Genomic DNA, 72,089 nt, shown 5'->3' on the forward strand with positions numbered 1-72,089 from the left:
GTGTTCATATGAACATTGAAACAGGTTTTGCCCACTGTAGTCATTCCTTCTTTTAATACTGACCACTATAAGATCCCTAGAAATGAATTCACTGTCTTCTTTTTATTTAAAATTGAAGCTTCAGCTGCTCAAATGAGCCAAATCAGGTGGATATCATCCACTGTTACTGTCTTTTTAGTTCCAAAGTCCCTCTTTATGTTACTGTCCCTCCACTGCAGCTGAGCAGGAAAACACTGTCCAGGGAAAAGAGGGAATTTAGTATGAATTTGGAAGGTATCTATTTGATTCGTCTAACTCAGACTACTGAAGCCTCATATTAACTTCAGATAAACTTTTGAATATATTTTTGCATGAATTAAGGATTGTGGATTTTGTCCTCCATCACTTGCATAGAGAATGCATTAGGAAGGGATCTTATAATGGTCAGTATGATGCCCTGCTGCATCATATAATTTAGTCATTATTTAGTCAGAATAACCTTTTAGGTTTTCTGACTGTCTCTCCATCTTGAGTTTTAGGTACAGTAGATCTACAGCATGCTGGTTTGAGAGAGATTATTTATAGTTCTGTAGGTGTTAAGAACACAGAGAGCTTCATAGCAAGACACAATGTCTGAGTTAGGAAAGAGAGTGTTACTGTAGATGAATTTAATTACATTACATAATCATATAATCTCCAAATACAAGCTACACGGCTGGTGCAGACATAAATACTAATAGTTGTTTACAGTTCATATTAAGTTAAACCTCTTAAAGTCTGTATAAAGCAATAATGAATATGTGTTCTGAGTTTGTCACACCACAGAAAAATGTGTAATTAACCTCCCAGCCAAATTTGTAAGATAAAAAAAAATTGCCAAGTATATAAAATTAGGTTTCAAAATTGTAGAAAAATAAGCAGAATTCTCTGCTCTGATGCGCTCAAAGCACTGAAAGCACAGCCCAACTGAACAGCCTCGGGGCTAACAACGTTAGTATAAAAATATAAAATACACAGATTAAATTGGCCTTGTTTGTAGGTGTAAGGCAAGCTGCATAGATGATATTTTAGAAATAAAGTAATGATAGGAGCCACTGTTTAATTCAGAACATATTTTGTAGGTAAATGTGAACTTGTTTCATTAACAATGTAACTTAATAACTAGTTAACAAGCGATCCATCACCAATCATCGTTTTGTAAAAATGGTCATTTTTTTCAATGGAGTTCAGTGCACTTAATGTTACTCAAACGTCCTTGGTGGCTTCATTGTGGCCGTCACCCTTGAAGCAAAAGCCTCTCACGCCGTGCATTTTGGTGAAGTGCTGCCCGACAAATGCTCTCCCTCTGGCCAGGGACCTCCCAGCTGGTGCTGAAACTGAAGCCGTGGGCGGCGGCTGGCACCCGGAGCCCCAGTTGTCTCCGATGAAAGTTTGTAAAACTTCCCGGTGTAAAAACAGTAACTATGAGTATGTGTACTCTAATGTTTATATAGTGGGGGAAGGGTCATGCTAGTAACCCCTTTACATCATCAAGCCATCATTTCAGGCCTGCCAAAAAGAAATGGTGAAAAACAGTTTAAGACTCTAAGTCCAAAATTCATCACTACATAGTTCACAGTCTTTTCACATGTTTTCAGCAATTATTTTCTAACATGTATAATGTGTTTAAAAAGAAATCTCTGATTTTCCTTTACACAGACTTTAAAATTATATGCTCTACACTTGCTATGATATGCATATACACAGCTTGTATGTTTCTCATTCTCTTCCTATTTTTTTCTACATATACAGCCACAAAATGTGTAGATTCTTTTAAATTTAAGATTTCATTCAAAACCTTTCATATAACATAATTTAAAACCAAAACATATCCATGTTCTGGGCAGGAGCCACGAAGGGCGAAAGTGCATCTGATATCGGCGCCCCCCATTAGATGGTGCCCTAGGCAGTTGCCTAGATTGCCTATAGCTAGGACAGGGCCTGACTGTAATCATAGTTTTATTTTATTTGCCGTAGTTACTCTGCAGAATTTCTTCAACAAGCTGGTTTCTCACTTCCTCAACACAGCCCTTTATATCTGAAACAGAAGCAAACTGTTCAACTTCTCGGTTAATCTGCTTTTATTAAGACAGAGTGGTGCTCTCCTGTTCTACAGCGATTGACATGTGGGTGAACGATGACTTACAGTGGAGATTTTCACAGATAGGCCAGCTGAAGGAAATATCAAGAAGTAATCAATATCGATAGCAAACAGCCCAAATTAGAAGAGCAGACAGTAGGGTGGGGGGGTTCCTGTTTAGCAGTCTACAGGCGAGAGCTGGGAGACTTAGTGGGTAGCACTGGGAGTTTTAATAACACAGAATCAATGAGCACTGCTTGCAAACCTTTCACGTTGAAGTTATTAATTGGAGAATGAACAATGCAAAACTGTCATTGCAGAGTTGTGGGCTTCCAGCAATTTAAACAGGGTCCATTTACCAAGGCAGGAAAGAGCCCTGCCTGCTTTGTATTAATGTTTTGCAGTACTTAGCTGAGATACTGCCGATCTCTCTGTTCCATCCCTAACACCCATGGATTTGGAAACAGTGGAAAAATTCAATCCATGGTCTCTGGTGTAAAATGTTGTTGTGAGAAACACCCAGCAGCTTCTTGTTAGTGCGTTACATGATATAGAGGTTACAGTATGGGAGATTTGTCCTCCGTTATCCTGTCAGCCCAGCATTACTCACCAAACAAAGCTCTGTGATTTATCTCAAAATCTATTATCAAAATGAGTAGGCAGAAACCGGGGCTCATAATTCAGTTGACACTTTATGGTGTTTGTTATTGGGAGCAGAGGGGTGGGAACACATACGGATACTGAAATATGGCTGCTGACAGACTCACTAATAGAGCTACTGGCCTACAAACTTAAAACACACACAGAGTGCCCTTGCTTTGAAAGTAGCCAGCTGAGCGTGGACGAAAATGACAAAGTAAATGAGCTGCTTGGTGTGTGTTTAACAAAGCTCAGAAAGCAGCTGGCACATATTCATCTTGATGGACAGGTACTTGTACATATAAATGGGGGCAGATGATATTTAGAGCAGAACCTTCATTCTGTGCATGTCAGTGCTGAATAAAAATTATTAGACCATGGCATCTTATCATCGTGTTCTTTATTGTCGAGTGATCTGAAATCCTTTTAACAGTTGACCATCTTTGAACCATTGTGATGTTCCTTATTTCATTTGTCACATTGGATTTAAAGGGTTTTCTGCAGGATTCTGCAGTGCAGAGCATGTTCACTGTAAAACATCCCAAGTGGGAATGAGTTTGTATGCTGCTAAAGCCAAGGTTAGACTCGGTTTAAATCCTGCTTGCTGCGGACAGTTCAGAATAAATGACTTTGTGCTTGGGATGCTGTTCACACCACACAACAAGCCCAAGATGAGCGTCACACTCACAAGAAGTAGCAGAGGTACAGTATAATGCAATGCTAACTTTTCGATTTGTTTTCCATTTCATCCAGAAAAGTTCATTGTAAAAACAGTTATAAAAACCATATGTTGAACATATCTTGATTGCATGTATTTTAAATGATTGGTAAACAATATGTCAAATCTGTCATGTTCATACTTGCCATTAACAGATCCCTTTATAATGCACTTTCAATGTGATGTGATGGGGGACAAAATCCACAGCTCTCCTTGTGTGCAAAAATGTATTCACTCATATAAATGTGTGAGTTGTTTTTTTTTACGCTAATATGACATTTTAGCCATGCAAATTAGTCAGATCAAGACAATATCTTTCAAAATTACAGTCATTCTACTGCCAGATTCCCTCTTTTTGTTACTATAATTCTACTGTAGCTGAACAGGAAACACTGTCCAAGTAAACACAAAGGATTTTTTTAACTAAAAAGACTGTAACTATGGAAGCTATCCACTTTTTTTTGACTAACTCAGATGTCTGAAGCCTCATATTATCTTCAAATAAACTTTTAAATACATTTTTGCACTGAAGGAGGGCTGTGGACTTTGTCCCCCATCAATGACATTAAAAATGCATTATGAAGGGATCCCTTAATGGCCGATATGAACAGGAGGAATAATTACAGTGAGAAAAATGTGTCAATGATCATTTGGACATCTGACTATTGTTTTATGACAGACTTGTAAAATTGTGAACCTATCCATTAAAGGGGACCTATTATGCTTTTCCTTATATCCAGTCATATATATATATAGTGTTACAATGTCAGTTAATGTTCATATAAATGTGGCCAAAGTGTCAAATAATGAGGTAAATGTATGTAGAAGTGATCCCTGTGAGCAAAAAGCACCAGCTTCAGACTGCTCTGAACGCATCTGCTCCTCACACAGCGTGCGAGTTCACTGCTCCACTCCGCTAACATTATGGCATTTTTCCGTTGTTTTCGGGGTAGTCACACCGAGCCACGACTCGAGTCAAGCTGGCACACTGTGAGTGTTTTTCCATTACACAGCATGGCAAAGTAAAATAAGTTGATTACCTGTCGGAGGCGTGCTGGTCATCTGCAGCTCTTCATCAAACATCATCATCACTGTGGCTGTTTCTGCTTGTAGTATTTCTGCATTATTTCTAACTGATCCGCCGAACAAAGAGCTCCAAATATTTCCATATTTTGTTGTGTCAGTCAGTTTTTAGCACCGCTAACAAAGCTCTGCTAATTCTGTGAGGAACACTTTTCTTTTTTCTGTTAATTCTTCACAATAAAAGTTTCCCATTATTTAGTCACTTAAAAGATTTTAATATGAAGCAGTAAAGCAGGAAATGTTGGGCTCTGATACGGCTGCCCCTCGGCAGGCTTTGGAGGGCTGGCTAGTCAGAACAGAGTGGGCTCATTGGGAGGGGGGCCTTAAAGAGACAGGAGCTAAGACTGCCTTTTAATAGACAGAGGCTGAACTGAGGGGCTGCATTAAGGGCCAGTATAAGAAGGAGTTTTTTGAACTATAAATCATGCACAGCTACTCTAGTGGAGTCCTAGATTAAAATATAGAGCTGGAAATTAGTATTATAGGTCATTTCCAGCCCTTTAATGTTAGCTGTTAAACTGTGATCATATGTGATGTGAAAATGAATAATCTTCAATTAAGTTGTCAGGAGGCTACAGTACAGTTTGTATACATAACGCATAAGTGCAGCATATTATGATATTATTGTTTATTATGCTTTGACTCTACCTGTTGAACTATATTGGTGTCATGACAGTGTGAAAATAGACCTCTGTAAATGGAGTAGACACTCCCATCTCTGTAATTTCAAAGACTGATTAGAGATCTGTTTTCTCATGTGAATTGGTCATTAACATTGCAGATGTCCTGTGTTAGAAATGACTTTACAGACCTTCATCTGCAGATGCAATCTGTTCAAAGAGGGCTGGAGAGATTTTGAAGAGTTGCGTCACAGTTGCATACTGATGTTATTTGCTGCTATTTTGCTGCTTTGTTTCCTGACTGAGGTAGGTGGTGTGCACCATCATGGCTGAACCCATTAATCTTCTTGAGAGTGGTAAATGAATGCAGCCTTACTGGTCTTTACTGTTTGGTGTTCAAATAATTAGAAGAAGTCTACGCCTAAAGTTCATGAGGCTTATTAGAATCGTGATATCGAGTATGTAGGAACCGATGCACTTCAGCTTTCATGAACGTTGACACTTGGCATTTTGTCAGAGCGACAAGTTCCAATCTGTAGAGAATACAGGTGTTGGAGGAGAGCCGCTCCGGTGGCCGCCTCGCCCCGCCTCATCCCATTCAGCTGCTGCAAGAAGCCCAGTGAACTAAATGGGCTTCAGGCTTCAGTCACTCAGTTGATCTGTTGTTGAGAGTGAAAACCAGCAGAGGTGAGATGGGCTACAACGAGTGCAACCGAGTTCAAATCCAGAGCTTAGAATAGAGTTTCAGCATGAATTAATGCCACTGTGCTTGAGGGAATATAATATAAATGGTTTTCGTGAGGGCTGAAAAGGTCATTGCACAAAAAAGTGGGCCAGCTGTGTGATGTTGAAACAACCCAGAGTGGTAATTTCCTGAGAGACATTGTAGTTAAATGCAATGTGAGTGTTCAGATAGTAAACATAATTGTATTGGCAGATTTGAAATGACTCCTGTGTAACTCAGAAGGCTTAAAGGTCCCAGGAAATGAAACATGTCTTTTCTGTTGTGTTACCTTGTGGCCCTGGGTGTATTGTTCTGCTGCCCATCATTGCATGCCAAAATGTGTGAAAAAATGCATGTTTGACTTTTTTTGGGTTTTTTTTACATCTCAATTTTTGCTTTTCCCATGAAGTGCTTTTTCTTATTTTAAAGACTTATTCTGCAGTCAGGGACATGGACAACTGTGAAAACTCCTGCCGTCACAGAAGACGTATAGGTCTACTTTCATCCAAAAGTCACTAGCAAAATCAACAATTTTCAACGGAGGTGTGTTGAATCAGGTTGTAAAATCATTGTTTCCATTTAGATACGATGCACACGAGTAATACTTTTTTCCTCCTACTTTTAAACTCTAATATTCCGGTTGAGTGTCTTTCAACATAAAGTCCCTGTTGTGTGATGAAACAAATCAAACCAGATAGAAGAAATACTATCTCAAAGCCACAGATGGATGTTAAAAAAGGTTATTTTTTACAAAAAGGGAGCAAAATATCACACTGAACGACCAAAATAAACAATTATGCACGTTGACTCGCTAGTGTGATCATTTGTGTCATTGAATTTATTTTTGTGCTTTTTATCAGTTTGTATCAGTTTTACTTTTTAGAAATTCAGTTTTTTACTGTATTGTATAAAGCGTGAGCTGACTGAGCCTGCATGCTCTTTCTCCAGCTCCACTGGAGCAGTTAGGGATGTTAATACAAAGTGCTCAAGGGCACTTTGACAGTAGTCACCGAGGAAGTGGAGAGCCTATCTCACTCTGTTTTTTTTTTACCAGGCAATGTTGGGATTCAAATTTGTTTCCTTCTCTAGCCTGTAGCTTCCTGCCTCCTTATTTATTGTAGAATTTGCATTTGGGACATTCGGGGAATATGACAAACATTTTAAAGGTGTGAATAGAAGGTGAGAAACAAAAATACACTATTAGGACAGTCTAGGCTAAATAATAAAACCATTTATTATTATGCTTCAAGCCATATTGCACAACTTTTAAGACCATCTTATTTAAGGCTGTAGAAAAAACAATATAGAAGCTCTGATTTTCTAATATTTTATTCTTAAATTTGGCAAGAGGTGCATTTTTAAGGGTCCAGATCAGTATTTAAACTTTTGATCGAAGGGTAAAAAGACAAAATTAGGTTGAATATTGAATTTTATTGTCATATTTTACACCTTTTTGTTGGCAGGTCATGATTGTCAATCCTCCCATCCAGTCAGTCAGGTATACAGCACTTGAGTTGACATTAACAGTAAGCTGTGCCACTCAAGCTGTCATCTCAGTGAGCAGAATTAGTTGGTGGAGTCACCAGTCTGTGTCAACAATTGAGATTGCTCTGCTTTTTATTCTCCAATTTAATACACATTTTTTAATGGTGATGTATCAACGTCATGGCTTGCTTTTCACCTTTGCCACTGCATGTATATGGTGTTTAAGCTTCTATAAAATGAACACTACTCATTATAAAAAGCAAGATGTTACTTTCCATGTGCAATCTTGTGAATTTCACTCCCCAGTCAGTTTTTATTCCTTAAGCTCAAGCTGTCAAGCCAGACTTCACAACAAAATGTTAAAACAGATTCACTGAGGCAAGGTCATCATTTTAACACACATGCTTAAGCAGTTTATCTTGCACAGGGAAAAATAAACACTGCTGTACCTTATCACAAATCTGCTCGGGTATTTGTCTTAAAGCAAGTCCTGTTCACAGCCCAGACACCACTGCTCCCATATATCCACCAACTCAATATCCCTGCCTCTTATCATGGTGGGTGTTAGATTATGGTGCAAGAGATCAAGGGATGTAGGAAGTGACCGCAAAGCAAAAAGTGAGGAACAAATCAGAGAGTCTGTAAAAAGACAAGTGGAAACAGTCCTCAGCCTCAACTGGTTCAGACAGTTGAATAATGAGTGTGAATCTTTAAAATCTTCAATCAAAAAATATAATTCCTATGCTTTAAAAAATAGCCTTTATAGTTTTATTTGCTTGGAAACATCTGTCTAAGACACTGACACTTGTAGGGTAATCCCTCACGAGAAAGAACAGTTTTTAGAGAGTGGGTGGACATGCTCCCTGTTGCTAGAAATATGCTTTTTTTTGTTTTTAATGGCCTTACATTGTAATGTCATAAGTACTTTGACCATCTTGTCATGCAACATGCTGACATGATGATACATGAGAAGCTGCATATGAACCCCCTCTAGATCAGAGCCAAATGAAGTGATACATTTTCATTTAATTGCATTCTCATTTGCGATGAAAAGACTTTCATATCTATTGGGATTCACACATGCTTTTGATCGCTTAAGCTTTTCATAAGAAATCCTTCTGCTGTACAACTTTTAGGCTGTAACCATTAAAGAAAAATATATTATCTCTAACATTACTTTTACTACTTAGAAAGATAATTTATCTGAATGTTTTAGATATTTGAGGAAGTACTACAAAGACACATTAATATAGATTATTTCACTAATAGGTTTTCTCAGTTCAATTTGATATTAGATTCTTCATCATATTTTATTCATCATATTGATGATCGCATATATTCTATGTGGATGATGTTACCATGTCTGCTAGAGGAAAGGTTTAAATAAGTTTTATGTGATGTTTTAGATCAAATCTACAAAAGGAATTATTTGGCAGTTAAGTCAGAAAATGGTGAGGATATAGCTTGTTGAGGGAGATATCTAAAAATTTTGGGAGACATTAGGAGAGTTTGCAGCCAAGCAGTCATCTTGCCCTAGTAGAAGCTTTAAAAAATGTCAGCCATTTCCAGTATTACATCATGACTGTAAACAATAGAGGACAAAACAATTACGATGATATCCCTTGGTCTCTGTGTGTTTGTTTTGAAGCAATGAGACTGTGTTTATAGGTGCCCAGCAGGGCTTGAAATTAGCACCTGTCCACCCTCCAAATATAGTTAAAAATTAATCGAGGCAAGTAGTGTCATCAGGTTACAAGCCAATTTGGCAGGTGATGAATTTAATGGTGATACTCCTGCACAGACGCAGACAGAATGACAAGCATAAACTGCACAAAACAGATGTGGTAAAATAAGAATTGCAGAATATGTTGAAGAAGCAGTGTCCTTTCAATTATCATACACAACTGCTACTAGTACATATGAGACCCAGTGTGAATAAGTTTATGGCACAGTACAGGGCTCTAGCAATAAAAGTACATTTTGGGCACATCTTTGCACATCAGACTGGCGAGTCATTACACACAGAGTATAAATTTATACACTGGAAATCACTAGGGTTATAGGAAGCATTCAGGTTACATCCTAAGCCGAAAGATGTCAAGACTCAAGACAAAAACATACTTTATATTTTACAATATTCTGTTATGTAAATGCAGAATGCAGTAATGCAAATGACTCAAAATTACTCTAATTTACTTAAGAGTATCTGCAGTATTGGTATTGTAATGAATACCTCTCAACTTTTAACGTTAAAAAAGTTGCTACAATAGATGTACTGTAATAGAAAAAGGCAGAAGTTATAGTGTATATATATGTAGATAATGCAACCTGAGTAAATTGTGTAATTCCATCTTAGTATAAGACACATAATTATTTTCTTGATTCACACATAGTGGTCCATAGGACTGTGCATCAGCCGGATGGCTCTGCACAGCATGCTTACATCATGGTAGTGCATTAATATGGAAAAGTGATAAGACCACTCCATCAAAGCTATATACCGTTATCTGAAATTAATCAACACCCCTCGAGACATTCAGAATTGAGTATTCATTGTGGCAGCAGTATGAAAGTGTAAAAAAAATGTATTAGGTCTAAAATCGGTGCGACCCCATAAGGATAATACCAGTGTGACTGAGTTTTTTGCTCGTCTCAGAGGATATAAATGGCTTTCCATCCACTGAAGACATTTTTAGTTCTATTCAGTGCTGCGCCAGAGGCGTTAATCTGAGATGTATTTACCTAATATCTCCTGGTTCCTTCACGCTGTATTTGAAACATTTAGGAAAGTTATATTTTTCACAAGTTGGTTACAGTCTGCAAATATGAACATGATGTCAGTTTTGGTATTTTAATGTATGCAGGTGCACTGTGCTCAACTTGAGGATGAAAATGCATTTAATAGTTTCATGTGCAAGAACAAAAAGGATTGAATTAATGACAGTGTAACTCCTGGCATTTGCTTGCTGCAGTCAAATTTCACAAGATACAGAAGCTGGAAACATTGCAAGAGCTCCCGATATTCACCACATTCTGAACTGCAGTCCATCTACACCTTTTTAAAGACAGTTGCCAGGAGGCAAAATATGAAACTATTCTGTTCACTGAGCTGACAAAGGTGACAAATCTGACAGAGTCAAAGCTCCTTAGTGACTGACACAATGACCTGAACAAAGAATTAAAATGAGTTTTCTGTGGTTCTGTTTTGGAGACAGGTGACATTAATGAGAAGGATCTCGTCAATAACTGCACATCATATTAGCAGAAGTCCCAGCTCTCAGTGTCATTGTTGTTAATTAGTGCTGCCAGTATATTGCTTGGTTATTTCAGTCGTTGTTATTGAAGTCATGAATGCACTCTGGTGTATCTTGTTAAAATGCAGCACAGCGAATGATCTGTGACTCTTCTTAATGGTTTTAGATATTAGATATTATTGTAAGTCAGAGTAAGAACTTGTATTGTGACACCACTATTCCCTGTGCTAATTACTCCCAGTAATAACAGTTGAGGTTTAAAGTGTTAGAAATGTGATTTTGAAGTGTGTTGCACACAAGACAGTCCATGAAAGTTCCTGTGAGGTTTATGCATTCTGTTCATGTTTGTCTTGGTTTCCTCTTAGACCTGCAAGTCAGAGTTGGTGACTAATCCATCTTCTTGCTCGCAGATCTGAAGGTGAAGTATTTGTCTTTGTTAGCTCTGTCACAGACTGGCAATGTGTGAAGAGTGTTTCCATCCTTTTTGCCCACTGTGTACATAGTAGGTCGTGGATTCCTGTGATCCTGACTACAACAGTGAAGTTTGGCCTGTAATAGTTTTTAATCTGTTAATTTTTTACTTTATTTCACATTTGTTACAGCTTTTAAAACAATAAGATGTTACTGAATATCAATAGAAACTTTGTCTTTCTTTTCAGTATAACATTAGGCTGCTAAAATTAATTACTGCAAAATAATTAAAGTCTCCCTTTTTCTTCTTGTTCCCTCAGTTGGATGTTTGAGTTTCACTGTGCAGAATGATGTATGTGTAGACTTTGACACTGGAAGGCTGTTTTCACATTCATCTGCTGAAAGTGGAAAGTTTCTCTGTGACATCACAACTAGTTTGGAGCCAATTGTGGACCAGTATGCATCTTACACAAGTGTGATGTGGAAACTTGAAGCCTCCAGTGCACATTTCACACTGAGAATGGACTTTTCAGTAAATTAGGACACCTTGTGTCCAGCAAACTTTAGACATGAAATATATGCCATTTTAAGGATTTTAATGTGGTTGTTATACTTTTTTAGTGGAAAAAATGTATCAGACACAAATTATTGTTAAAAGCACAATTATTTTTATACATTTTAATACATGTCTGGAGGGGATCTCTAAATAAACACATCAAGGATGATATATTTTTACAAAGTCAAAGTTAAAACATTGAGAGATAATAGTACAGATCACTGAAACATTCTCAATAAGTATCGCTTCTGTTTATTTTTCACAACTTAAGTGGTAGAACAAGTATCCCTCATGATGTTACATGTTGTAGCAGGTGTTCTCTATAGAGAAAACACAGTGACTCTAATGACTCCTGACAATTTATCCACTGCTATTCATTTGCTTTACTAATAAGCATATGTCTGTTGTTTTCAAGTCTCATATTGGGTAAGATCTAGCAAGGGTAATGTTCTTTTCTACCCTAACAATGAATATTTATGTTTATAACACGCAGTGAATCAATACACATTAATATAACAATTAAATCTGATGTTACTGCTTTTTATTAATGCATTTTACTGCAACAAACAAACAGCAGGTAGAAACTAATTTTGACCTTGAAGTTAGACCTTCACCTTACCTGGCTAATTATCCATTTAATAGGGACCTTTTTCACTTTTTTTCCATTATTTCTCTTGTGCCTTATTTCAAATAAGCCCTTAGGTAGAGGAGAAGATAACTTAGCTGGAGACACGTAATGATCTGCAGGACCTACTTTCTGCTCTTGATAATACTGTGTTGATTGTAGCATTCAAGGCATGTTCGGAACAAATGGCGTGTTATATAAAATGATTGTGGATTGTGCTAGTTAAGGCAACAGTTTGAAATTTTAATGAATATGGGAAAACGATAGGGTCCTCTGAGCTCCTGTACATAAAGTAAAGTTGCAGATAAACGAACAGAAGTACAGTATAGCTTCTGAATATAACAATATGTACTGGGTTTTTTTATTTTGACATGTTGCACAAGAAGCCAGTGTTTGACTCGGTATTTTGTATTTGGTAGTACATCTGAATTTTTTCAAATAGCCCAGTGCAAAGTAATTACAGTAGATTTAACTGAACAGACAGATTAGTCACTGGAAAATATTTAAGTGCCTCCAGTCAAAGCAAGTCATTGGAACATTTGCAAACTTGCATTGTTATGCTGATGATACCCAGCTGTACATCAAAATTGCCCCAAGCATGTCTACAGACGTGTCACACCTCAGCACCTGTCTTCAGGAGATAAAGGCCTGCATGAGCACAAGCACAAATTTCCTCCAGTTAAACAGCAGCAAAACAGAAGCTTTCCTTATTGGCACTCTACACCTGATTCAGTCATCCTTCATACCTCATCTCACCTTTGACATCTTTGATCCACATCCTTGACCACCTTCCTCCTCAGTCACTAATCTGGTTGTTAGGTTTGACCCTCAGCTGGTGTTTGATTACCATATAAGACATCTATGCAAAACCTCTTTCTACCATCTCAAAAACAACTCTAAACTCCACCCCTCTCTAACCCTGTCAGATGCAGAGAAACTTGTCCATTCCTTTATCTTCTCTAGACTGGACTACTGCAATGTGCTCTTCACAGGGATCCCTGCCAGGAGCATCCAGAAGCTCCAGTACATTCAGAACAGCTCTGTCAGAATCCTGATGAGACTGTGAAAACACAAACATATAATACCAATTCTGTTTTCATTGCACTGGCTCCCTGTCTCTTTCAGGATTGACTACAAAGTCCTGTTACTCACATACAAATCCATCAATGGACATGCGCCTCCCTACCTACAGAAACTGATCATACCACAAACCTCCACGCGCACCCTCAGATCTGCCAGCAACTTGCTCCTCCGGGACCCCAGTACTAAGCTCCGCACCATGGGGGATCGAGCCTTCTGTTCTGCTGCACCACACTTGTGGAAGAGCCAGCACAGACCCTAGTTTCTTTTAAAAAAAAAAAAAAGCCCAAAGAACTTTCTGTTCAGGAAGGCTTTTTCATCTTAACTTGTATTACTCTTTTCTTTATGTTGTGTGTTATATGTTATTAATACTGTAGCAGTTTGAGTTTCACTATGAATGAAAATTGCCGTACAAATTAATAATTAAATTATTATTTTTTTTATTAAACTTGAGACTGATGGTTTGCTGTCCTGAGTGCAAGTGCAGCTACTATGGAGGAGTGTGATAAAGTATTAATATGCACACAGACTACATTTGTGCTCAGAATTGAGCAGAGTGCAGTGGTACTGTAGGAGTAGAGGTGGCAGCTGTTGAGGTGCTCATTTCTCACCTTCTGTGGATGATGCTGCATGAGTGGGTACAGTGAGAGACTTTCAGATTGCTTTTTTATTGATTCTTGCTGTAAAATTATATGACTTTCAACTATCTAATTTTATTATGGTATATACATTAAGGCTGCGATTTGGGAAGTTGTTATATGGTTTACACAAGATCTTCTGTTTGACCACCCAAAACACAATGATCTTAAAAACAAGTCTAAAACACTAAATGTGTAATGATGAAAGTGTGTTTGAACTTCTGCATGTTGCATTATGAGGCAACTTGTGTCTAGTACATTTCTAGAGAAAAGGTCATTGGTTCACTGAAAATGTTAGGAGTTGTCCTCTGGGGACAATGAATATCCTTTGCAAATTTCTTTGAAAACTGGTTGTTTGTTTTCAGGGAAAAAATGAATGAAACACTGCTTTTGGTTTTTCTTTCTCTTAAACTGTCTATCCCACTTCACAATAATGTGATCCTGGCATGCTCTCAGTGAAAATACCCCACTACAACTGAATACCTGACCCACTCGCTCAAGTAGTCTTTCCACACTAGAATGACCTGAAGAACAGGGAGGAAATTAAGAAGGCATAATTCAGGAGGACTGGGGAGAGATTGTCCCCCCATGAAAAACGAGAGCATCAATCATTTCAGGAAATGCCAAAAACAGCATATGATTACGTTACAGCAGCAGTAGAAATTAGGACTCTTGCCCACTGGGAGCAAAGGAGGAAGTAATGTGACGGTGTACTGGAACAAAAAAATCCACAGAATAGGTGGTCAGGGTGGATAGTTGGATCAACAAAAAATGTTAGTTTAACCCTTTCCTGTTTCCTACCAACAGTCAATGTTGAGTTTTTTCGACCTCGTACACGACTTGAACATGTTTCAGCTTGAGCGAAATATTTGCTCATATCCTGGGGTTTTATGAATCTGCTTCATAGATGTATAGATGAGGAAAAAGGACAGAGACTGGAGGGAAATAACAGAAAGAAGTGGAGTCTCTGGTGAGTTCTGAGTTCAGTCAGAGGCTGAGCTGAACACAAACACACGTAGATACTCCCACAGACCCCGTTGACGTTGCTATCTGAGTTGCTATTTTGGCTATTTGAGGCTAATTAACAAAAATACTCCAACAGTCAAACTCGTATAAATGATGCTTCACGTTCTGTCTGAAGACGCCATTAGGCTATACGTGTTGTTCTGGAGAGCACCCACCAGCTAAGTATTTTTTTGTTTAATTTTGAGGACTTTTTTTGAGTCTTCAAAGGGTTCACATTAAAAACTAGTCTGTTGTTCAGTCAGGCAGTGTTTTGCCTTTAGCCCCTGATCACTCAGTGTAGATGAGTTTAGAACATCGGGGACACAGGGGACAACAGAGAACAGGTGGATCTAATTGCCTTAATCACATCCTGCACTATCCAGGCACCAATGACATTGAATAGTTGCAATGTTTTGATTTTTTACTTTCTTTCTTATTTACATGAGATAAATGCTGAAAGGAGTGATGTTTCTTGTTTATACTCTTCTCACAGGTAACCTTTTCTCACATATTTATAGCAGGAAAAGCACAGGTGTAACTAACAATATTAACGATGGCTCTGTTACATCTGAGTTCCCAGTATTCCATGGGAACAAATTAATCAGATATGACATTTCCTGTAGATATATCTGTGTGAAATCTTCACACTGCAGCTGAAGCATTTACCGAGATTTTAGATGCCTCACACCATCCATACCACATCATCCTGCTCAGGGTCGCGGGGTGCCGGAGCCTATCTCAGCATGCACTGGGTGAGAGGCGGGGTACACTGCTGGAGAGGTCGCTAGTCTATCATAGGGCTAATACATACAGACAGATAAACACATTCACACCTACGGGCAATTTAGAGTTTCTTTCACCTGACCTGCATGTCTTTGGACTGTGGGAGGAAACCCATGCAGACAAGCGGAGAACATAAAAACACCCAGGCTCACACCAAGACACATGAAAGACGGCAAATCTCATACTGTGAAACTTAACCTTTGTCCCATTACATATCAATTATAAGGAAACCGTGGAATCTGTTTGATAATTACGGTTTTCCTGCTTTGATTTCACTCCAGTTGTTCCCATTTGTTTTTGAGACCCAGATTCTCTTTTCCTTTACATGAAGCATAAGCAAAAACGTTTGGATCTCTGTTAACGCTTTTACTAGGGTAATGAAATTATGCACAGTCACCTGCAGGGGCTATTTGCAAATAATTCAGATTTTTCTGCATACCAAGGATGTGAAATGAAGAACAAAGCTTAATTTCAGTCACAATGCATACTAAAACAGCTTTCTCTGGTCTGATGCATCTCATTCTCTATTCAGCAAGAGTCTTGTCACTTCTTTTTTTTTAAACCTTATCCTTCAAAATGAGTTTCTGTTGCAGTGACAAAGCACATTCTTTTAGTCCTATAATACAAATGTGCAAAATGCAATGTCTTAAATGTTATATTTACAATGTCATTTGAGCATTTGCAAATTTTATAGGTCAGAATATTTGGCCACAGCAATAATGTCCTCAAATTCGGGTAATTTTTCTGTGGGCAGTTTGCATTGTTGTGCTACATATCACAACCTTGACTTTGTACTACATTGTAAATGTTTTAAAGTAATTTAGCACAAAGACAAGAGGTTGTGATATGTAGCACAACAAGCTAGCAAAGCACTGCAAACGGACCAACGTTCCCGTGCATGCGAAGTATTGTCTGCCTTACACAGAACTACTTGAAGACTGAAAACATGATTGCTGTTATCAGTCTTTGGAGCTGTTTCTAAACCAACTCTTTGTGGTGAAGGAACATGTCACCCAGTGTGTCGCGGTGGCTCACTGATGTGTTTTTAATAGTTTTTGGACAACAAAGGTCTATGGCACAGAGGAATAAGATACTGTATATCAGGCTTTGGATACACACACAATACTTTTAAATAGATCAATTAATTGTTGGTTTGGCTCTGAACATGTGATTTGCTGACCATAAGAATATATAGAAAATCGCCAGCTATATCCTTTAAAACTGCCCACGGGACTTAATGTGAGCAAGAGTCACTTTACCCGTCTTTCTGTGACTATCTGTAGCTCTCTGGTCTGTGACAGACTGGCAACCTGTCCAGGGTATTTCTTGGCATTCAGCCCAATGTATGCTGGGATAGACTCTAACCTCAATTTGACCCATGAGCATTGAAAATTAATGAGTAAATGAACATATGTTGGTAATCTAAAACAGTTGTGTCATATCTGATACACGTATTAAGTCTCCATCATTGTGACTCTGTGCAGATGTCCCATTCATGTTCATCAGCTTCTTCATTTCCTAATGTCTGTGTGCTTGTTACCATTGCAGTCTGATTAATACTTGAGTTCATATGTTAAAAAAGAGAGAGGGAGAAACAGGAATAGTTAGGGTTTGTGCAGAAGGTGTAGCAGCTTGCAGATTGTGACAACACCCGCCAATGAAAATTTGTGACACTTCCTTCCTTTTCTGTGTGATTTAATCGTCAACAGAACTGGGATAATAGAGAATTGTTTTCTCTAAAAAGAAAATAATGCACCAAAGTGTCAACTATTCAGAGAATTCAACTGCTTTTAGTGTACGATGGTAAATGACATTTCATAATAGATTGCAATCTAAGCTATTTAAAATCATGAAGCCTCTGCCTAATTGCATTCTCTTCTGCACCACAGTCATTTCACATGTCGAAGGCTGCAAATTTAGTTAATAATTCAAAAGAATCATACAGAACGACTTATAGCTTAAATGCCAAATACATATGAGCAATATCAACATATATATATAACAACTCAACATCCGTGTTTGTTTTTCCAGCTCTTCAAGAGCACTGAAAACCAATTTGTATTCAAATATTTGTTTGTTTGGAAATACATGGGATGCCGTTGGACATAATATGATCATAGCTATAAGTGCCTTTCACCGACAGTGAGTGAATTATTCCTTTTATTTATTTATTTATTTATTTTTTACAAGTGAAGTCCTCTGAAATCATGTCACTATCAGGGCAATCAGTGACAGCTTCCAGAGACTTTATGATTGCTGGACAGATTAGAGGACTGTAGTATGCATCAAAGCCTCATCCAGGAAATAACAAGTGCCTCAGTAATCAGAAACACGTCCTCCAGTGCAGAAAGAAAAAAAAAAAAACCTGTGATTACAGGCTTTGAGATTAAAAGACATCACGCTGAGGACATAGCTATGGAGAATTCCAAGCTGGGACAAAAGCACCAACAAAGTGCGACAGACAGAAATCTCACATTGCATGACATCATTGCTCAAGATCTTGTAGTGACACATAGAGAGCACAGCACATCAGCAGGACATTGTTTCACTCAACACGGTGATTTTCTGCTCAGAATGATACCGCATCTGAGCTACTGCTGTGCATTAGAGGTGTTCACGGGTCCAAAATGTTGGACTCGACCCGTAACGGACCCATGGAAAACCTACCCAAACCTGCATAAATTAATTTTCAAAAAGAGAGACCCGACCTGTGGGGGATCCGAGCACAGCCAGATCCGACCCAATTAGACCCGAACATAACAGACACTGGAAGAAGCCTGATGCACTATCAATTAATTCAATCAATTAACAAGCAGCCGCAGCAATATTATAATAATAATTCCTTAAGAACAAATGTGAAGTCATAGAAATGAAAATAATCTGTTTATATGCTTCAAACACAGATTTATGATATAATAACCTCCTGTACCAACAATAAAACTTTCTGTAGCCAACTGGATGATAGCCAAGACAGACAAAAGACAATATTCTAACCTATTTACTCTTCATTTTATTTAGTATAAATTAATAATAAATGTAATATCTGTGAATAAAATTCCAAAATTAATTTAACAGCATAAATCTTATAGACGACTAATTTTCCTAAAACAAGTTTGGCTTCAGTTCCCTTGTTTGCATAAAACAGGAGCAAACAGCTGATGTTCCAGTTGGTTTTACCTCCTTGTTCTCCTTTTCCTTTTACTTGTTCCTCACGTTTATTCTCTGAAATGTTCCCTTATTGGGATACATTAAAAAATTTGGTGAATTTTTCATAAATCTACTCTGTAACAGACTCAGTAAGACTTTTATTACTCTGCAGTAGTTTTATATACTTTTACATAACGCGCAGAATGTAAAATCCCAATAAAAATGGGAATGAGTACTCAGTGCTTCTGAGTACCAATCATATAAGGTCATGCAATCAAATATTGTGTGTTTTCAGGCCCTGCACACCCACACAGGTGATTTCACTCGTTCTGGCTATTAGACCTCTGATTAGATTTGGGTTCGGTGGAGCTATGCTGTAACATGTTGTCTTCAAACTTCATGAAGCAATAAGAATAATAAAGGTGTTACCCCCTTTCACTGTAGCCAGTGATACAAAAGTAATAGGATGGTCAGATGTCAGTCAAGCATGTCCACCCACACAGTCCTCAGATGAGGTATAATCAGGCAAAATAATTGAAAACACCTATGTGGGTAGGTGTGAAAAAGTCTCCGTTTCACAGGGCCCTGATTCCCAATATTACTAGTGTTTCTGTGGTAAATCACTAATTTCAGTCTAATGTTTCTGTTTATTTACCAGTCATGTTACACAGAAAGTTTAACATGGGTTTGATTTGGGTGGATTGTGTTTCTTAATGTTATATTTTGATGACTTCAGTCCTGCTGTGTTGGGGTTTTTTTTTTTTGAGAGTTTTGTGATGGTGGGGCAGATCGTCTGCTTAATCAGTGATAGTGACAACGGGTGTGCATCATTAGCTGCACTAAGCAGTGAGTCACTGCTCTGTCAAGTTGAGGTACTGTAGGAGGGATAAAACTGTTGTGAAGTAAATGACATTCTGTATAATTTTGTGCACTCATGGCTGTGCGTGTGACCATGGGAAATTGTGACTGTCAGCAGTAACTACATCAGTGTTGTTCTCTATGTTTTGAAAGCTTGGTGTCAGTCGAGCTCACCCTTTGGTAACCTGAGTAGATGGTACGTTCCAGTTAGGTGAGGTTGAGAAGGTAAAAGGCCAGTGACCGGTCAATTGAGACGGAGAAGGGAAGAGAGTAGGTGGCAGCTTGCTGTGAGGCTGCAGGTTTTATTTGTTTGTTCTCTGCTTCAGCTTAAGTTATTTTTGTTAAATTTCCTGGGGTTCATTAATATTTTGTTAATAAACATCACCTTTTTTGTACATACTCCTACCTGCTGACCTGCTTCACTAACATAATTTTAAAAGTTTCAAACATCTTCTGTTCTGTATAGAGGTGGAGACACTACAGTAGGCCATACATGTGTAGGGTCTTTACATTGAACAATACAGTATCTCTGTAATTCAAAAACATTTTTGTTTCAGAGATGCAAATGATGACAAGACCATATTATTTCTCAGCAACTATTTTGTTTGCGAAACCTGCCATTAACAAATATGGTTATGATAACATCCAGCAGAGTTCTTTCCTGTTAACTTGTCACTGTTTTTGTCAATCTCTTGCACAGTTTTGAGATATGTGAGACAGTGATGTTTCCCATTTCTCAACATCTACTTCATGGATTGGCAAAATAATTTGTAAAGACATTCATGATTCCAAGAGGGTGAATCCCACTGACTTTTCTAATTCCCTGACTCCTCTGGCGCTAACATTTGTGGCTTTTAGTGAAATGTCTTGACAACTATTGGATGGATTGCCAGTAAATCCATACAAACATTCATGTTCCCACAGGATGAGCTGTAATAACCTTGATCCCTTGACCTTTCATCGTCAGGTCAAAATTTAATTTGTTTCATATTTTCATTTGTCAGTTTGTCCAATACCTTGGTCTCAAGCTGGATTTATGGTTCTCCGCAGGTACATGTAAACATGTCCTCCATATCTTAATAACATGAAGTGTGGACCTGCGCATCAAGTGAGTTGGTTGCTGGATTTAATTGCTGTCAGGAGGTGGGTCTGAAACTGAGATAAAATCAAACACAAGGGTCGAACATGCTACATATATATATATGTAGCATGTTCGACCCTTGTGCACGATCGCCATCATGTAGCCCAAAGAACCATAATTCCAGCTTCAGCTGTTGTGAATATGTTAGCATGCTGACTTTATCATTTAGCTCAAAGCAACACTGTGATTAAGTACAGCCTCACAGAGCACGGCTGCGTTCTGAATCGCATACTTCTACTTTTTACTTTTAGTACATACTGCAGCTGCCCTTACAAAGTACATACTGTTGCATGCAGTACACATGATGTATGCTCACAATTGGGACATAATAGTTCATCTGTCATTGTGGCCTCTGACGTTGCACTGGCTTCCATCATTGCGCTGTCATTGGTCTGTTCTCTTTCGGCGGCTCAGTCAATGTGACGTATCTTACACTGTGCAGAGGATTGTTGGTCAGAACTGCCAGAAAAGCATCCTGACTTGCACACTGCAAAATGTGGCCAGATGTAGAAGGACATCCTGGTTCTTTTGGCATACTGCATTTGACAAACTATGTATTGGGACATACTAAATCTTTTTCTGGCATACTAAATAGTATGGTAGTATTGGTATAGGAACTATCGAAAAAAATTTTTTGACTGTAGACACTATAGAGTTAGACACAGGCACCTTAATCCTTTGGCTATCAGGACACGCCAGTCGAATGATTTTAATGTGAAGCAGTGACAGCAGCTGTGATACAGTATAAAGAGAGTGAACAGCAAATAGTGAGGCTGTTATCAATGAGATGAAATTGCGCTGGATTACATGTATGCAGCGGGATTCACAGTTTCCCTGTGAATCCCTTGTGCTAAGGTTGGCAATCTGAATCCAGCATTGGAATAGCGGATTCTGAAATTTCCAATAAACTACCATATAGAAAGATAATTAAAAACATCCAATTTCTATTACAGGAAAAATGCCAACCATAAATGGTCTCAAAAATGGGGTTTGATTTCATTTCGAGATCTTAAGTATTGTAACTTTAAATGTTTTTTTGGGTTTTTTTTTTGTATGCGTAGCATATGAAACATATGTTTGTGTCCAAATACATTGATAGTGTTTAATTCATGCAAATAATTAAGATGCTACTTAAAATGTGGTGAAAGGAAATGAACTGATCCACCCTATTGTAAGGGTGTTCAAGGGAGTCCTCACCTCTGAATTGAATGGTAAGCAAATTCATAAAGCTACAAGGGGGAAATAATTAAAGCCTAAAAGCTTTTTATCTTCCACAAGAATGGAACCATTGATTTTTTTTCTTTTTTTTTTTTTTTGCGCAGCTTCCTCTCGTTTGTACTCCGCCATGATCAGAGGAGTCTTTGTTTAGGAGGGAAAAAAGAAGAGGACCAAAGATGTGAGGAAGAGACAGGCAGGCTCATTATCGCCAGAAGCAAAAGTTCCAGGAACAAAAGTCATGTGACCTGTGTGGGCACACATCTTATATTTTCTAGAGTGTGAAGACTCTTTGATTTGCTCTCACTTTCATATCGTAATGAGCCATTCGGTCTCTCCTGCTCCAACATGTAGTGTAGTTTGCTCAGCACTTCTTCTTCTCTTCCCTGCCAGTAGTGTTGACTGGTGGTCCCTGTGACCTGCCTTTGCACAGCGCTCATTTGAAGGATCATTCACTTGTTCTGCTTGGCGATCACTGGAGCTCTCGTCTCGAGCTGCTGTGCCGCGTATTAATGAGCTGGTTCTGGGTTCTTTCGGCTCGTCAGAATCATCCATCAGCATAAATCTCCTTTAACAAGAGTGAAGAGTTTCAGCCCATCAACATGAAGGTACTCATAGATCACAGGCTTCAACACCCCTTGGTAAAAACATGATAGATTCATTCATAATACTCTTTCTTGGGGGAGAAGCCACAGCAATAAGCACATCAGTCCTTTAACTATAAGGAGCCATGTGAAATGTTACCGCTGAATGCAAATAGCTTTTAATATCTAAATTAATAGTCATATTTCATATTTGACTACATTTTTAAATTCCAATTTCAAGACGTATTTTCCTCTTAATATCTATAGAGTCACTGAGACCCTGCTGGTCATTGTCCATACTGGAAATGCTATTAGCTTGTTTCATCACCCTTCAAAGAAGCTTTATATGAGCTCGACCTGTTAATTATGCCAGCTATTTGAGCTTTGATACTTGTACAGATCTCAGTTTTAGAGCCCGCTGTAGGTGCTCTGTGCTTCTTAACTGATCACCCATATCCAATTAGACATTGAATTTGACAAGAGCTGAGGAACTTTTTGGTGTTTCCTCTCCTCAAACACTTTAAACTCACAGCCTTAGTCATGCCCTGCTGACATCTGATTAATGCACTCTGTGCCATGTCTGAAGATACAGGGTCTCCATCGCTAAAACTTTGCGATTTAAAGAAAAAAATGTCTTGAAATGAAAGTATCTTTTTTGGTGTTTGTTCCATCGTGCCTTCTTGACTATGGAGGTGAGATTTTGTCTTATCACAGTGTTGCTCTTTCAGGAAACAAACAACATAAACAAGTGCATCAGGGGATTAGGTTGACCTTTTTTCTCATTATTACCTAGCTGTTATGCTGTGTCCCCTAAAACATTTGTTTGTGCAGGATCAACATAAACCCTTGGGTAAAGCCCCAGTTCTGTGATCAGTGTACTGCGCCCTGTTTCCTCAACCGTGACATGATGTCCACATCCTGGAGTTCAGTCCATGCTGTGTCTGAAATCACTCACTGGTTCTCACATTCATTATTTCCTACATAATAAACACTCAGTAGGTTATTGAATAGTGAGTAAAACCCCAAATCCCCAAATTATACTCAAGTAACCCAATAAGCTCAATAACCCTAACCATAACCCTAATTCTAATTCATACAACTGTACATGCTGTAGGATATAATACGAGTCTTTATTGTTCTTAAAAATGCATTAAAAGTTTTGATGTTTTTTTCAAGCTTGTGGACCCTGTTCCAAAGCAGACTATATATGTTTTAAACTGCAGTGTTTCTCCTATCTCTAGCTATTGGTTTCCTCAGAGAAAACCGACGTGTTGAGACTTAAAACTTTGAGATCTGAAATTCCATCACAGCAAACAGCATTAATGCTTTTTGTCAGCAGTTGAATTTTCATCATAAACCAGCAACCAGTCACAATCAACATGGAAAATTTGTTGAGTACGACTCTAAAACTTTCAGCTCCCGGAGGTCAGCACTGCACTGCTTCAGCCATACAAAGATTAAGTGAGGAGTTACGGATGGAGTCTGTTTGTAATTTCTGCCTTAATGTTAACCTCTGTTGTTCAGTGATGTGAGTAACAACAACAAATCAAAGTCGACACCTTCCTTGCACAGTCTCTACCCTTCATTTCCCTCCAGGCAAGCCGAGCAAGTAAATTGCAATAGAGAGGCAAGTGGACGTCCAGCAAAAGCAGAACTGTAAACAAGCTATCGATGGCTGAGGTGAGCCGAGCAAAGGAAAGCAATATGGTGATTGGTTTTTTGTTGGATTCATTGCATTTTTTAAGAGAGTAGTAATGAGCAGACATTAGCAGGTGTCATATACAGCAAGTCTCACAGTTTGTCGAAGCCAGAAAATGTTCGTAAACTAAATGAGACGTGTAGACTTTCAATAAACAACAACATTAAAAAAATAAAAAAAAAAACAGTCTGGACCTTGACTTGTTTACTTTTCTTGACTCTAGTAATCAGCAACCTCTGCAGATGTTTACTACTTATATTATGCTTGCAGAAAGCAGAGAGTGGACTAGCAAACACATGAACTTTTGCTTTTAGTGAGAGGTGGAAGTCAGGACATATAAAAAGCTTTTGAATGCTGTCTTTTACCCTCTGTTATGGTTGCAGCCATGCAATCATGACAATGGTAGACAATGGCAGGGGCTCCTTTGATTTAGGGTCTATTGAGGCTACTTTGGGTGGAGAGAAGGGTATTTCTGCTCCTTTTCTCCCTGTATGATGGGTGCTAAATGCGCTTTGATTCTGAGAGGAGGAGGAGGAGGAAGAGATCAAAACCTTGCATTTACTGTTAATGCTTTCAATAGCTGAAAAGAAAAATTGCACTGGAAATATCACCACCAAACGACAACACATTGTGCGTTTGGCCAGTTATCTACAGGAACAAGAAAAATACATGCATAAACCACAACATGGGTTCAGAAATACAAGGTAGTTTGGTAAGAATAAGCTCTTAATCCATCGCTCAGTACTTACTGTCATTATTAGTCTAATCACATCAAAACATGTGACTAGGTTTGCATGGAAACATGTTTGTTGGTTGAAGAATTTATATCAAAATCAGACAGACAAGCGTAACCAACATGAAAGGAGCCAGTGTGTTTTTTGGGGAGGTCTATATTGATGCACCATCACCAGCTGTGCAAGCTTACCTGATTTGTATTAAAACCCTCCTTTAGTGCACCCCGTGTCTGTTATAGCACACATGATGTCATGATCAGCCACAAAATCACAAATGGGTGGGGTGAAAAATTACACTCGCAAAGTCAGTGTGCTTAATGTTTACAGAAAAACACAGAAGGGCCAATAACTATGACAAGAAAATTAATAAAATAAATAAATTTAGACCTAATTACATTTCGCGGTCTAAATTTGTGCATTAATGAGTAATAATGTGAGGACAGCTCCTGACAGGTTTTGTTTAAAGGTCCCCTCCAGACATATTTTAAGACATCTAAAAATACTTAATAATACTATGTAATACTAATACTTAAAACTTACTGTTTAATAATTAATTAACAATTTGTGTGTGATATGTTTTTTTATATGGTTAAAAATTCTTGAAATGACATCTACTCCTTCTCACTCATTGAAAAATTCAGAATCTACGATTATTCAAATATTGTTCATTTCAAAAGTTTAAGTGCTAGACACAAGATGTCTCCTACTACTATTGAAAAGTCCATTTTCAGTGTCTGTGCACTGTAGGCTTCAATTTTACACGTCACACTTGTGTAAACTGCATACTGGACCATGATTGGCTCCCAAACTAGTTGTGATTTCACATATCATGCTTGTAGGTACACACTTTTAACTATGATTTAAGGGCACAGAGAAATGTTCCACCTTCAGGAGACGATTGTGAAAACATCCTTTTAGTCTCAAACTCTGCATATACATCATTCTGCAGAGTGAAGCCTAAACAAAAATGATATGAATTGAACATACAACAATAATACCTATTTTGTCAAAGTAGAGCAGCTCTAAAGTGATTCTGGCATAAAAGTCATAATGAAGATGCTGAGTATATACTGTATGTGCACCCTTAACTTTATTTCACAGTACTTTGTCTGAAAGCAGATAACATAGTATTAAGAAATAAAATAAAAAAAAAACAACACATTTTTGTGCTCTTGTTTGTTTTGATGCACTTGAAACAACAACTTTTGATCTTTCTAAAGGTTTTCTCAACACTTTAAACTCTTATTAGACACAAGTGCTACAATATGCAGTATAAAAACATGTTGCTAAATAGCTAAATGAACTAGAAACCTGACAGCTCTCAGAATATACTGAAATGCTTTTATAAAAATAACAACAAATGGAGACTTGTCAACAGTATCAACGTTGGAAATAAAACAAAGGAAATTTACACTTGTACACATATCCCAAAATCTTAAGGCGGTTGAAATATTAAGTCAGACAACCAAGTTAACACTTCACAAGGTGCTTATGTAACACATTCACATCAGGCTCATGAATGGTTCATTTCACATTAATGAATAATAACAGCGTCATGACACACTTACATGAAATGGACGCAGCATTAGAACATAGAAAAATAGGGCTAACTAATGCCTGCAGTTACAAACTCAATGTCTAAAGGAGAAAAAAAAAAGAGTTGATGGGGGAAATATGTCGCCAGATAAATTGATTCCTTCTGGTCAGCTCTCCTATCACGACTGCAGACTCTGGTCCTCACCTCAAAACACAATCCATACAGTATATGTCTGTCCTGCTTTCATGCTTGCACTATAAATCCTTTCATTCATAAATATTTAAGTGTTGAAGTTTTGTTTCCTCCACAGTCCTGATGTTGGTACCTGTATACTCAGTAACTTTCTTAAAGTGAAGGAAGAGATGCAGGTAGGGTGACCTGACACAGTGTCTTAGGAGTATCTTGTAAGCAAAGTGTACAATAATTGTTTGTCCAGTGTTTCATAGGAAAATCCAGAAAATGTTTCATTTCCTATAAACTGATCATAATCTGTCATCTGAGGATACATGACGAACAAGTACAGATTAATTATCATATCACAACCCTAATGCAAAAGTAGTAATTGGTTTTATTTGAATTTATAAAGGTGAGGATCACAATAGGATGGACAGAAAAGGAAAATAAAAACAAGACTTGCTTCTATTTTCTTGGTTTCCTGAAATGAAGATAATCACAGTCTAGCAAAATTTTTACAATCACAATTGAGAGTTTTAGGGTAGCCATAGTACGACTGATGTCATGAGCTGTTTCTCTGTTTTTGAATTCATCCACATCCTACTTCACAATACATTTAAAGTTAAACTATTGCAAGTCTTTGAATGAGTAACGGTGTTAAAATACATATTTATTGCTCATTCATGAATATGCGATGAATCATCATGAGCCTGTTTGGAATGAGCTCTATAAGCATCTTACAAAGGAAAAGCGTTAAGTCTTATATTTACTCAAAAAAATTTCATGATATACAAATTCACAGCCAGTAAGTCAGAGGATTCAGTTTCACATTCTCAAATTTTACTCTAGCATGTTGATATTTGTCTGGTACGTAAGTTTCATAATATACAAAAAGATATAACAGCCTAGCAGTTCAAAATAAGGTGAAACCTCTCAGCAAGCAACAAGGCCCATCCGAACAACAAACTACTTTCCTGTGTTTATCGGATCAGACATTATGCAATATAATACACTGGAAGAAATATTGAAGCAAAGGAAAAGAAAACACACAGTCGTTAATAGCATTAAATAAATATTTCCTTGAAAATATACATAAAAGCTGCCATAGACAGATCAGAATATGTATCTGTTACATTCATCCATCGGGCTCTCCTGCAGGGAAGAACAGCTGTCTCTGTAGTTAAACAACAGGTGACAAAGTACAGCTGCCTTCCCTTTGAAATGTTAGTGATTAATAGTAGGCTTTCAATACTATATCCTGTATGAGGATATGATTGTTTCCCAATATTCTCACTTCTGAAGGAGTAACTGATACAAAAAAAAGGAAAAAAGTCAACATAGACCTAATGCTGTATGTTCATACGATTCCCAGACCGTGCAGAAGCATTGTAAACATTTCAGCTTTATCTACTTTGGTAATAAAGATACAAATGATGGTTCATGAAACTGATGACTGAGACCTTCATTACAGCATGTGAGATACTACACTTTGCCTGCATGAAGCCTATCAGATTTCCATCCAGTGAATACTAAGTAGTGTGATTAAGGGGACTTTAAAACTGAATCCATCTGTATCTTGTAAATGCATGTAAAAGCTTTAAAAAAAAAAAAGAAAAGAATAAAAAAACAGGCGGCGACGGTTAAAATGACAAATGTTCTGTCAGGTTTAAAGCGGGACATGCTGTTCTTCAGCGACAAGATATTCTAAATGAACAGCGCTCCCTTTGATAAACCTGATTCATTCACTAATACTTTTCCATTTACACAGCAAACATTGCAAATATAGAAAACCATATCTGTACATAGTTTTATTGAATTAAATATATGCAGGGAACGAAAAAAAGTTCCTTTTGAATGAAGGGTCCAGATAGTTCTTCAAAAAATATTGAAGTTTCAGTAGACATATCTTCATATAGTAGTTTCATATTACACAACAGCAAATCCACTGTCACAGGACTTGGCCATGCGATACCCAAAAACCTATAATCCATTGTAACATATATATTATTAATTTGCAATATATTTTCTCTTTAATAGATAAAAGTTTTCCAGATGAATGATTTACATAATATGACAAATTTAAAGAATCTTTACCCAATTTTCCTCACAGTCAAAAGAGAATGTGATACACGTGAGCGAGTAGTTGATTATAATATGGAAGTATCCATTGATTCAATTGTCTGATGAGGTTCTTGTGTCATTTCTGCAATGTGTAGTCCATTTAAAAACACCTAAAAGAGGTTATGATTTATGTTGGGCTGATACACCTTTCCAGTAGTCTAAAATATCATGCAGGTCCTCATCCTTTGCAAACTGGACTTTCTTACGCAGCGCATGGCCCGCGGCCATGTATTCCTCATCTTTGTGCCTTTTCCGATGGAGCTTGAATCGCTCCCAGATGCTGTGTGAAGGTTTGCAGTAGTATTCGGGACTTGAGGAGTAGCTTAGATTGTGATACTGAGATGAGAGTTGAGAATATGCTAAGTCTCTGGAGCGGGAGTGAGTAAGAGGCTCCAACATGGAGGACTTGTGGCTGTCAGGTCCTTCAAGCTCCTCTATCTGAGCATCAGGATACGAGTGTCGGTGGTCGCTGTACTGACGGATCTTCTCTGCCTCAGCCCTCAGGATAGCGGCAGCAGGTGTTACAGTGAGGATGGTCTCTCCTGTTGGGGTGGTTTTCTCTATGTACTTGGATTCAGAGCGATAAGGCCTGGGGCTTCGCATGGGCCCTCCTGTGGCAGTGCTGGGCCTCTTTGGCGAGACATCGGAGGTCCGATGCCTCTGCAGAGAATGATGGTAGCTGTCCTTATACACCGGGGACAGAAGGGCAGATTTACTCTGTGGGTGCTCTGATAATAATACGAGCTGGGGCTCTGCGGTGGACACTGCTCCAGATTTCACCCCTTGAAATGACGTGGATTCTGACTTCAGAGCATCTATACAGTTGTTAATTATCTGATTGACTTTATCCACCTCTTTTGCAATGGTGGAAATCTCTGCCACTGACCCCTGGCTATTCCCAGCCATTCCCATGTCACACTCCCTGCGTTCATGGTGGTCCACACTTCGCACATCCATGTAATTCCCCTTCATCATTTTAGGAGTATCACTTATATCATGAAATTTGTACTGCTCCATTTCACTTGCAGATGGTAAGTATGGCATACGTGCCATGCTGTCCCCGGCCAACAACTGCTTCTGTGACATTCGAGAAATAGTCCCTCCTTCCAGTTCTTGTCCATATTTGAGTTCCATAATATTCTTCTTCAAGCTTCCTGCTTTTTTGTGCTTTTCATCTTGCTGACGCTTTCTTCTTAAGCAGTAGTAGACCACCCCAAGAAAGATGACCATGCTAAAGAGGCAGCCTAAAATTGTCATAATGTAGTGAGTAGCTGTTGCATTGTTTACGACTCTACCCTTTCCATTCCTAGGGCCAGTAGGGATTGTCAGACAAGTGTGGTTGTGTCTAAGAGAATTACGAATTGAAGCAACACAGTATGTATAGTTAGTGTGGGGTTTAAGGTTTTTCAGTTCAATATCCTCCTTTATATCTTTCAGGTTTTGGATATCTGTGAAAAAACTGTTGTTGTACAGAACCAGGATGTACATCTTCTTGTAGGGATGAGGAATCTGAACCGTGATGGTGGCGCCTGTATTCGTTACTTGCTTCAGTTTCATCACAGGGTTTGCTTCCACATCATTGTAGGTTGTACTGATGGTAATGTCTTCTGGTTCTGTGCCTGAAGGACAATCTTCTAGCCCACAAAGTGTCATGTCCGGAGGAGGTGTCGTTGGCTCAATGGGCACAGGAAAAAATGGTGTCACATAGTCATCAGTACACACAGTGGTGAGCAGGTGGAGAGCATTTCGATATGTTGGCTTGTTCGGAATCTGGCTCAATAAACTATAACCAGAGACGCCAGGTGGGGAGTCGCAAACCATCCGCTCATTTGTCCTGTTAGGGAAAACTGAGAGCCATTTGACAAAACCAAGTAATTCACAGGAGCAGTTGAAAGGATTTGTGTACAGCTCACAGGTGGTAAGTTTAGTCAAACTGGTAAATGTGGATCCATCTAACTGCTGGATACGGTTCATGGAGAGGTCAATGTTCTCAATGTTGGGGCATTCCCAAAAGGCATTGGGTGTCACAGTCTCAATCAGGTTTGCCTGGAGGTAGAGGTACTGCAGCTTTCCTAAACCCCTGAGGATCCCCTCTGTCAGGTTCCGCAACTTGTTGAAGCCCATTTGAAGGACTTGTAAGTTAAACTGAGCAGAAAAGGCCCCATCCTCTACGTAGGAGATTTCATTCTTAGTCAGGTTCAGGTAGGTCAAGTTGGCAAAGCGACTAAGGGCAGAATAATGGATACTTTTGATTTTGTTTTCATTCAGACGAAGGTCCACAATGGTGCTGTTGATATGCTGTGGGATGGCCTCATAAGGTGGTTGGTTTTGGCTACAAATTGCAAGCCATACAAAGCCCTTTTCACCCTCAATAAGCCAGCAGTCTCCATTGACTCTGTCAATATGAGTCAAATACACAATGGCTACAGACCAAAACAAGGCACTCATCACCATGCCTAAGCTGCAGGCCATTGGTGCTTCTCTGAGAGTCATGTGCAGGGCCAGAAAAATGAGAGCAGGGTGATACCACTGTGGTCTCAGTACAGCTGGAATGACCTTGTTTGAAAATTAGCCTGATGTTCAACTGTTCTCAGGGCTAGAAACAATCCATTTATTTGTCTCCTCTTCATTGATGGATGGTATTGTCCCCATGTACCAATCAAAAAAATCTGCCTTTTTACTGAATTTCATTCATTAAGGTTTGCCTGCAGTGGTGATGCTTAAAAGAGATTTCAAAACCTCAGGTTGGCTTGTGCTTTTCTCCTTAGTGGTTACCATCATTAAATGGTCTCATCTTATTGTTTCCTCCACTGTCTTCCTTTCTGCGTCTCTCTTGTGAGCATGGATGGATAGCCTGCAATATAGAGACAAGAAGACATTAATTAGACTTTATCAAGATAAGACGAGAAGAATGTACTTATATTGCATATGCTGGTATTGAAATGTTGCACTTAAAGCCTAGGATTCATGTTTACTGCATGCTCTCCTTGTTCCAGCCCCACCAATTATTTTGTACACAATTTAAGAGGTGTTTGCAGTCCCTGTGGCAGACTGCTATTAAAGGAAACCGTTGGCCAATTACCACTTGACAGGTTGAGAAAAGCAGGGTCCCTGTTTTCACACCATTAACCTGAGGACTGTCAGATGCAACTGAGGATGCAACGGAGGCCAATGTTAAGAAGCTGCATTAAATCAATTATACAATACCATGTGAAATGACACTTTGGATCAATGTATTTAGCATTTTCCTCTAAAAACCTTGATGCATACATTAAAAAAAATTTCCAGCATATACAAGAGAAAAGAGGGAAATCGAAGACATTTTCTTAAATTAAATTAATTTATCTTTTGTCATTGTTGCAAAAATACAAGAAACAGCTCTTCGTCTTTATTGAGAAGAGGCCATTGTAGAGGGGAAAAAACTAATTTATTCTCTTATTTTAAAATATTATAAAATACCATTTAAAGCTACATTTGAAGGTTAAATATTACAGCTCTCTCAGTAGATATTCTTGCAGCACAGTCTTAGAGTCAGAGCATAACCTTACCCTATTACATCATCAAATCACGTATTATTACAGCCTTCATTGCAGCATTTAAGTGTAGTTCAAGGATCAACTTATTACTGACAAGAAAATAATAAAAAAAAAAAACATATTGCTGCCTGCTGCACAGGTATGTGGTAGTGATTGAAAGACTGCAATCACCAATAATAATGTGTATTTTGAAGCAATTTATTAGATTGATTTTAACATGCAGCAAGGGGGTGTTTATACTCAATTGCAGGTTGAATGATGAAGAAACTGACTTTGTTTACTGCCGTCTGTTGTGATTGTTTGGAAGGATTTCATCTACTCAATTCTGGTCACTACATCATAGTGCATTAAAAAAAAAATGGAACCTTTATTATTTTGTTAGATAATTCAGATCTTCAATTTTCAATTATTTCCTCTACTGTTCAATGTCATTTCCACAATACATTATTTACATATGAAGTGCAGTTAAGAACAGAAATGATAACAGTATTAAATAATTCATTTTTCATTCATGGAGTACATTGAAGTGATCACTATTCTGTTAGACAACCCAGAAATATTAAAGATTAATATTAAAAAGTATCATCTAATTGCCACTAATTTGTAATTAATCAGAGGACTAATCAAAATGTACTGTAAGTGAAATGAAGGCACTGCTTAAAGGCTGTTGAAAGCATAATGTGATGTGTGATTCATCTATTCTTCTCTTGTAGTTCACCAGTTCTGCCTCCAATAAAGGCCAGGAAGGGTTGCCTTGTGGGGAGGGGGGACACAGGGGGTGAGAAGTTGCTTTTGTGTGTGAGAGGACATGTCTCTACACAACAGGGATAATCACACAGTTAGAATAGAGTAAATGTGACAGTTTATGGCAGACAGAATATACTTCAAGTTGAAACTCCAATTGCCGTGGCAGACCTAAAGAGCATTCCTGCTGTCATTTGACCTTTTTGTGAGTTTAGTTTATCACATTACAATCACACTTAGTTAGGATTGGTACCAACTGGGGACCAGCGCTAGTTCTGAGGCTTGTGTTGGGGTTTTAAGGGTAATGGTAGGAATATTTGAAATTCTACCAAATAAAAAAAGGTTTATATTGGACAGGTCTGCAGAACCCCTGATTGAGATCAATGACAAAGTTTTTGGCCATACTCTAGGGATGTCAATGTCAGTCATCTGTCAGTTGGTCCACCTTTGGTCCAAACGAAAATATCTCAACAACTAGTGGATGGATTGGCACCAAATTTTGTATAGAAATGTATGGCTTCCAGATGTAACCTAATGACTTTGGTAATTCCCTGACTTATCTAATTAAGTCAGCAGGTCAAAATTTAACAAATTCTTTGTTTATGATCAAATATTAACAAAACTAATTGCATTCCCAACAGCTTCAACTCTACATTGTGTTTGGTCCTAATTAGCAAATATTAGCATGCAAACACACTTAACTAAGATGTTGACAATGGTAAACATTTACTGCTAAAAATCAAATTAGCTTTTTCATTGTAAGCATGTTAGCATTCTGATGTTCACATTTGGCCTAAGGCACTGTCCAGAGCTACTATCATGGATGTAGATTCTAAGTCTTATTTAACATTCAGTGCCAATGTTTTGTTTTTTTTCTTTCTTGAGTATCTATGTATGACGACAAGAGTATGGTATAGATTAGGAAAAGGTCATGGTTAAGGTCAGGCAATTAAAACACTTAATTAAGATTTGGATATAGGTCTGTAATGGGATGCAAAGACTGGTCTCCTTCATGAAAAAAAGACACCCATCAACCTAGACCTCCACACCTTTACGCCACTCTGTATCTCTACATACAGGGAACACTACATCCTACGTTGTTACTGAACCTAATTTATGGGTTCAATCCCAGGATCTAATGCAGTTACCATGATTGTACTGCATAGTCCAATAACAAATGTCTGTTTTCTCTACATTTAATATTCACAAACACACTCTAATACATGGGCAAAAACCCTCAGTTTGTAAAAACTGCATGCTGTATGTCATATTAAAATTACATAAGAAGTTCAACAGAATAATAATAACAGAATCATTCCAGAGTATTGGAGAAAAAATGCATTGCCAGATCTGCATCTTGCCCCAGCAATAAATACTGTACTGAATGCTGATAAACTGATACACTCGAACATTGGTGCTACAATTTGAAGCTTTGTATGTTTCACATAGATTTGAATTGGCCTAGAGGGTGAGATTATATACGAATCTATGGCTCATATAGAGTCCAATTTGTGCTTTATATATTAGGGGTAAGCTGTATGTCTTCATCGCCAATTCCCCTTTTCTGCTTTCCCATTCCCAGTCTTTACCAAAGCCAGATGTGGTAAATGTATGCATAGTACAGTAAGCTGTATGTGGCATATTCAAAAACCACATTCAACAAAGTCTCATATTTTGTTTAGAAGTATTTATAGGCAATATAACAAGGTTACACAACTGAGGGCAGCACCTGTCACTGAATGTCACACCTTTAAAACTACAGCTTTCTGATACTCTTCAGACAACACTGCTCATACACGCTTAAAAATAAATGCCCCAAGGCACACAAAAGACTGCACATTTAAACACAAATGTAGTGCAGTTTTAGGGAATAGAGTGTTTTTAATTGTTATCTTTTTTTGGCTCACAGTCTACTAAAGAAATTATCTGCAGAGGGGCTGAGATGATCTAGTGAAAGCACAGGTCAGCTATTCAAGCACAGATAAAGAGAAATAAATGCTGTGGTGGAGGACACACAGCCACTGAATGCCAAAGGCTGCCATTACAAAACCACCTTCATGACGACAAAAGAGCAGCAGTAGAGGAGCATTGAAAAAAAGAACACTGTCAAAGCCCCTGGGAGGAAAGCGGTTCCAAATCAAATGTTCCATGAAATGAATATGAAAAATACAGCTCTGTTCTGCAGAATATCTGGCAAGACAAAAAAAATCTCTCAAAGAAAAACGGTGTCTTGTTATTATTCCCCAGTCTCTGACCTTTATCGCAAATACCGCATGGCTGAGACTGAGGTTGACCTGACCTCCGCTCGCTCACAGCATGGCAGTGATGCAAGAGCCGTTTTAGTGGCTAAATAGAAGTTTAAGTTATACCTAAGAAGTCTCCTCTCATTTAGAATGCATTGGCTGTGTTTTGTTTGTCCATGGTGACTCATTTTAGTGAGCCTCCAACTGATTCACTGCCTCACCACTGAAACCCATGCATAAATTAGAGCTGGGCTACTTCTCCTTGTTAGGGTAAACACAAATACACAAGTATGCTTACACTGATAGGTAGTTTTTGCGAGACAAAACACAGATTTTGCATTCAAACACTGTATCTTAACTTCTGCACTGGTGCCCCAATGATTCCACAGCATATGCTAACAAAAACAATGCCTGTAGTCTTAAGTTGTCAGGGGACAAACAAAGCAACCAACTACATTAAAATTAATTTATAGCTCCTTAGTTTCATGCACATCACACCATACTGTATATTCAAATCTTCAAAGGAGCCTAAAGCAGCCAGCAGTGTATGTTGCCTTATGAGAGCTTAGGTCTATTTGCCACAACAGACCCACTTTCCATAATGGCAGCAATCTGTATGGTCCAGTGCTAGCCCTGAGTGCAGCAGGCCAGAACACCCAAGGCATCAGAGCTGAGTATATTCCTCTATCAGACACAGGCAGCCATTCCACAGTCTCTTTTCCATTTAGGCTTTATGCGCTGGGTAATGAAGGTTTTTCTTTTTCTTTTCCTCTTCTGTGGATAACCTATTGAAACCCTGCTCTTGAAGAATGATTCAAACACAGCCTTGTAAATTTCTGTTGCTCAGGGACCCTTCATACTTCCACTTCTACTCAGTAAATCATTGGTTCCTTTTTTGAAAAGAAAAAAAAAAGCAATAAGACATCACATATGCAGCTGTAAGTGTGGAGAAATAGAGCTCTATCTTTCGTAAAGCGATGGTCTTTTGGCAGTATGTAAAGCAACTAAATTTGACTTTTAAAGATGTCCAGTGGACGTAGTGAAAACAGAGTGAAAACAGAGGTCAAATGTTGATACAGCTTTACAGGAGAGGGTTGAAGTAGGTTTTGTGAAAGTGACAGTTTGGATAGTGCTTTAAGGGGAATCTTTCAGCTGCAGTGGCTCTCTGTGTCTGGCTGAAGTAGTGAAGCCGAAGAGTCGTCCTCTGCCACAAAGAGCCTCAGGAGTGTTGCTTTGCCACAAGAGCCAGTGCTTCAAGGCAAACTTTGACAGGAGCTCCAGAACACCACATGGAGAAAACCGACCTTCAAACTACTGTTTCCCCCCACGAACAGTGGAATTTTGTATGCAAACCAACCAGACTGAACCTCACCACCCTCACTAGCTATCTCTGCCTCTCAGTCCCCTTTTGTTTGTCAGTGTGTCTGTCCAAACAATTTCACTGTGCATACTAAATGAATATTTTTCTGTTCTATCTCCAAGAGTCTACAAAAGCGCGATATCAAAGGATCTGTTTTTACAGTTTTGACGCCCTGCTTTTTGTTGTTTCTCCCGTGCTCCTTATCTTGCGCTTTGTGACGGTGAAGGTGCCTCAATCTCTGAGGACCCCCCTCATCCATACCAATGACTGCCCTTTATTTGATGTCATTGAAAATGCATGCACTTCTCGCTGGAAAGAATGAAAAAAGTAAAGACGGGAAACCAGAAGTGGAGAATCAATTGAGCTGAAATGGAACTACTGCTCTTGGGGAAGGAAAACATTGTGCTCATTGAGGTACTGAATTGCTTTGGAGAGGGGGAGAACGAGGGCACATATGCTTGGGTTATATCAGAGGATATTAAACTCATACATTAATTACTCGGGGAATATTGCCCTGAAAAAGAATTGATGGTCCTGTCTTCATTGAATACTGTTTGCTTAAAGTTCATCTCTTTTTATGGCTTCAGTGAAATACATGTTGAACTTGGTGTGTCCTTTTCAGTAGACAGGCAAATGGATTTTTTTAGTTAGTATAACCTAACTTCCCTTGTAAGTGGGGAGTATTGTATGCCACCTCCATGCACTGAATCCATTTGTTTTCCACAAAAAGCCTTTTATTCCCACATGACAATTGGAGTTGCTTCCTCATATAAACCAGAGCCAGAAGACGCCTTCACCATGGTATTTATCTCAATATGAATTCCTGAGCTTGAAATAAAGTGATAAATGGAACGGTAAGGTGCTGTATTTGGAATAATATAATATAGGTGTAGAGATGTTGATCATATAAGAGCCAAAAATCCATTTGAGAACACTTGAAAACACTCATTTCCATATAGAAATGTGGTAAATGTTATTTATTGGCTTGATTTCCCACAAGTACAAAATCTTACAGAATTTAATATAAATACTATTAGTTATTAGAATTGTGGAGGTAAAAATATAAAACCATACAAATAAACATTTATTTTTGTTATTATTTACTTTCCTGTATCCTGAGTTTCAAGTTTTTTGCAGAGATTAATAAAGGACAAATAACATCTTACTGCTGCCAATTAGCACTGGTCCCTGCTCATTAGCTGCAAATTAGCATCAGGATAATAAGTACTGTTGAAGTGTGGGTTGATCTCAATTAATGCTGATGATACATTAGTGCTAAATGTCAAATGATAGATCCTTTTTGGATAATTAAAGCCTTGAGTGCAAAGGTTGGGCCGATACAGTTATGCACAGGCATTCTGAATGTGAAACTGCCTCCGGTCTACTCCAAAGTTACATTCAACCCACTAACTACTTGGTATTCCACACAGGTGTCATACTTTGTAAAACTTTAAATGACTTACTGCCCTGCCATCTCTTGTAAATTCCCAATATCTCACTCTATTGTTCTTCAGTGTATCAAGAGTCCTTCAGCAAGCTCATGACCTAGTACGATTCAAGCTTAGACGAGAGCAAAAAAATCTCATTACAAACTAAAAGCTCTACTTTGGGTGACACCACTTATAAAGATGATAAGCCATGGAGAATGGCATGGGATCACACACTGCACTGATGGAGGCTGATGCATCAATGAAACCCTTCAGGAGAATTAAAACAGCCCAGCGCAATCGTTAGCAGAAAACAAGAAAGCAAGTCCTTCCACCGGTTCTTTCTCGAAATTAGTGCAGTGATCTCTGCACTGTAGATATGAAAAAAAAAATACTATTCTATAACAAAACTGTAACAGTTCAACTCGACAGGATGCATACTGAACAGGAGGGAAAACAACTGAGCTATAGAGAGCATTTATCAAAGGGACAGGAGGAAAGTAGAGTTTTAATTTAATTCTGTACGTTTGAGAGTAAGATACAGCTTGGAATAACACCTGAAGGTTTAAATGCAATTTTCCAGGCCATCAACTGACCATCAACTCGGCACGTTATTTTTGGCCTCCGAGCCAAAGTATCTGCCAGCAATGTCTTCAGCTGCTGACTCATGACATGTCGAAGTAAAGAGGGAGCTACTGTGCAGCGCTGAGCGTGACAGAAAGTTATGGAAAACTCACTATCCAGGTGGATTTAAGCTTGGTGTCAACGCCTTTATGCTTATAATTTCATGAATGTCTGATATTTAGAGAAATGATAAAGTTCACATATGCTGACAAAATCTGTGATAAGACTGCTGTCTCCTTATCTTTGTCAATTACCTCGCCATGCTGCAGCCAAGGTTTCCCCACCAATTAACCTTCAGAAAGTGACTGGAGCTAATTCAATTATTCTCTATGGCAGGACCCACACTTTTGACTGACAGCTCAACCTACCTCAGTGTTCTGATTGACAAGCTGTGAACGGCGGCAAAGCCATTCCCTGCGCTGAATGTTTATATCTGTCTGACCCAATAGACTATCTGACAAGTTAAGGAAGAGGACATTATCGCTCTGAGATTAGCTCCACAGAGAGGGCCGCGAGAAAAGTTGAACTTCAATCGTTTGCATCTTGAAGAGGTAGCTTGGTTTCCAGGGATTTTTTTTTTTTTTTTTTTACAATTTTACATTCTACCCTGTATAAGCCAAACTCAGTGATGAATTTGCATGACCAAACTATGCTCATTTCTTTCAATGTGTCTCTGCAGGTAAAGTATGCTGAATAGTGTCTTGGCTATATTCATGGACACTTATAGTGTTTTTATAGTGATAACCACACACACAGACACATTTAACTGATTTCTAAGCCTAGATTTTCAACTCAGCTACAATTAAAAACTCACTTAAGTTGATGTTAACTGTTGTTCTGTACCTGTAATATTTGTAATATGAAAAACATATTGTAGAATTAGAGTGCACATGTTATTTGAATTTAGGTTCTCCTCATGAGTTGCATATTGCCTCCTATAGTAATGTCTGTGGGCAGGATTTTAACACTAAAATCAAGTAGGAAACATTTTTAATAGAGAAAACACTGACTTTAAAAAAATATAGATTTCAACATGTAGTTTAGTAAGACCAGCCATTAATGTTTGGAGAAGTTTAATCATGTATTCACTTACTCTGGGGAGGAGTTGTTTCAAATCCCATTGACATAAGGTAGAGAAATCTCAGTATTTGACCTTTAAACCTAGTTAAAAATGTGTCTATGAATTTAATGGGATCATCGGTAGATGTTGTAAATGTAAATTTACTTAACAAAATATCCATTTAAGTATATAATAGGTAATTTAAATGAACCACAAGTGTTCAAATAGCTATATTTTCTCAGTTGCAATATATCAGCAGCATATATTCTCCCTGGCCAAGTGTTCATGTTTCAAGTGATGACGCATGTTTTTATGTTCAATTTCAAAAATTAAGGCAAAACTATGATAACCATAACCACAGTCAGACACACTCTTGTTATATTTCACTATGAATACATGATTACATTGATTTAATGCCTCCATTCAAAGCAGCATGTTCAAATGCCAGCTGTATCAAAGAGATAATTATATGGTTAACCACTAGTTCATGAATAGTTGTATTGCATTGTAGAGGTGAACAGCAGTTACTGTACCTGCAGCAATAGCAGTCATCAGTGAAAAGCAGTTAGCTGCAGCACCACCTGCTAATCGAATAACATATAGTTGAAGACTGGCGTGGTGAAGGGTGTGTTTTCAGCTTGCTGTGCATGAAAGCCACTGGCTGGTTAATGGCAGTTAGCATCAATAGCAGTTACACACAGCAACAGCTGCGTGTAACTGTTATTGATGCTAACCGCTGCTATTTTCTAACTGCAAACTGAACATATGGTTGAAGGTGGAGTGGTGAGGGTGCATTTCAGTTTGCAACAGTGGCGGCTAAATAGTGAAAGCAAATAGCAATAGATGCATGAAGCAGGGTTTTTAACAAACTGGTCAGAGAGGCATTAATGACTTTATGTTTGTCCCTAAACCTCCAGTATGAGCTCCTTTTAATAGAACAAAAATATTTCAGGGTGATGAAATGAAATAAAATTAAGCAGCGCTGGTGAGGATGCTAAAAAAAAAGTCTGACTTTCCTACAGCTAGAATTTGATCCATCTTTGATGAGTGCAGGAATGAGGGGAAACCCAGGGAGGCAAATGGAAACAACCACCTTGTGCGATTGCTACTTTGAGAAATAAAACCGTCTCTCTCTTGACGGGGAAGTTATTGTTTCTTGTAGAGCATGTTCTCTCAGGCTCAATAAGGGGCAGGAAATGCAACAGAGAGCTTTTTTTGGTATGCTGCAGAAAGCCAAGTGTAGACATGAGGAAGATCTGAACACAAGATGTGGGACACTGGGAGGACTTTTTTTATCCCAGTTAGGTTGGAGAATGCAATAAATAAATGCTTTAAATGCTAATGGGCATTAGATAAGATAAACTGACATAAAGTGCTCTGATAACATTGTGTCAGAATTTGCATTTTTATTACTGTTGTCCGTTTGAATCTACTTCCACAAACTGAGATGGGAAACAAAGAATATTTGCTTTGCTGATGTAAAAAAAAACTGTTTCCTCAGAAAGGAAAAATACTATGGTATGTCTTTATACTAAACAGTGGGAAGCAAGTCATCTCTCTCTCTTTCTCTCATAAGTGATGCTACAGTTGTCACGGCCACAACAAAGACATCCAGGTTTGTTTCACACATTCCTCCGGTCTGGCAGATATTTTATTTAAATACATAATTCCCTATTGAGAGACACAAAAGCTTTAATGAGGTTTTTAATAGCAGGCTCCATCACCAACACAGATAATGCAAATCCTACATATAAAGACGAGCCTCTCTTCCACAGATGCTGCTCATCTTCATTGCTTTCTGCGCACTTCTTGTAAAATTCTTGTACAAGGGTGTCTAGTCAATAAATGTCATCTATGTCAGAACCTACTAAGGAGATGACGCAGAGGCAATTATCATTCTACAACAAAGTCGAAAGGTCATATGACAAGATATATTACATAGCGAATAGATGCCTTATGTGATGTGATTAATCATTTCGCCAGTGAAATGTCCAGTGTGTTCTACTTTTACCATGACTTGCTGAAATGACTGCTTTCTGTCAGGCCATAAATTCACTATGACACATTCAGGTTTTGCTGTGATGTTAAGCAGTAAATGTATGTTTTTGTAAAAGCTGCAAGTTTTTTTTTTTTTGAGATTGTATAAAAGTAAAAGCAAGGTTATTTCATTTAAAGGCACAGTAGCTTTACTGAAATGGGACAGAGTTCAGATAAATCATATATCCATGTGCACGACTTCTGTCCTCAAGTTAGTTTACCGAATTACTATTGGCTAATATGACGAACCACCAATCAAAACAATATTTTGTCAAGTGTTAAAAATCTTATTCATGGATTTTTTTATTCTCCTTACAGCTCCCTGGTGTTTTTTTTTTACTCCTTTTTAGTACCTTCCATTGTATAATTTATTTGTTTATGTGTGTGTTATTGTGTTTTGTGCACAACAAGCTACTCCAAACAAATTGCCCCTTTTGGGATTAATAAAGTTGTTTGTTTGTATAAAATTCTTAAATTTATTTAAAAAAATGTTTTTAAAAAGTTACATCAAAAGAAAAAGAAAAATTTTGGACATGACAAAAACTATTATATCCCCACCACCTCCATCTCTATGCGTCATATTTTCTATACACTGACATACATTTGAGATATTTGATGCGTTTCATGTACTGTTGTCTTTGTATCTTTGTATCTTTCTATCTGAGTATCTTTTGATCAAGTTCCATTGCATACTTATGTACCATACTAGGAATTGTTCATAGTTTTGAGAATCACCCTGGGCAGGTTGGATGGTTAACCACAGCTGTCTTCATAAAGCCTATAGGTATATAAATTGATATGGTTACAATTTATAAACATTTTAACCTGATTAAGATCTAGCTAGCCTTGCACTTACATGAGGTGTTATGCTTTTAACCTAGCTATTTATTCAGATGTCACAAGGAAATATTGACTACAATAATAAAAAAAAGTGAAGTTAAGTCTTGACTTTTGTGGCTCAAGCAGCAGGTTTTTTTTTTGTCTTTGTTTGAGTTTGTTTATTGTCAAACAGAGTAAGTTTGTCCTTGTAGAAAAGGTCTTGCATTCAAGTCATGTAGCACCAAGAGCTGTGTGTATACCACTGTGTGTGTGTATGCTTTTTTATTGCATTCAACTATTATGGCTGTTTATTTAATCACTTCATTCCCTCTCGCTCACTGAAAGCAAATTAATAAGTAAAAGCAGCTGCTTTAAAGTAAACCTGGATAAACATAAATCTTAATTGAACACAGCTGGAGACAACTGATATCAGTGATATGGATGGATGAGACATATTACCTAATTTACTCATCTGTTGTCCCGCCGCTTCATAATACTTATATAACCAATACACTGTTCTCCAATAGTAGTGGATTAATTACAGCTTCAACTAGGTTTTCAAAAGACTCTGGATGAGTGATTCTTTGTCGGGACGGCGCCACAATCCTGACACGAGTTGGACAGTCAGTCACTGATACTAATCTTTAATCCATTTGAGAAGGAATTTTCAGCTTTAGTGCTATCTTCCAAAAGGGATAAAGGAATAAAGAAGCACAATGGCAATAAAGAACACATAAATCAATCCTCAGATTGTGAGGTCACTTCCTGTTAAAATAACCAAACACAGCAGCTTAGGATGGGAATTATAGATAATGATTTTATTTATTTTTTTACCGTCATTAAAAAGTGATGGCAGAAAGAAAAGGGGGTGAAATAACATTGTAAGTGAGGACCTGACTCGGAGAGATTAAAAGCTAATAAAACAAGTACCTGCAGATGGTTTCTTCAAATGATGCTGTGACGGTTTTCTCATTTGAGTGGCCTGCTGTCTCATCTCTTACAGTCTTGTTATCTTTCAGACCGAAGAAAACCTCTCAAGAAAAATCACCAAACTAGACTAAATGCACCATGGGAAGTCTGTTTACTCGGATCAGCTTCACACGTAATTGTTGTTATTCTTATTAATTGCTTAGATATTTTAAGTCAGTATTAGTTCCATATTAAATACAGTGAATCAGATAACATTTACTTAATGCAAGCAGATGAACAACTGATGATAATTCTACCTGCTTGTCAGTGTTTATAAAGACTCATTAACCATGTTTTGTTATGTTATATTAAGACATTTAAAACTAGGTCACTGCTTAAATAACAAAGCATAATGTCTTACAAATTAAATTAAATTGCAACGTTAACGAAAGCATTTTTAAAAATGAAGAGCAGAGGAAACACAAAAACAGATGGCCAGAAATCCTTCTTTAAAGGTGAGTGGCCTCAGGTTTTTAATCTTTCTCTTTAGGCGTTAAACCAAAGCCTCAATTATCTCCTCTTTTGTCACTCAAGAACATGCCTGAATCTGTGTTTCAGAATGGCGTATGTGCACTAAAACATGCAATTTCTTTGTGTTATATTGCAGTGATACGCACGCAAACAAGAAGCTTTGGCTGCTGTGGTCTGACTGAATGAATGGCACGTAATAAGAGGGGAGAATTGAGGTGTCATGACTGGAGAAAAGTCCCCTGTCATGCAGAGAAAGGTGCCGCAGCATTTTATCAGTGATGTGGAAAAAAATCATTAGGGAGTTCGCAAAGAATGGCTGACAGCTGTCTGTCAAATCTCTGTAGCCCTGTTTTAACTTACATTCATTTTCTCCATGATTGCCTTTCTCATTGCCAAGTCACAGCCCAACTGCCAGTACAAGTCTTTATTAACAAAATGTAGAATATGATTAAAGCAGAGCAGAGATTACATTATAAGCAACAGCCCTGTGTTACTTTTATTTATCTTGTTTACCTCAGATTTTTGCAGATCTCATAGGACACGTTTGGAGTCTAATTTTGGCTTATAATACATGTATTCATTACATACATTGTGAGTTATATTTTTTTAAGCAATTGACTGCAAAAAAAGTTTTTTATAACTTATGAACTTTGCTCATTTCTTTCTAGAGTTTAAGCACTTTATGTAACAAATAACACTGAGGATTTAACACTGACTGACACAACAGAACTTGAACATAAACATGAGGACATGTTTGGTTTTAGTGCGGTCATCTTTTACTGGACAAAGCCTTTAATCTTATGGTGGCCATATTTCTGATAAATGGGGCTCTCATCAAGAAATTAATGGACTGAGGCAGCATCAAATGAATAAAGTGATCACTAAAAAATTACAGTACATTAGGACTGACGACAGGCTGGGCAAAGCAATATTGGATGAGTTCAATTCTGGGAAAAGGCACCGGTACAGAACCAACAGAGGAGGCTCTACAGTTTGTCGGATTTTCTTTTAGTCTGATTGAGAGCTGTACTTTCCAGTGATAATGTAATCACCTGAATTTATCATTTATCAAGAAGTAATAAATGAACATTTATCAAGAAGTGGAAACCAGCCGTTTAGTCTTTTAAATATGGATTGTGCTGTCATGGAGAGTGAATTGATCTTGCCGAAAGAGCATAATGGTAAAAAATAAATAAATAAAAATGCAGGTTGGTTTTATAGAGTTACAGTACCGCATGTTACCAGATTGATGTCTTAGTCACTAAGTCATCAATTACAACTACTGTACATTTATCAGTGCGATATTTACAACCAGTAACCAAACATGACCGGAGCAAAGATGCACATTGCAGACAACGTGAGGCATAACAGGCCAAAGTGATATTGACGCATTGAGCAAGCGATGACAGAGGAGTTAAATTCCTTTGATGAGCAGGCAGCCCAATAATTGCCAACCATATGGATGTTTTATAATCACTTTATGTGACCAATTTAAGACTCCCTTGGGATCCATGTCTCTCACAGGCTAATCCATGATGCTCTTTACGGTAATCCATTCAAATAACTCTTCTCTAGTGCCATCAATTAGGAGTCCAGGTTGACGGAAGACTTGGAACTATACAGCTTGATAGGACTAAAGTTTAAAGCTGTCGTAACATACACTAATGATCATCATATTGATCAATGACTTTATGGTATTCTTAATTTGCAATATTTCATACTGATTCGAGGTCAAATTGATACACACAGTTATGATGGAGGGGTGAAAACTCTGAAAGACCATAAAAAAACTGCAGTTTTATCACTAAAGGCAACTGTTAAATGTTTCTTTCTGTCGCGCACATTGCACATCTTGTACAAATCAGTGAAGTGAAAGCACATACAGTATCTCTGCAGGGAAACAAGGAATTATAGGTCCCCTCAAAGAATATTGTTCTGGACACTCTTTTTTTAAAATAAAATAATTAAACTGGGAGTTTTGTGGTCCCTCTCCAGCTTTGGGCCCACAGAATCGTCACTTAAACCTCACTAGCAATAGCACTACATCTCTTCAGTTTTAATAACAGTGTTAAAAAGCTAGCTGCACTACTCTTCATGGGTTGTTTTAGGACAGCGATGAATAGTATGTCTGTATTGGCTCGTTGTGCTCCTTCTGCATAATGTGGTTTTATATTTATACCCTAAGAATTGGTGAAGCAGAAATATTCCTGGACAGTTCGACATAAAGAAAAATCCCCTTGGCCATACTTGAAAGGCAGCGAGGATTAAATCAAAGTCATTCAATTGATCCAGCACTCAAACACACATTTTTGATGTGTCCAATGGGGATTTAACGTTTGGAGTCTGTCCAGACATGCGTTTCGTTATATGATTGACAAGAATATACAAAACATAATATACAAAAGCTTAATGTCTCTCAACTTCTACGGTATTGTAAATAGTAACGCCACCAAAAGCTGCTCTTATTTAGAACAAACTGAAAATTATATAAACATGAAAAGACATGAAGATAAACTCAAAATACTCAAAAATACAATAAATAGTGTTTCTTGGTCAGTGATGGCAACAAAAGCAGCAGTTTCAAAACCCATTTAAGTGCTTTCTGGCAAACAAATTTCTTGTTCCGAGCTGATTTAGATGGTGATGCATGAACCACTGAATACATTATGTGCAGTTTTCAAACGAGTCTTTATTATTTCTACATAGCTCAGTTGATCATTATTATCAGTCTTCTCCAAGGCCCTCTTCATTTAGAGATCATCTTTCTATCTGTTGTAGTTTCATTTTTGTTTAATGGGCACTGGGACTATAGCCATTTCTCAAGTGTTAACAAATTAGAAATCATAAAAGATAAGACTAGCAGTCTATACCCATGCCAACGGCCCCTTGAGGTTGTATTGCTGTAAACACACCGGATAACAAAGTTGTTAGGGTGGATACACGAAGAGACACCTTTGTGTTTCTTAGATCTTTACACTGACTGCATGTCAGATATTTTACCTTAAAGATACCCTGTGGAGTTTCTGACCTCTAGCAGCGCTTTGGAGCAGTTTTTTTATGAGTGGGTTCCTGTTTTGTTTTCACTATGCCGATGATCTATATAGCACTGTCAGGACCTGTCATTGTGTTTCTCCATACTGTAATTTAGCTATTTTGGTCTATTTTGTACACACAACATCTACTGCATGTTAATCCGTCCTGAAAGAGAGATCCCTCCTCTGTCGCTCTTCCTGAGGTTTCTTCCAATTTTTTCCAGTTAAAGGTTTTTTTGGGGGAATTTTTTCTTATTTGAATCGAGGGTCAAAGTATAGAGGATGTTATATTGCTGTAGAGATTGTAAAGTTCCTTGAGGCAAATTTGTGATATCGGGCTATTTATGAATTAGCTTGACTTGACTTACAAGCGCAGAGAAACACTGCAATGCGCCGACAAAGGCAGAGAAGAAGAAGAAGACTGCAATCTCGTAACCATGCAGGATTTAAAATACTTTGCAAATGTTTTAGGAGGAAGGAAATGCATTCAACACCTTTGTTATACCTCAAGGATACAAACAATGCAGCCCTGTCTGCAATAAATTACGTTCATATACAACTAAATTGTTTTCCCAATTATGTTGCATTGGCAAACATAATTGCTGTCTAGATTATATTCACAAAGAACGATTTTTCGAATCATTGAAGCGCTACATTTATATATCACACTGAAGCTGTAGGGAGGAGGTCAGGGTGGATGAGGGGGATACAAGACGATGTGGGACAACATTTTTGGAATTTTCCAAATATGTAAATTAACATTTTCTCATTATGTTGAAAGAAGACATAATTCAGCCAACATTAGGTATTCGCTGTAGCGTAATTTCTAGGAGACAGGGTTGCACAATGTGTTTTGGTGAGTAACACTCAATGTTAACTTTTGTTTGTTTACAACAAAACTCCACAGGGCCCCTTTAAGTCTATTCAGCTGTATGACATCAGCCTCAGCTGTGCAACGTACAGTACATGACTTCAGACATTTACTTTTGAGCTATCATGCCATGGACTCTTTACCTGCTATGATTAAAAAAAAAAACATGTAAGACACAAAGGCCTGTGTTGTATTTGGGTTTTCACAATTTACTTTTCCTTTTTTCTTCCTGTGCTTTTTTTTATTTAAAAGGAAGTAAACACAAGACATCAAGGCAGTGCACTATATATGCTTCCTTTATTGTAGCTGTTGCGACAATGTTAATACTACTTGTCAGCCATCTACCACCCTGGTACTGCATTTTGCAATTTAGGACAATCACCGCTGCTTCTGTTCAACCACTTGACATGTGCCTCTGTGAAGCCATAGGGCACTCCCCATCTGCTCCGCTTTACATGACAGACTAGGTGAGTAACTAGTGAGTCATTTAAGCAGAAAGGCTGCGCAAGTTATGACAATGGATTTTTCTAGAAAGTGACTCAATGGTGATTCAAATGTTGAGGCCACATCTTTTGTGAATGAACTCCTAATTATAACTAATTGTTCAGTGTGCAATCATAGTGCGACCTGTCATTGCACCCACTTTAGGCAATGAAAGTACATATTTGTTGCTTGGTCACTGGTCGAAAGAAGAAGAAAGGAGAGAACAAAGCAAAAGACAGAACTACAGTGTTGTTCAAGATGACATGCAGTTCATTTCCAAAGAGCTTAGATTTTCAAAAGAAACTTGGTAAAATAGATAAAATACAGCCACAATAGAGGAGTAACTATTAGACCATCTATGGTAACTTTAAACAACTTATATACTTTATGATATTCTTAATATATCTATCTATATGTCCACACCCAGCCTTCGAACAGAAAATTGGCAGAGAGGGGATGATAAAGGTATTGATTGACTGAAATGATTGGCATATTTTTTGATGGAGGTTTGGTTTTCCTTTCAACACAATTATCAGGGCAATAAGCTGTGATAGCATTTAATTATTTGGGTTTAGCTACCTACTAAATAAGTATTTACAAAGTAGGATTAGAGTGAGAGTAGAGAGAAGAAAAAAAAAAGATTTCCGAAAGAGTTATTGTTATAAAGAATAACATTCTTTGGGGTTGGAGGTGGGTAAATAGATAATAAAATGATTAAAGCAGTTTTTTTGGTAATACTTCAACTGAAAAATACAAGCATTACTCTATTATAAGACTATGTTGCCTTCTCAATCCTGTAAATCAACATTGTAGTTTCCGGTGCTGACATACTGGTATATAAATGCAAAAGAAAAGGTTGAGACAGGGACACACCTGAAACCTGAACACAACTATAATCCACAGAGTGATATTCAGACCGTCAAGGATGACATGTCCTTTGAGTGACTTGTCTTTGGCACTGTACTTGTCAGGTGTATTGACCAGTGGATTAGCGATGGATTCTCTGTGATCCTCTTACGGGGCGTTTGCTTATGCAGAGCTGCGGTTGACTCAAGCTGCAAGCGACTGTACCAAATACCTGCACTTACCTCTGTAATCTAGGTTAAAGTCCTCTGTGTAAAGGAGCATCCCTGGTGTCCTCCATCAGTACAGATGTTCACTGATTTCTCGTCTTGACTCTGGAAAAATAAATGAAGACAGATGTTAAAATGAGTCATTTACTATCAAGAGGTTTGTTATTGAGCGAGGGAATGGATTTCATGTGGTGACCAGTGTCGAGTACTAAACCTATCCAAGTAACATAAAAGTATTTAAGTCAACATGTTAAATCCGAACCATTGAGGCCAATCTTAATGGTGCATGTATTTAAAAAAGCTGCATTTTCAGAGGATAACCTTCTTTTGGCACTGGAGTCTCCAAAATGAATTCACCAGCATGAATGTTCTTTTTTTCTCTTTTTCAAGAATCACCTCATTAACCTTATCTAACAAGCACGAGCTAATGAAATCCTCTATTTCACTTTCTGGTCTTGCCAAAGTTAGTTTTACTAATTAATCAAACATCAGTTTCCCTCCCTATCATCTTAATGACGCCCCATAAAGTGAATGAGAATGTGCTGCAAACATCGCCCAGGGGGAGTCTGCATGGGCACATCTTCATGCATTTTTATTGGAAGTTAAAATAAGGAGAAATGGATGCTTTGTACTACAGAGAAATGGATGTTTTGTATTCACTACAATAAGTGAAATAGAAATGAAACATGATTTCTTCATCCTTTATCCATGCCTCATCCTTGCTTTTATTGTTCTGTTTACCGAGTCTCTACAGCATGGAGTGATGCATCAGTTGAAGGCTGCAATTTTCCCACCTACATACATATTAATATCTGCATAAGACAAGCTCCAGATTACCGCACAATCAGTATTCATATTACTCCTCTACTGCTCTAATGAAACAATTCTGTGTTCTCATCCCTTGTGATTCAGAGTGTATGACATGCGGTATCAGATGAAAAGCACAGGCAAAATTCAATCTCCAACAATCAGTAATGGAAATCTGCAAAATGGCTAGATTCTCAGTAAATGAGAGGACAATAGATAATGCAATTCAATTAGCCGCTAAGGCTGCTATTTGCATTCCAGTGAAAGGGGTGATAGTTTAAGTGGCCCGAGGCAGCTGCCTTTCAGCAAAAGGCCCGTGACAACACAGAAAGCAGCGGAACCAAGAGAAAAGGGGAGTTTGGGAGTCTCTAGCAGTATTCTTTTAATTACTCATCATAATGGATCCATTTAGCTGTTCAATGACCCGTTTTACGGCGTTGAACAGGCATGGGAAGCTCTCTGTCCTTGGCAGGGTCAATCCTGCAGCTGCCCCTGCCTGTGATGCTTCAACCAAGAGGGAACTTTTATTTCCCCCCCACTTGGCTTTAACAGACAGGTTGCTCAAGAATTTTCTACAAGACACATTCACACATGTCCACACTGACTTCATCACCGTGAATGAAGCATGGACTGTATGTCATCCATAAGGGAATTAATTTTGAAAAAAAGAGCTCATTAAATGGAAGAAAATAATTATTCTTTTGCGAACGTTGCAGTGCATCAGCTAAAGATAGACACATTGGCACCCGCCATGAAGTTGGCACATAAAAGCTTCTAGATATGCTAATGACTTCAGTCAGACATCATATAAGATAAATGTTTCCAGTATGTAGGATAGACTTTACAACAGTAGCAACCACATTTTTTTTTCTTTACATTTAAAATGTTTCTCTCTTAAGTCCAGGCTAACATGTAAATTAATACACATAAACAAAATGTGGCGTCACTTCTTTCATTTAATGTTGCACTGAAGTCACTTTAACCGATGTTTATCCCTTTGATTGTGGTGAAAAATCTTCACTTTGTGAGACCTTGCATTATGCTAAGATCTTCAGTTTTTATAAATGTGTTGTTGGGCATAAAAAGAAACCAAGAAAAGAAATCTGCAGCTGTAATAAGGATTTTGCAAGATTGCATTCCTCTTGAAAGTGATTTCTATAGGCTGTTTTGTATTATTTGCTCATGCATTGTATAATTATAAGATCATTTGTTAATGCATTGTGTAATATAGGAAATTTTATTGAACCCATGAGGAAACAACAAACTTTGATTTGCCTATAGCCACAGAGGTCAAGTTTCTGCTTTGACTGCTTGCTTGTTATCATGGCACATTATTGATTCTGGACGCACTGCCTGCCTTTATATTCACAGTGTTTATACTGTAGGTGAGTATGGGGGAAGGGTCCATCGCTCTTGGGCTCCCATCTGCCCTATGCCCTCTAGTCCAAGCCAGTCACATGATGAAAATCACTTCTCTCGATCGACTTACAGCAAGAGTTGAAGGGAGGTAAGATGTTTACACATTAATCAAAGTGAATATTGTCAGAATAATTTATAATAAGGTGTTACTGTATGTAACATTTATGGTGAAACTGCATGAAGCTACAACTTTCTTGTGATAATCTGTAATATTCACTAACATTAACTAAAAGTATACAGTTAATCTTAATATATATACTGTTACATAAGCAGTAGCCATCCATCATGCTCCCTCTGTCTAAAGACTGTCATCTTTTGTTTGGCTTTTCCTAAGACATAAAGTACATGAGGGTGGGTCAGGTTGCAGCCCTGGAGGAAGGGGGGGGGGTGCAGGAGGGGGGTAGTGTAGGTGCTGTGGAGAAGCAGACCCCATATGGTCTTGAGGAGCTGGAATTTCTGGCGCAACTCCAGGATGCTGACCCAGAGCATTGAAAGGTTGAGCCTTGGCACCGATCTGACTGATTCTGCCCAGCTGCTGACGTGCAGAGGAGCGCACATGGATATGAGGACAAAAATAGCTTGCTGTGGTCCACAGCTTGACGAAACTGTTCAGAATTTAAATCGCTGCTAATTTATTCAGTCCCACGTCAACTTTCTTTGAGATGACTACTGTCACAACATAGCAATATTCCCCAAACCCTCAGAAAGTATAATTTTTCTGTAGGCTGTATTATAAAGTGTTACCCAATATTTTGTTAGTGTAGATAAAGGATGTCTCATTTGATTTTATTTGATTTGTGCTATTGCTGTCTTTTAAGTGGATACTGTAGAAAAAATGGGGAGACTTTAGATTTACTATTCAAGTAATGTGCAATCTATTTGAATAAAGAAAGCAGTTAAAATATTCAGAAATGGATTGACCCCAAGTCAAATTATGTGTGCCCTCTTCATCTTGCAGCGTAACAAAGGCAAACTATCTTGTTGTGCCCGTTCATTAATTGAAGAGATTAGTGTGCTTAAGTGGTTTGCAGAGTAAAGGCCTCTACATTTAGATGGTTATAAAACAAAGATAAGCAGAGGGTGAGATTTTCTAAATGAATATTACTTCAAAATGTTGAGAAATCCACCAAAGAGTTACATTAAAATCTTCTCTTTTTTTTGCTGCACTGTGTGATAGTTTGACCTGCAGAATAAACTGAAGACCAAAGTTGGTTAGACATTCATTTTTTGGATGACACATTTGACACTTTTAAGTTCAGTAACAGCAGTATATTACCATAGCCCCATTATTTTAAAAAATGACACTAATTGGACCTTTTTAATATGACAGGTGGCAGTTGGTATAATGTCTAAATCCGTAAAGTTGTGTTTTCCTGGTCAGATATTTAATGTGTTGAGCAACAAGATTTGTTTAGATTTTCAGGCCTACGACACATATAAGCTCATATAGATTTAAGTATAATTAACTTTGAATTTCTTGCACTCATGTTAATCAATCCAACTCATGCACACATGCACATTTGAATTATCCTCAGGAAACTGAAGCAGCCACATACTCCTACATACATTTATTTGAGAGAGGAGGGAGGACAGCAACATTTTGAGCCCAGCTTTGAAAAATAAGATATTTACATTCACCAGTTGTAATACTGGAGCTGATCTGAAGAAATTACTTTAGCTCCCCCTCTACCTCTAGTGGGAGTAATCTCAAGTGTTGTACTCCTGGGTGAACCCAGTGGGCATCAGGTGTTACCAACCAATCAACAATTTAGAGAAAGTGTCCTTAAAATTGTATTGACCTTGACACACAGTCCGTGAGATGCTGTAGACTGCTCCCTGTGGTATCCAGCCTGCTTAAAAATGAAGCCTGCGGTTTACTCTGATGCCAATACACATCTTTTAAATTGATTTATCATTATCCTGATTATACAATCACCACAATTTTCATAAGCGAACAATAGGTTGTATTATCTGTATCTGTATTATCTATTATCATTGCAGTGGCCAAACATCAGAATAATATTTCAATGTAAACGTGTTAAGATGAAACAAACATGTTGCTTCTCAAAAACTGTACACAATGAATGTTTTGCTAGTGAATGATTTATGATCAGGAACTGTCGATCAATGAGTGCTTACTTCACTCTGCAGTACTTAACAGCTTGGCAGCTGGGCTGGAGGAGGGTGTGCAAAAGCATACAAACCTTTTGCATGCTGCACAGTCTCATGCAACAGACTGCACAGAGTGAGCAACACACTGTATCACTGCTCTTTAAAAGGTCCACTCTGATAGAGAGTGTGATGGGAGGTGTGTCATGAACGCTGCTGGGCGGATCAGTTTTGGTGTTGTCGTAAGGGTCAAAAATGACCCGCCACCATGTTAAACAGCAGAGAAAATCCCCTAAATGATCTTTTTTCAACTTGAAATTTTAAGACTTTTCCTAGAATGACCCCAAAATTAGAAAAAGTTAAACATCTCCTTTTTTCATATTTCCATCAAAGCTGTACAAAGGTTGTCTTAGGGTCATTTTTGAGTATTTTTAGTACTCCTAGTTCTCTCTTTGCTGAAGCCTTGAGTGCATATTTAGTTCCCAACAACTTGTAGATCTGATTTTTTTTCAGATCTCCAGGTAGAGCAAGAGAACAATGATTTAGAAGAGGATGTATCTGAAGAAGAAGATGGGGAAAAATACAACCCCGAGAACAATGCATCACCTTCAGATGAAGAAGAAATCCCCCAAGCTGAAATAGAGACATTTTTGTCAAAGAACAGCAAAATAAGACTGTCCCTGTCACCATATGACAACCAGGGCAGGATGGCAGCACAAAATATCATAATGATGACCCCAGGGCCCACAAGTCCTGCAGTAGCCCATGTCCAGGACATCGCCTCAACATTCTACATGTTCATTACACCAGCCATTGAAAAGATCATCCTGGAGATGACAAATTTGGAGGGTTTACCGTAAATAAGGAGACATCTGGAAAAGGATGGATGAGATGATGACCTGTAAGATGTGTGAGAGACAAACTGGCGGCCATAAGAGAGTTCTGGGAGATGTGGGTGGAGCGTCTGCCATACCTCTACAACCCTGAGCCTGAAGTAACGGTGGATAAACAACTGGCTCCATTCAGAGGTAAATTTTTATTTTCATATCTGTAACGTGTTTTCCACTGTTCATTTTATTATGTATTGCTGTAATATTGATTCATGTGATTGTTTTCTGTGACACTGATATTAATAACTGATAGTAATGTCTTTTTTCAAGAGACAGTATACGGCCAGCAGGCTAGCAAAGTATGGCATCAAGATATGGGCAGCCTGTGACACACAATTCAGCCACGCTTGGAACATGCAAGTCTACACAAAGACAACCAGTGGAGGCCCAGAGAAGAACCAGGAGATGCGGGTTGTGCTAGAAAGAACAAGCCTGAGCTTCCTCCCTGCACTCCTCGCAACAAGGGGGAGAGAGGCTTTCTCATCAAAGTTTGCCTTCATCCCCACCACCACTCTAGTTTTTTTTACCTCCCAAAGAGGAACAAGAAGGTGGTCTTCCTGAGCACACTGCACAAAACGGCTGAGATCAGAGATCGTGAGGAGAGGAAGCCAGCCCTCATCCTGGACTACAACCACAACAAAGGAGCTTACAGCTGCAGGAGGATGACTGCCCACTGGCCCCCTGCTCATCTTCCATAACATTATTTATGTGTCCTCATACAATGTCTTTGTGATATGGAACAAGATCAACCCTACCTGGATGCTGGATAAGCGGAACAAGAGGAGGGTGTTCCTGGAGCAGCTGGGAAAGGCATTTGTAACCCCACACATTCAAAGAAGTGAGCGCCTCCCCTGCACAGCAGCCTCTGCAGCGCTTATGAAAGCTATTCAGGGGGCTGAATCTTGTTCTGATTCACCTGAGGCTGCAGCTGGGGCAGGCAAGAGGAGGAGATGCCAATTCTGCTCCCCAAAGATGGACTGTAAAACAAATACTGTGTGCTGCAGATGTGAGGAATACATCTGCAAAGTCCATGCACACACACCTGCATATTGTTCCACACTGTCCCACTTATTAGAGTTGATTTATTTATGCTCCTCAAGTTTTGTTTTGTATCTGTTATTTTATTCTGGTTTATTGTTGTTTGTTTATACACCTTGTAGGTAGGGCAATGGTTCAAAAAATGGGAGAAGACTAGTATTCTCTCGTTGAATTCCTTGTTGTACAGTATATAAGTTGTACACTATATGTTGCCAAAAAATACTTTCTGCATATTTCTGCTACTTTCTTAGGCTATACAAGTGCTATCTCTTGCTAAAAAAAAAACACATTTACACCTATGCAGTACCTTTAGCAATAATAATAGTAATAAGCCCCTACTTTAGTAAATAAAACAATTATGGCAGACGTGCTATAATAAAAAATGCCCCCAGCGCTCAGAGCATCCCCATCGGGTATTCAGGAGTATAATTGAGTTCTGTGTGAACTTTTTTCACCCACAAACAGATCGATGTGTAACTGCAAACCTTTGATGTGTAACTGCAAACATTTGTGCAAATCTTCTTTATGCACTCACACACTGGAAATTATTTGTGCAAATCTTTATCATTTGTTCACAAAATGTCATACACAGCTACAGATCTCTTTATGGATTCAAAAATTATGTTTGTTCAGATTTTTTTTTTTTTACACATTCAAACAATTGAATTTCATTTGATCAAAATGTTTTTACATATTCACACATTTGAATGTATTCATATTTAATGTTTTCACATATTCACATACCTATTTTGAGCCCATACAGGGGCAAAGTTATTAGATTAACATATCGTTCTCTAAGAGTCAACATGGTGAAGGTCTTGATTTTACATCTGAGTGACTCAAGCTCAATTTCATTTAAGCCTGAAGGTATAGAAGTGAAGAACTCCTTAGATTCCCCTATGGAGGATAAGAAAGTATGTGCTGCCTGTTGAACCCACAAACAACAAGCCGTAAGGAAAGCAACACACACATGCACGCACACACACACACACACACACACACACACACACACACACACTCAAAAGATGTTTCCATTTAAACACTTGCCCATGTGCATGCGTATGCACACAGTAAACTTTGAAATTGCCTTTCTAAAAATAGACACGCTGTAATACTTACTGTACCCTCAACCATAGCAAATGGTATCTACAGTAAAAAAAAAAAAAAAAAAAAAAAAACACATTTGGAGGCAGAATGGGTTTCCTGATAGCTTCATGAAAGCAAGATACTGGTGTGCTATTCCTTCACTCATTCAATATTAAAGTAGCATGGCATGCTTTTTAGAGCACACATAATGATGTCGTAATAGCCCTACAGAGAAATGGAACATGGCTGGTCGCGGACTTTGCTAACAAAGTACAAAATAATACTGCTCTGAGCATGTGTGAAAGCCTTCCCCTCAATAGGAAACAAGAAAAATAAAATAAATAAATAAATAAAACTGAGGTTTGCTTGAAGAATTTTAAAACCACTAATGAAGGAAACTGCCATGTTTTCATGTGACGTTTAAAATTTCATACATCTAAAGTTAAATTGTACATGCCACCTTATCTAAAATTAAATGAAATTTATGATCAAATATTTAGTTGAAAGTCCCATTAACAATCTTACAAGATCTTACAAGAGTTAATGTGCATTATGTGATTTAAATTGTATGATGATCTGCTGTAAGGCATCTAATAATCATATACTGTACATACACAGTATCAACGTACATAACATCACATACTGCTTATTTTTTACGACTGCTAGAAGTCTATTAAACGAGAACACTTTCTTTATTTCTAAAATAAAATAAAAAAATTGTTATTGACAAAGAAGCTCTTTGCACTCTAAAACTGCTAAGCTATTCTCTCATCTGCTCACACTGAGGCTACACTTTAATATAAGCTTAATTAGTTTCTAAACAAATGCATGTGTATATTGCATAACCTTCAACTCCAGTGCACAGTGGTGTCGAATCTACTGCCAACACTCTCTTTCACTTTCTCAAAAGTGATAAGTAAGCAAGCATTTGCAGGCAGAGACCCTGACCTCAGGAGCAACTCACTGAGGAGATATGAATAGCAAACACTATATTTTTTTCAAGACAGCTTGAAGTATTTGACAACTCATTTCTGCTATTCTGCTATATAACTTTTTTGTTCCTATATATGGACCTCGATGGAGGCAGCAGTGAACATTTCTTTATAAATGTAGATTCTAAAGTGTTACAGAAGTGTTTCTAGTCAGTATTTTCATATGCAATATTGTATTTAGGAACCTAACACTCTGAAGTGTGGCACCTCTTGTGTTGTTTTAATGTGCAAAAGCTGTGCACTTGACCTTTGCCATATTGAAGGAAACCCTGCTGTTGACACTTCATTGCAGAGGTGCATTCATAATCTTGTGTTCGAGCCGTTTCTGTGCTCTGTGAACAGACTAGCCCCTGGGGTACCAAAGCAGGAAAGCTATTAAGTGGCACAAACTCTGGGGCTATTTTGTTTTGCCCGGGGAATCATTCATTTAATGTCTGATCTGTGCTTCTTAGTTTCTTCTTCTTTGCTTGCAGGCCAAGCTCTGAATAGTAATGAATAGTAACAGAATGGCAGTATGCAACCAAGAGTGGCCTTGCACACATGGATTTGACAAAGGCATTCATGTACTCCCATGTCTGTTTTTGCTCTCCAGGATTATTCATCAGGAACATCTTGTGAAGCGCCATGACTTTTATTCACGGTCAAAGTCAGATCCTTTGAGTGACATGTGCAGTAATTTGTTATTATCTGGAATAAGTGGGGTAGAATGATAAGGATGACAAGTATAACAGGGGCTCCTCATGGTTTTATTCAACTGCCTTTATTACTTTTAGCAGATTTTCTTCAGGGCAGGACCGAAGCTAAAGAGGGCATTGTGTGCTGGTATTCTAGGATTGCCTAATAGGAACAGTAGGGAACATGTGCGAGCTGAGAATAGATTAATGCACAGAGGCTCTTTTCAGGAAAAGAAAGGATTCATGCTACATTGTGCACTTTCAGTATGCATCAAGACATGTATAGCACATACTGTATTCATTTTTAACTATAATAATGTTCAGTATTACATAATATTTAACATTTGAATTATTTAATAAACTGGTACCAACATGAGAATCTATGGACATTTTGTTAACAAAATAATTGATCTTGGAGGGTGTAGTGTAACCACAAAGTGGAATTCGCACAATAGTACACTCATAATACACATCTTACTCACAGGGGTTGCTTCATGTAAAACACTTTATCTGATATTCCCATGAGTGGACATCGAAGGCATATGGAAAGACATATGGTGCAATGAAACACAGTGATGCTGCCGTGGCACCTGTTTTTTTTTTGGTCCCAAATAAAGATCCCATCCAGAAGCAGTCGCAGAACATCTCCCGCGCTGCTGCGAGGATTCATTTAAAACCTACAGCAGCGCAAAATCTCACCACTAGTTCCACCATTAATTTAAAATGAGCCTGGTCATCAGTGCCATCATTAGACGTGAATTCAAACTGTGATTCTGAGGTTCGCAAAGGAAATCCATGAAGCATCCCGTGGTTCACTCTTGGTATTTTGCAGTCTGTCTAATTGATATCATTTGAAAATCTACCACATTCTGCAATGAATAAAACTGGAATAAAATATCATGGAAATCATTTCAAGCTGGTTTTTTTCAGTATTTTAATAGTACATACTCTAACACAGCCTTGTAAAAATACAAACATTTTGTAGAATCACCAACATGAAATACATTCATGTTGTATCATCACTGGCATTGGCCAACCGAAAGCCTTGCATTTTTTTTTTCATCATCGTGAAAATTGAATGTAAAATGTAAAATTGGTGTGTTTTTATTAACAAAACCTTGTAAAAATAAAATCATGCTGTAGAATAACAAGCATTAACAAGTGTTTTCAAGAGAAAGATTGACTGTTCGGGGGAATTACAGAATTTAATTGTAAATTGACAACAGAAAAATCACAAAAAAAAAACAGCCATTAGCTGTAAATAAGACACTCAACAATATTCTTCAAAAATGTGAAATGCGTGTTTTTTTTTGTTTTTTTACAGTGTACACTTAATGGGATTTATTTCCATTTATATTCTTCACTAGTGGCCATACTTTATAGTCTATATTGTAAAATTTTAATAGATACACTCATGTCAGTTTGCTGAGATTGACTAAGTCACAGTCAGGTTATGTGGGTAGATTTAAAGGCAGGGTTTACTGTGTAAAGGACAAAAGGTATAAGCCCTCCATAAAGAGGAGCTTGCAGTTTAATTGATGGGATCAGAGGAGAGTTAGAGGACTGTGAGATGTAAAAGCGTGGAATTGCTGCATCCCTGGTGAGCACCCTTAAGGCCTTAGAGCTGTTTGCAGAGGTTGTCAAGATGACAGAGCGCTGTAAAACCCTTGTGTTTAAGTTCATTATTATGCCTAAACCAGTTCAGATTGGATTTTCACCGTGTAGAACTGAGCAATATGTCAAAAATCCAAGCATTAGATGGGGAATGTACCCTGCATTTACTGGTAGGTGATGCATATCTCGGACATGATCTGACATGAAAAATGGGACAAGTTATGTCGCCCTGTTCAAGTCGCAGAGCTCAGCGTGCACAAGGGAGAGGGAGTGTCAGGCCCATGGGGTTGCACTGTACACATGTTAACACGGAAACAGTTGAGGCCGCAAAACCAGGAACGAAGTAGCATGTGGAGTGCCCTCGCACTGAGAGAGTGTTCAAGCAGTTTAGAGGGGAATGTGAAGCCACTCAGCTGAACATGCAGGAGAGAGAATATAGATATGTCCTCCATGCACAGTTCCTCTGTATTCATTATTTAGAGTGAGTGGTCAACACCGATAAATGTTAAGAATCAATTTGGTGCTGCAGACACGATTACCGCGACTGTTCATTAATCCACTCATGAATATGGAATCATTCAGACCTCATTGGTTCTTTTACAGTAATGTGAGGAGTGTAGCCGTGGAAAATCTCTCCCAACCACAGAGCCTCACTTTCCAGGTGAGAGCACTTTATTCTCCCTGCTTCCCTCTGCAGCAAGCCCACTCAATAAATCACAGCACAATGCTCCGCCTTTACTCTGCAGCCGGTAAGACACCAATGTCAGTGGCTGTGAGGATAAATTGTCATGACTCAGCAAAGTCTAGGCTGAAAGAGGTTTGCTTTTGCTTCCTATGTCAGGAATTCGAAAACAAATATGTAGAAAATACAACGGGTTAAATTAAAAAATAGAAAACGACCACAGGTGGATCTCTTTAAGGGTGATGATGGTAATTAATGTAATTGCCTCTTTTGGATGAATTGAATAATTCAAAAGGTAAAAGGAACAGACATCATCTATAATACAAAGAGTAGAAAGTAACTTGAGATACATGCATGTACAGGTATTGTTGTCTGTGAGAGTCCTGTTCAAAAAACTGGTGTTACATTTCATGGTTCAATTTACAGCACACTGTACAGGTAATGTCAGAAAAAAGTCATGTCAAAAAGCATTTTTTGTAACAGTGTTTAAGGCGATGTAATATATGAAAGTAAACATATTAATCATTAAGTGCATTCTGGTTTGACATCATGAATGAGAACAACCTGCAGCTACCCCCCGACCCCCCCCACCTCCTTTTCTTCAATCAGCACTTATAGAATGGATAGGGCAACAAGCTAAGTGTCTGCACTAAAGGCATTATTCAGTGTCTTCATATTGATGGCTCTTGCCAGAGTTGATTCATTAAATTGTTTGAGTGGAGCTAATGCACTTTGGGGTCTGATGAAGCTACAGTGTCAACACTGAAGCCAAGCAGCGTAAGTCTTTGCATCATGATTTTTTTCCCGTCAAAACAGCCAATATAACAAACTACAGAAGAGCAACGTAGAACGCACTATGCTGTTTTCATAACTTGTCAATAATTTGTCTGTCCTGCTCAAAAAGTGATGACGTACTCACCGATTTAGGATTAATTCTACCAATTTCAGTTAGGGTAATGCCTGTTATAGTCTATTATTTGCATTACAGTGGAGAATCTAATAGGTTGAAATGTTTAAATAGCCAGTTTCTGGTCTTTTCTAAAGGTCTTTTGCTGTATTAACTGGTATTTTAATAGAAAATCCTTGTAAAGGTACAATTATGCTCAAAGAATATAACAATAATATATAACTTAATGTGCAGGGTATATCACATAGAGAAAGTGCAAAGTGTACAGTAATAAAACAAAAAGTGTTCTCTCTTAAATTATCTACAGGATCTGAGTCATCCAAAGATTGAAGTTGCTATTAAATTGTGAGCAGCAACCAACTCTTTTTCCAGAATTATTCTCTCAGTTACTAAAGAAGAATTTATTTGACTACTAAAACTTACTGAGCTAAAGGGCTTATTATAGTGCATTACTTCCATACACTTTGTATTGCTGTAGCATTAAATGTAGCCTACCTTTGTTTTTTTATAGATTGTCATTAAGAGCTTCCAATGATTTACTTGCAATACTATTTCATTTTAACTTGGTTACTGTCAACGAAGGCCAGTGGGAAATTAAGTCTTATTAAGTTCAAGTTATTAAGTCTAAAACTTTAGTTTAAACAGTGTACATTTGAATTAATCTGCAGTAAATAAAGTGAGCAAACTGATGATTTACCCAAACCAAATGTTTAACATGCTGTATTATGTACAGTATATCTGAAACATGGAATGTATTTATATATATGACATAGACCAAAATGTGCTAAATGTTGAGCTCTGTTGTTACGCTGATGACACTTGAATTTAGTGCTATGCCACAACTTCTGCAAAATCCATGCACCATGTCAATATTTGTTTAATATAGTTCATCAAACTTATGTCAGTTGAAACTTGTGCTGAATGTTGATATAACTGAACATTTGGTATTTTCTAATTCTGGAAATAGGTGACTAAAACTTCCAAATATTTCAGTTTTCAGGGTAATAGTCTGTCTTTTGAACTACATATTTAGCAGCGTATTAAAAAAAAGCAGTTGGAAGTTGTGGGGTTTTTATTTTAGAAACAAGGCTTCATTTTTCTTGAATTAAGCCAAAATTAGACTTGCAACTTTGTTAAACACAAGTAATGTTTACATCAGTGCTCATCTGCTCAGTGGTGAAGTGCATGTGAGACTTTTAAAAATCAAAAGCAAGAAGTATCATGATTGAATACCATTTACATCATAACTTTTTTAATCTTTCAAACTATTTTAATAATTGTGCAATTATAATGTAGCTTGTATATATTTATAATGTATAGCTTTCTATATTAAGGTTAAAATAAAATGAAAATAAATAAATAAATCATGGCAAAAATATAATTTCCGCAAAAGCTCTTGAACACACAGACCTATAGGCAGAAAAAATATTGCTTTAAAATGCAAAAAGTATTCATAATCCTAGTTTATAGGTGGAAATGTTGGTGCATGTGCCAACTGCATTACTATACAATGATAACATCAATATGAAATAAAAGCTGATGTGCTCTTAACTGTGATGGATTGCCATATCTAAGCATATTGACAGCATATTTATGTCTGTGCAAGTTTACTGCCATACTAACATAAAGACACACATACACACACACACATCTCAGACACCCACACATGGTCTCTCAACACCAACTGCATCCTGAAGAAAGCACAACAGAGACTGTCTTAAGAGGTTTGGTATGAGCACCGAAACTCTTGTGAACTTTTATTGCTGTACCATTGATTGTGTCCTGACAGGCTGCATCACAGTGTGATTTGGCAACCTGACTGCTCAGGACTGCAGGCTGCTACAAAGGACTGTAAAGACAGCAGCAAAAATCATTGGGAAGGAAGTACCACAACTTTATAACATTTACACCACTTGCTGCAAAAGGAAAGCCCAAAACATCATTAAGGACACCAGCCACCCTGCTAATGTTCTGTTCTCGCTCTTCCCATCTAAAAAAACGTTACCGGAGCATCAATTCACACATCACCCGTCTCGGTAACAGCTTCTTTCCACAAGCAGTCAGGTTGCTGGACAGCTGACGCACCCGTATGCACTTTGTTGTTATCATGTACTGTATATTGTGTTTATAATGCATACATATGAATGCACTGTGTACATAGTCTATGTAGGTCTGATAGGTTGGTGTGTCCTTTGTGTTAAGGCAAAGAGAGCCACAGCACAGTATTTCACTGTATTTTTAGTACACATGACAATAAAGATGAACTTGAACTTGAAACAAAGACAAACTCACCTGAGAGTTCTCTGGCTGATGCTTAAAAACACTGAGTTTAAGACAGGCCTGCTGATGGTGCACTCATTGAGTAAAGTTGCTTGTAGTGATACAGTATGTAGATATTAAAGACTTCCACTGAAGCAAAATCATCACTGACTAATTGAAGTTCAAATCTCACAGCGCACCGAATCTTAATACCTCAAGTATGAATTATTGAACGTGATGCAGCAATCCTAGGTGCATTATGTGGACATACAGCTACTAGAATGTATTCAGTAAAATTTTTCACCGGTATGTAGGTGGTTTAATGTTTTGGTGTTGTGGGTATCAGAGCAATGAAAACAATTGTGACATTTATAATTCTCCATCAACTCTTTCCTGCTTTATCTGAGGGCTACACATACATGAATGTCTCATCACTAATGCTGAGGCACAGAAGCACACCCAGTTTTTTTCCCCTCCTTTGCCTGCTTCTCTCATTTCTTCCTGTTCTCTTTTTCTCTCAAGAGGATTTACTCTCTAATAGGACTGGAGTGGTAGTGAGACAGGGGGAACAGAAAGTGAGATTTTGTGGCATACCTTGACTGTGGACACCCTGAATGATTTTAGAACACAGTTATACCCAGAATTGTAGGTACAGTAAGCCTTTTTTACCAGCATTTTGATGCATTCAGTTCATTATCAGCCCCTTTGCAGTGTACTAATTGCATTTTTGTATTGCAGAGATAATAAAAATACAACATGTCATGCGGTATCGTCGAGCAGTTTGCACTCAAGGCTGCTTTAATGCGGCAGGATTTGCCAAAATCTACTCGCTGCATCAAGGGATGAGATGACTGTTCCAGATATCTGGGCTAATGTCTCAGTGGGGAAACATCATGTGATGCTGTTCCTATTTGTCATACCTATCATTCAGATCCTTTAGTAAAACATAAGTTCTGGCATCTCTTTTCATTACATGAAACATCTGTGCACGCTAGTTCATCATCGCAGTCGCTTTCTTTGTCACTTCATGATCCTTCATTCTCAGTAATCCTGCATTTACATTTGGTAGCTTTGCATCCTGTAGTTACATTCAGTGTTTATAGATGTAGTGTCTTTGAACTAATTAGTGTGGAGCACTCAGTAAAACCTGCTTTATCTTTTAGTTCAGTTGGTACTTTCAGATTATTCACTGTGAACCCTTTTGTTGTATATTCCAGATCCAGATTCTAGATCAAATCACTCTTCGGCTTTGTCTACATGATGATAATAGTTGCATTATCTCAAATTTCTATTTTGAATTTAAGCTACATGCATCCTATTTTTTATTTACTTATCTTTTTGGTTCACTTTTTCCTGGAGTTGAAGAATTCTTTCTCAGTAATCTTTTCCTATGTTTTTTGCATTTTCATTCTTCCATCAGGCACCTGGCTTTGTGCAGTGTTTTAGCACATTTTCCAACATCTGTTTGTGCTGGCTGTGTTCCTGGGCTTTGCCTTTCTCTCTCTGCCTCCAGAACTCCTTCAGGCTGATCACCGATGGGACATGTTCTGCCCAGTGCATGCATGTTCCGCCTCCTGTTGATTATCTGCCGTGTGGCATTCTTTATTTGCTCGGTCATCTGCACCACAGTTTCTTTGGTAAGGTGTGTCATAAGCTGCAATTATAGTGTGATTGTCTTGCCTTAAATGCACAAGGTGAGTTCAATTTGCAGTCCTCTTATGGACATTGATGCCATGCATTCTAGTCTTCAGCATACTGAAATTTAGAAAGTAATAAAATAATCTTCTACATCTGATTACTGTCATTCTACACAGAATATTTGATCCTGGGTTAAAAGTAAATAGCACTTGCTGAACATGCCTTTAACTTTCTCTCATTTTCCACATTTATATGGATCATTTCCTGCCTTATTCATAGTTTAAAGGTTTAAAGTGATAAACTATCTTGCTAGTGGTGCCAGTGATGGAAGCGTAACAAAATAATAAAGTCATAAGCGATGAATGAGCAACCAAGCTAATTAGAGTGAAGAGCCAACAGAAACATTCAGTGATGAGGTCATATATCACAATGCTGAATACTGCAGTAACAATACTGCTCTCTCATTGGCTTTTTGGCTTGGGATCAAAAGTTATTTGGAAGGTTGGGGGGGTCTGCTCACTGCATTACTATGGAAATTGAGTGTCTTAGAAAACTACATGGGGAGCTTTTATCCCAAAAACTGCAATCTGGAGAGTAAGTTTTCAAATTGAGGAATCTTGTTTAGAAAAACAATGCCAAGTGATAGTTGAATTGTAACACAGAAAAACTACAAATGTTTTACAGTCAGCTTATGTGACAACACATTGCATGTTCTACTTATCATGTTCCATTCATGTCTTTATTTTAACAGTGATGTTGAGTTTGATGTTACACTTTGAAAAGATAACTAAACCCGAACTATAACTAAAATTGAACTTATAAATTTGAAAATGCAAAAAAAAAAAAAGAATGGCAACAAACATATTTATGTGTACATATCACCTTGTAAATGATTTGGTTTGTGTGTTTGGTCTTGCAGGATAAATAAAAGTGTAGAAAAATAACGGTAGCATTGTAAACCAACATGTTGAGAAGCAACCAAAGATGTGACATACTTACATATTTATGTATTTAATTGAGCTGTTAAAATCCATCTGAAATCACATTTAATCTTCCTTCTTTGTAGTCAAAAATAAAGTCAACATGACTTTAGCGGGAAAGCTAATGTGGGTTGTTCAGAGCCTGTGGTTCTTGTGTTGTGTAGCAGGATGCTATCAGGCTCAGTGTGACTGCCTGTGATAAAACGCTAGCTTATTGCTTTTTTCAAGATTTGATTTGCTGTATGGAAATAAGATCTCCAGCTATGTAAACAGATGGCGGAACAGTATTTAATTTAAAAATGTAAATCATAAAATCAAAGAATTTAGAATATATCTCTTGTTGGGTTTCTGATCTTTTTCTCAAAGGTTAACACATGACAAGTGATTTACAGAGCAGATATATATGCTGTAGCGGACAAAAAAAGCCAATTTACAACAATTTCAATTTGATTTTAAGACCAAAGTAAACAACATTAAGAAGAATAGACAGAATAAAAAGCACTGGAAATGTGTTCATAGGGAGGATTGAAGCGGCTGAAAGTTCTGTATCAGGTTTGTGGACCAAACGTTGCCCCTGGCAGCTCTAAAGCCACAGTTCATTACAGCCTCTTAGCGCTGCAGCTGCCTCTTCTCTACCAGGGTTAACGGTTTTGGAAGCAGCTCTAACAGTCCCTACAATGCAAACCTCTCAGAGCTTGCATGAATAGCGCCAACGCTCAATATTACTCCGCGCTCGCAAGAGTAAAGTATGATAATAAATGAAATATTCTCCTGAACACCCATTAGTAAACCTTATCTTTTCACAGCCTCCTACAGGCACCAGCTATTACACAAAAGGCCACAAGCTGTCTGAGGCAGAAAAGCCTCTCTTCTTATTTCTCCGTCTCTCTCCTCATTTGTCTCTCCCTTCCTCCTCCCTTTTTACTTTTGCTCTCCTATTTATTTATTGACTCGTTCATAATGCTACAGTGCGAGTGTATGCAGCACCTTAATACATCTAATCCAGACCCATTTGAGATATGTATGATAACTATACAGTCTACAAAGTGACTGCGGAAAAAAGTGACTATACTAAAAACAACATCTATCTATGATAAAATTGAGCTTGATGGTACACTTTGACATAATTGCATTTAATTTGGATTTACATTTTCTTTCACACAGTGCTTATTCACCTAAATAAAACATTTTCTTGGATTGCGCATGTTCCCTAACGTTTTTTTCTTTGTACAGTGGGGCTTTTTTCATGTCTTCAAAGTGTTGTTTTGCCCTCAAGCTCAGGGAAGGACAATACTGGGAGACAAGGGATGCCTTGAATTTATGATCATGTAGAGATCTTCACCATCCACCATTTTCAGAGAGACTGTTCCACCCTTTTTAGTAGTAGGAAAACTATATAAAAATAATATTTTACCTGAAAACTATTGTCATGAATATCTGTATTCCACTGTTAATAATGGCATTTAAATTAAATCCAAATTACTCAAAACACTTGTATTCATTTTTAATCACAGCGGTACCCTTACTCAGTTTCTAACAATAACTACAACCTAGACACTGAATATTTTTACACACTTTTCACACTGTTTTTCACACAATTGTATCACTTGAAACAGTTTACATGATGCAGTAGTAAGGCTATCAGTCTGGACTCTTCATAGAATTTGTGGCAAATAATTTGCATTAAAATGCTCAATGAAAACTCAAACAGAGATGATCTAGTTCTGTCTGGACTGGCTTTGCTCAAGTTCCAGACCTGCTTGGCTTGGATTTATGTCATGTTTTAAAATAGATCGTTTTTTTTTTTTTTCAGATCAAAGTTGTACAGTCAAGTAGCATTTTCAGGCTGCTGTAGCTATAAATGTTTGGACTATAGTATCCTCTTTTATGGTGTAGTAACAAAGAAGCTGAGCTTCAGTTGATGAAAATATCATGCTCTTTTTAAAAAAACAAGTGCACTTGAAAGTGGAATTTAAAAGCTATTTGTCTTTGCTCCTGGGAAATCCAAATGTTTTCCTTTGCCGGTGCTGCATTATTTATGAAACCTGAAAGTCAAGGCAGAGATTGTGTTCACCTAAGTGTGATTTGCTGCACGCTGCTAATGCCTCCTTGCCATATGTCATTCTACCTGGCTGCACACCAGCCACCTAAAAGCCTGTGTGCTTACATCATTGTTCTTCTGGGAACAGATGTTGGCCAAAATGTCTTGAACCATCTGATTCAGAGGACCTAGGAAGGACCGCAAACACTGGCCGTGTTACTGCAATGGCATGAACTACAAACTCATTATCATATGATTACTGTCCTAATGAAACTACTGTGAGTCTTCCTTAACTTTTGATATTGATTTAGTGTCATGAAGCGCAACATTAGACATTTTCCAGATGCATTCAAAACCATTAACAGTTAAAATTCTCTACATGACAACTAATGTAGAATCTGTGAATCAATAAAACCATGATGTAATGAACTTTTTTTCCCTCGCTGGACTGTTGCAAACTTACAGTGTGATACTGCATAAACTGAATTGTAGCAGTGTTACAAGAGACTATAAATGAATAAAACCCTTGAGTAAAACATTGCAATGTTTATCAAGAGAGGGGTATTGGTTAAATTATATTATTCAACAATAAATCTTAATGGAGAAAACAGGTGCGTTGGGAAAAATTACTCTGTAGGCACCAACCAGAGACCAAAGTAGCTACTGTAGCTACCAACCAGAATGAGTTTATTTTTACTGCTTATGCTTAACTCAGCAAAAAGCTATTTCCTTTGTATTTTGTTCACTACTTATAGAAGGTATTGGCATTGAAGGAACAGTACACTTTTTTGCCATCTTGCTAAGATTAGTAATGTTAGTTTAGCAAAAAATAACTCCCAACAATGTTCTGCTGAAGCTTTATGTCTTGTGGAATTAATAAAAATGCAAATGCTTACACAACATGTGTTAGAAATAGTTATGTGGGTGGAGTTTTTTTTTAACAACCACTGACTCATCTGCCCAGCATCTCCAGCTACAGCAGGTGTTGCCAGGTGCAACTCATGAGCATGTTAGAAACACTAAGACTATGGATTGTATTTATCTGGATTGATATCACTTGTAAAATGCTGCCCTGTGGATTCTTTGTGTCTAGCTGTGTGCTGTCTTGCACAGTGAGACACCCGATCATTTGTGCCAGGCCCACCATCAACTTCTTAGCAAAAGTGGGATACATTGGATTGTTCCTGTCTGACTTGTTAAGCAGTTGTCTATTGTCAATCAGGCTTTGGTCGACCCCCCTCCCTCTCAATCTGCCTATCAGGATAGAATCCCCGGCTGACCTGTTACACAAGAGTTAAACAATGAGAGTTGCATCGGGCCAACTTCAGAGATAATTATGTTACGGTGTCAGTGTCAAGGCAGAGGGCGCAGTAATTGCACTTTACCACACAAGCCTATGAGAGGTGGTATTGGTGCTCATGGGAAGCAGCCCCCACTGGACTGAACTAGATCCTCCTGAATGGCAGAGCGTATGCAAATTTCAATGAGCACAGATTCTGAGATAGGTGGCAAAGAGCCCCATTAAAAGGCTCTGCCTGCGATTGTAGAACTCGAGTTACGATACATGCCTATTGTTACCATGGCAACGTTTAGTCAGTCTGTTCAACATGTAGAGTTGTACTTAATGGATGCTTTAGAGCAATGAATCCGCAGGATGTATACTTCCACAAATGGCTTTCTCCCTAATGACCACCCATTTACTGGCTTTCATTTTATAATATCACATTCCTGCAATCAGTAAATAAGTCTGAAATTTACCAACGTAGCTCATGATGAGCACTAAATATCCCCTTGAACACTGAGTATTATTGGTGTTTGCTTTCATAAGTGTTAAAGATGAAACACTGCAAGAAGCCAGAATGTCAACCCAACAGAAAAGGATATCTTCATATCTGGAGTATCTTACTTCTACCAAGTTGGTCGTATTAGGAAAAATCATACTGAAAAACGTAATTATGATTTTTAATCCAATAGGTGGACAAAGTAACACCTTTCCATATATGTAGTACAAAACAATGCAACAAACCATGGCTGAAAAATTTGAAAAATCTCTGCCATAGACAAAAATTGAGCAATATTCGTTTAACAGTTATTATTGTATGACTATACTGTTTGATCACATTATATTTTGCAACCCTCTCTTTTCTATAGAGAGTTATAAAATACCACATATTGGCATGCTATATTGGCATGGCATCCTAGCCGAGAACGGTGTTTGCTGATGATTTAATATAGATCACTCTTCCTCTGCTGTTGCTCTGTTGTCGAGTGAAAGGCTGTAATTATACACTAAATTATTATATAAGCCTAAACTCTGGAAATAGTTAACAATTAACTGTTAAAATGTTAATATCACTTATAGTGGATGATACGTGAGAACTCTTTTGAAAAATCTAAGATAATATAGCATTAGGAGTGGTCGATATGGATACAACTTCTTTGCAAAGTATATTGTATGTAATTATTTATTGTGATAGCAATACTGTTTATTACGTCTTGATATACATAGATTTTCTGGGAATTCAAAAAAACATAAAATAACCAGCTGTTTTTGGCTAATGCTGCATTCATGCTATGTCAGACGAATGAGAAGCATGAGAAAAGAGCATTGTTTCATATTCTCTGACAACCCAGGAAGGTTGAATGATAATTGATTTGGTCTTATGAGGGTTTAAAATACCATGCATAGACAAAACTAACAATACATCCATTAAATTTTGGTTTAATTACATTGAACAACAGACTTTGGCTGATGTGAGGCGTCCCTGTTTGTTTAGTTTTCAGAAAAATACCTTTTTTCCAGTTGTAATTATGACTTGAAGGTTGACATGAACGTATTTACAAGTTGCAAACTTGTAATTACAGTATATCTGATATGACAGGAATGTGGCATAATCCGCTGATTTAAAAAACAAGCAATCAATATACCTAATTACGTTGAAGCAAAATCCTCTAAAATATGCAATAGTGTTTGCAATGGTCTAAAACAACCAGAGATATTCAGGGTGAGCTATCATGGTAGAAATGGTAAAGCAAAATCTGACAAATTTCTATAGCCTTGTGGTATATCATCGTATTCTTAAAATCTATCAAACATGTCTGTTCTAACTTAAGTTTGATGGAGCCTCACCACAGTGCAATGTGGGATTGTACTGAACAACTGCACAAATTGTCAGAACACTTGTTTCTCTCTGCTAGTTTAAAAAAAGGAGCATTCTCTACAAATCAGCGGAAGACAAAACATTCCCGAGACCAAACAGGCAACATACTCAGAG

The 72,089-nt window shown here is 37.9% G+C and overlaps 1 protein-coding gene and 2 long non-coding RNA genes across 3 annotated transcripts; 2 read left to right on the top strand and 1 right to left on the bottom strand.

The window, feature by feature from the left end:
* Window positions 1-4,790: 4,790 nt before the first annotated feature.
* On the top strand, window positions 4,791-13,403 carry LOC137168145 (uncharacterized). The gene is made up of 3 exons (XR_010924242.1): window positions 4,791-5,845; window positions 6,312-11,039; window positions 11,353-13,403. It is a non-coding gene; the product is annotated as an uncharacterized lncRNA (long non-coding RNA).
* A 12,695-nt stretch (window positions 13,404-26,098) lies between these two features.
* Window positions 26,099-32,299, bottom strand: elfn1a (extracellular leucine-rich repeat and fibronectin type III domain containing 1a). The gene has a single exon (XM_067570944.1). The coding sequence runs from the start codon at window positions 31,420-31,422 to the stop codon at window positions 29,050-29,052; it is 2,373 nt and encodes a 790-aa protein (XP_067427045.1). The 5' UTR covers window positions 31,423-32,299; the 3' UTR covers window positions 26,099-29,049.
* A 17,601-nt stretch (window positions 32,300-49,900) lies between these two features.
* LOC137168018 (uncharacterized) lies at window positions 49,901-56,409 on the top strand. Its single transcript, XR_010924221.1, has 3 exons — window positions 49,901-51,992; window positions 54,527-55,041; window positions 55,174-56,409. It is a non-coding gene; the product is annotated as an uncharacterized lncRNA (long non-coding RNA).
* Window positions 56,410-72,089: the final 15,680 nt, after the last annotated feature.

This window comes from Thunnus thynnus, chromosome 17 (assembly GCF_963924715.1).
Source record: "Thunnus thynnus chromosome 17, fThuThy2.1, whole genome shotgun sequence".
NCBI classification, from domain to species: Eukaryota; Metazoa; Chordata; class Actinopteri; order Scombriformes; family Scombridae; genus Thunnus; species Thunnus thynnus.

What these genes read in the sequence shown, in the direction of transcription:
- elfn1a (XM_067570944.1), bottom strand. Translation starts at nt 31,422, where the DNA reads ATGACTCTCAGAGAAGCACCAATGGCCTGCAGCTTAGGCATGGTGATG.